General features: G+C 38.6%; 2 protein-coding genes across 2 annotated transcripts; one reads left to right on the top strand and one right to left on the bottom strand.

Moving 5' to 3' along the window:
• The first annotated feature begins 8,061 nt into the window (after window positions 1-8,061).
• On the top strand, window positions 8,062-26,051 carry ZNF215 (zinc finger protein 215). Its single transcript, XM_021685647.1, has 5 exons — window positions 8,062-8,461; window positions 13,033-13,118; window positions 14,686-14,818; window positions 15,135-15,230; window positions 25,111-26,051. The coding sequence occupies exons 1-5, from the start codon at window positions 8,062-8,064 to the stop codon at window positions 26,049-26,051; spliced, it is 1,656 nt and encodes a 551-aa protein (XP_021541322.1).
• Window positions 26,052-37,794: 11,743 nt separating this feature from the next.
• On the bottom strand, window positions 37,795-40,802 carry ZNF214 (zinc finger protein 214). Its single transcript, XM_021685727.1, has 2 exons — window positions 40,676-40,802; window positions 37,795-39,543 (listed from the first exon to the last, which is right to left on the bottom strand). The coding sequence occupies exons 1-2, from the start codon at window positions 40,800-40,802 to the stop codon at window positions 37,859-37,861; spliced, it is 1,812 nt and encodes a 603-aa protein (XP_021541402.1). The 3' UTR covers window positions 37,795-37,858.
• Between the last annotated feature and the right edge of the window lie 22,666 nt (window positions 40,803-63,468).

The following is a 63,468-nucleotide window of genomic DNA, read 5'->3' as shown; positions in this document are numbered from 1 at the left end:
ATTTTTCTTTAATTACAGATGTAAGGCTTTGACATTTCTAACAGTGGAACTTAAGCTGTGCTCTGTCGATTTTGATGTGCAATGTTTTTACTGTTTTGAATTGTATTTTGATGCAAAGTTTAAATTTTAAATTAGCTGAGAATTCTTTTTGTTTGTATTAAATTCTAGGTTTCATTCTGAAAGTGGTCTGTCTCACTGGTAGATACTTTTTAGTTGAGGTTTTTTTGTAACCTAATATGTAGTAGCTTTTGTAAACATTTTTGTAAGTGATTGAATAGAAACTACATTCTACCTGGTTTTATATATCACAGTAAGCACATTTTCATATCTACTATATTATTACTTAATTTTAGTTTACTTTATGTGTTAAGGATTTAGAAAGTTGCGCTAGTCACTCCCATTTCTGGCGTGTCATTGTTGAATTCATCTTTTGTTTTCTGAGGATTTTACAATAAATATATTCCAATTATGTTATTTGTTACATTTAACAAGTCATATTTCATTATAAGTTGTACCTTCAATCATTTAAAGTTTCCTTTTTGTCTACTTTAATGCATTTGTGCTTTTAAATCCTTATATCCCTGCATATTGCTTACACTTGTTTATTATGTTTTTAATCATCCTTTTATTTTCAGCTTTCCAGTTCTTTTGTTTTGGATGTCTTTTGAGTGTTTATATAGTGAAATTTTTTATCCAGTACATTTACTGTTATAGTGGATATCCTTTTTATTATTTCTACCTTTAATTTTTAAAATTTTTGTGCTTCCTTAGCGTTTCATTTTATTTTTAACATTTGCCTTTGAGCTTTTTTTTCTTTCTTTCTCCCTTTATGGTAATTTAAAAAGTATCTGGCATGTAGTTCATTCTTTGGTGGGACTCCATCATGCTTCTGAAGCACTTTGAAACTTTTTTTTCCTTTTTTTTCTTTTTTAATGGACCGTGCTTTCCTTAAGCTTAGAGTGTTGGATCTCAAAATCTTCCTTCAGTTGATCCACTTTGCCCTGTGTCTGGTGGACATATAAGAGGGGCACTAATGAGCATATAAATGGTGCCAATACATCTCTACAAGATGGCGAGTGGAGAGAAACACAGTTTTTAAGGAACTGTAGAAAGGGCCACAACTTATAATGTACTGTGAGGTAACCACAATGGAGGTGGAAGCTTCCTCTGAGTATCAGAAGTTCCAACACAGTGTGGGAGTGAGAATCCAGTAGAATAGAGGACTCGAGTGAAGGATTACATGTGAAACCTCTCTTTCCGTCATCTCCCCAACTTCCCCACCTGTTTCCCTTCCCACCTATATAAAGAAGCAGTTTAGCTAAAGTGCCTTCCTCCCACAAAAAGTTTTTTCCTAAGTAAATTGAATAAACCATCTGAGGAGAACTAAGGCTTTTAATGTGGGTGTTCCTTTCAAAGTAAAACCTTTTCACTCTGTTATGTGGGGAGGGAGGCACAGCCTGACAGCCAGCTCCCCCCACTCACCCTAAATCAGAGCATGCCAATCTGTGTGTCTCACCCATATACACATGACTCTCAGGAGGATCTCTCCCATTCAGAGTAGATGCCCATTAGAAAACCAATCTACTGATATAGCCGAAGTAGAAATTGGTACGGCTCTCTGGAATAGTCACCCTAATACTTGATTCTTAAGTATGAATAGAAAACTAAGGAACACCAGATGTCTAAGAACCAAGATAAACAGAAGCCCTGACCACAGAATAAAAGGGAATTTAAGAAACAGAAAACTCATATTAGAATTGCCAAAGAAATTTGAAGTAATTGCAACAACCAGACAAGCACAATGCAGTGGAAGAAGAACCATCAGTGAACAAGAAAAAGCCCTTAAATTCAAAATATGACTGGTAGAAATTTTTTTTAATGAAATCTACAAGGTCAAGTGACAGAAATCTCCCATAACAAAAAAAAATTTCCAAAAAAATCACCTCTTGGTAGTAAACCTGGGCATAAAAGGGAGGATAGGATAGAAGACTGTTGATTTTCATCATAAAAGTTCTCATGTGCTTTTGATTATTTTTCCTTTTGCCATATGCATGGATCCTTTGATTTGCAAAAAATTTTCCGTAATTTTAATTTGTTTTTCACCATAAGATTTTGTTTTCCCTTACCTCAGCATTTTGGGAGAGACTTTTAGATTTGTCTATCATATCACTGGTTCAATGAAGTGTCCCTTTTGTTCTTTACTCCTAATCAAGATTGTCAGTCTCTTAATCCATTTTGATATTTACCTTAATCTCATCCTGTCTTACTAAATGGCTCCCTAATTCTGTTTCATAAATTTACCACGCATCCTTTTGAATCTGAATACATCAGGCAAGTGTCCTTTAATTTTTTAAATAAAATTTTTATTTTACAACAATTTCAGATTTACAGAAAAATTGAGGCTATAGTACAAAGAGCTCCCATATACCCCATACCCGTTTCCCCTATTAGTAACAAATTAGTATGTTAATTAGATCTATTAATTAGATCCATTAACTGAAGTCCATTCTTTGATCTTATTTCTTTAAATTTTGCCTAATGCCCTTTTTCAGATTCAGCATCCCACCGAGGATGCCACATTACATTTAGTTGTCATATCTCCTTAGCCTCCTCTTGGCTGTGACAGTTTCTGAGACTTGTTTTTAATGACCCTTACAATTTTGAGGAGTACTGGTCAGGTATACTGTAGGAAGCCCATCTATTAGAATTTGTTAGAATTTTCTCATGATTAGACTGGGGTTATGGGTTTGGGGAAGGCAAATCACAGAGATAAAGTGCTGTTTCTACCACATCATCTCAAAGGTACATACTGTCAACATGTCCTGTCATTATTGATGTTAACTTTGATCACGTGACTGAGGTGTATTTTTTTTCAGGTTTCTCCACTATAAATTTATTCTTTTTTTTTTTTTTAAAGATTTTATTTATTTATTTGACAGAGAGAGACACAGCGAGAGCGGGAACACAAGCAGGGGGAGTGGGAGAGGGAGAAGCAGGCCTCCCGCCGAGCAGGGAGCCCGATGCGGGACTCGATCCCAGGACCCCGGGATCATGACCCGAGCCGAAGGCAGTCGCTCAACCAACTGAGCCACCCAGGTGCCCCTATAAATTTATTCTTTTTCCCTCTTCCCATATTTACTCTTTGGAAGGGATTCACTATGTAGAGCCCAAACTCAAGGGATGGAGAGTTATGTTCCACCTCCTGGAGGACTGAGTATCTACACAAATTATTTGGGATTCTTCTGCATGAGAGATTGGTCTAGTCTTCCCCATTTACTTACTGATTGAGTCAGTCATGTATATTAGTATAGTTTATGAGTATTAATTTTATACTTTGGGTTATTTATTGCTCATATTGTTTCAGCTTTGGCCATTGGGAGCTCTTTCACTTGGCTCCTGGGTGCCTTGGACATGCCCCAGTGAATGTGTTTTTGTTTTTGAGCTCTGATCTAGTTTCTAGTACTTCAGGGTGCTCCAAGCTCATCTTGTATATTTCTTTTTTTTTTTTTTTAATTTTATTTATTTGAGAGAGAGAGCACAAGTCGGCTAGAGGGGCAGAGGGAGAGGCAGAGGGAGAAGCAGACTCCGTGCCGAGCAGGGAGCCAGGTGCAGGGCTCTATTCCAGGACCCGGAGATCATGACCTGAGCCGAAGGCAGATGCTTAACTGACTGAGCCACCCAGGCACCCCCATATTGTATATTTCTTGCTCCAGTTCTAGAATAAGTCATTTCTCCATGAAGCCCTGGTTCCTTTATTGAAGAATGGTATTAAAAACTGAGATCTGGGAGACCTTTGACCCCCTTTACCCATTTCTTCCACCTACCACTCTTCTCTGGCAACCACCAATTTGTTCTCTGAGCTTGTATTTTTGTTTGTTTGTTTTTAAGATTACACATATAAGAGAGATCATACAGTATTTTTCTTTCTCTGACTTTATTTCCCTTATCATAATTCCCTCAAAGTACATCCATGTTGTTGCAAATGGTAAGATTTTATTCTTTTTATGGCTGAATAATATTCCTGTGTGTGTATGTAGATAAATTTCTTTATCCATTCATCTGTTGATGGACATTTAGGTTGTTTTCATATCTTGGCTATTGTAAACCAAGTAAAGTGCTGCAATGAACATGAGGGTGCATATATCTTTCCCAGTTAGTGTTTTCAATTTCTTTGGATAAATACCCAGAAGTGGAGTTGCTGGATATAGGGTAGTTCTATTTTAATTTTTTAAGGAACCTCCATACTGTTCCAGAATGGTTGCCCCAATCGACACCGCCGTCAGCAGTGCACAAGGGTTCCCTTTTCTCCACATCCTTAGCAACACTTGTTATGTCTTGTCTTTTTCATAATAATCATTCTCACAGGGCACCTGGGTGGCTCAGTTGTTGGGTATCTGCCTTCGGCTCAGGTCATGGTCCCAGGGTCCTGGGATCGAGCCCCGCATTGGGCTCCCTGCTCAGCAGGAAGCCTGCTTCTCCCTCTCCCACTTGCCCTGCTTGTGTTCCCTCTCTCGCTGTGTCTCTCTCTGTCAAATAAATAAATAAAATCTTTAAAAGAAATAATCATTCTCACAGCTGTGGGTTGATACATCATTGTATTGTTTTGATTTGCATTTGCCTGATGATCAGTGATGTTGAGCATCTTTTTATGTATCTGTTGGCCACCTGTATGTCTTCTTTGGAAAAATGTTCAAATGTCTTCTCTGGAAAAATATTCAAATCTTCTGCCTATTTTTAAATCAGATTGTTTTTTGTTATTAATTTGTATGAGTTCTTTATGTATTTTGGATATTAATCTCTTACCAGATATGATTTGCAAACATATTTGCAAATCAGTCAGTGTGATACACAACATTAAGAAAATGAAAAATAAAATCACATCATTTCAATAGATGCAGAAAAATCATTTGACAGGATTCAACATCCATTTATGATTTAAAAAAAAAAAATCTCTCAACAAAATGTATATTGAGTGTGTATTACCTGTCAAGAAGTGGGTGAGTGTTCTTTTAACCCCTGTAATTCAATCAGATAGGTTACAGTTGAGAAAACTCACGGTTTGGTTAAATAATTTGCTTAAGTTCATACATGTAGTAACTAGTACAGCTGGGATTTAGCCTCATGTCAGTGTGACTCCAAAGTATGTACTCTTAGTCACTATGTATTCTCTATAGCAGGATTTCTTTACTTTGGAATTTCTGACACTTTGGGCTGGACAATTCTCCATTACAGAACACTGTCTTGTGCATTGTAGGATGTTTAGCAGGATCCCTGGGCTTCTCTCACTAGATGCCAGTGAGAGCCCCCAGTTGTGACAGCCAAAACTGTCTCCAGACATTGTCAGATTTCCCCTGGTACGAGATTGCTCCTAACCTCTGGCTTAGAGACGTGTAATAAAATGAACCCTGAAAGTTGAATTGCATCCATACTGGGAGAATTGTCAATTGGGTAGAAAGCTGTTTCCAAACTTCCCTGAATGTAATGACTCTTTTTTTTTTTAATTTTATTTATTTATTTATTCATGAAAATCAGAGAGAGAGAGGCAGAGGCAGAGGGAGAGAAGCAGGCTCCCCGCCTAGCAGGGAGCCTGCTTCTCCCTCTGACCCTCCCCCCTCTCATGTGCTCTCTGTCTCTCTCATTCTCTCTGTCTCAAATAAATAAATAAAAAATCTTAAAAAAAAATAAAATAAAATAAAATTGACATACAATATTAGTTTCAGGTATACAACATTGATTCTGCAGTTCTATACAGTACTCACCATGGTAAGTGTTGTTACCATGTGTCACCATGTTATTATATTACTATCTATATTTCCTATGCTGTACTTTTCATCTCTGTGACTTATTTTGTAACTGAAGTTTGTACTTCTTAATTCCCTTTATTTTTCATATCTCCCCTCCCCCCCCCCCCCCCCCCCCCCCGCCACCTCCACTCTGGCAACCACCAGTTCTCTATATTTAAGAGTCTTTTTGGTTGGTTTGTTTGTTCATTTGTTTTGGCTTTTAGATTCCACGTGTAAGTGAAATCATATGGTACTTATTTTTCTCGTCTTATTTCACTTAGCATAATACCCTCTAGATCCATCCATGTTGTTGCAAATAGCAAGGTCTCATCCTTTTTTATGGCTGTGTAATATTCCATTATATATGTATACTACTTCTTTATCCATTCATCTTTGGTTGCTTTCATATCTTAGCTGTTGTAAATAATTCAATAAACATAGGGGTACATATATCTTTTCAAATTAGCGTCTTCATTTTCTTTGGCTAAATACCCAGTGGTGAAATTACTGGATCATATAGTATATCTATTTTTAATTTTTTGACAAACCTCCATACTGTTTTCCACAGTGGTTGCACCAATTGACCTTCCCACCAACAGTGCACAAGGTTCCCTTTTCTCCACATTCTTACCACTTGTTATTTCTTGTCTTTTTGATATTAGCCATTTTCTGACAGGTGTGAAATGATAGCTCATTGTGGTTTTGATTTGCATTTCCTGATGATTATTGATGTTGAGCATCTTTTCATATACCTGTTGGCCATTTGTATATCTTCTTTGGGAAAATGTCTATTCAGGTCCTCTGCCCATTTTTTAATCGAATTTGTGTGTGTGTGTCAGTGTGTGTATCGAGATGTACAAATTCTTTATATATTTTGAATATCAACCACTTACCAGATATGTCCTTTTCAAATATATTCTCCCATTCAGTAGGTTGCCTTTTTGTTTTGTTGATGGTTTCCTTTACTGTGCAAAAGTTTTTATTTTGATGTAGTCCCAACAGTTTATTTTTGCTTTTGTTTTTCTTGTCTGAGGAGACATACCCATAAATATGTTGCTAAGGTTGATGTCCAAGAGATTACTGCCTGTATTTCTGTTAGGAGTTTGATGGCTTCGGATCTCATATTTAGATTTTTAAATCCATTTTGAGTTTATTTTTGCATATGGTGTAAGAAAGTGGTCCAGTTTCATTCTTTTGCTTATAGCTGTCCAGTTTTCCAGCACCATTTATTGAAAAGACTGTCCTTTCCCCATTGTGTATTCTTGCCTCCCTTGTCATAGATTAATTAACCACATAGGTATGGGTTTTTTCCTGTGCTCTCTACCCGTTGATCTATGTGTCTGTTTTTGTGTCATTGAAATGTACTTTTTGATTTATCCCTGACAATGAAATGACTCATATTATTTTTTAAATAATTGTTTCTTAACTTAATTTCTAGTGGTATTTCCAATTTTACTCATTTTATATAATCTTATTGATATTTTAGTGAGTATTTTTTAGGTATCAATAGTATAAAGCCTTAATAACTTGAATATCCTTCTGAAGATGTGTTTTGCTTAGTTTTAAAGCAAAAATATGTTGGGGCACCTGGGTGGCTCAGTTGGTTAAGTGTCTGCCTTTGGCTCAGGTCATGATTTCAGGGTCCTGGGATCGAGCCCCACGTTGGGCTCCCTGCTCAGCGGGGAGTCTGCTTCTCCCTCTCCCTCTGCCTGCCACTCCCCCTGCTTGTGCTCTCTCTCTTTCTCTCTGTTAAATAACTAAATAAAATTAAAAAAAAAATAAAATAAAGCAAAAATGTGTTGTCACCTGGTACAGGAGAAATGGCAATTAAATTATGAGGTTTGTTTTAAAAGGACTATTTCATTTATCACGTTTTGTGTGATGTCTGTGTTTTCTGTCTTTTTGATGGGTGGTGAAGGGAAAGAGACAGTATATTTTCTTGTTATAAAAAAAGGGAAATAAGAATGGAGGAATAGTCCATAATATTTATCTTATTAGACAATTTTAAGAATATTATTTGTATTATTTTATCTTTTAACACTATGCTAAAACGTGTTCATTAAATATAGGTCATACTGGTGTCTTTTTTTCATTCTCTCAGGTACCTGAGTGTTAGCTTTCTGTCTGAAGCTCCTGGAACTTTTCTCTTATTGAGATAGAACTTGGCTGAAATCACATTGCACATATATTGTACACAAGTGCTTAGCCCAAGCCTGAGAATTACTAGAATCCTCTAGTTAGACAAATTCAAACTACAGTGGGAGTTCTGTCCAGGAAGATGCAGCCTCTGAACAAGTTGATGGCTATCTCAAAACCTCAAAACCTGATTCTACATGAACAAAGTGAGGCCCCGAGAGTAGATGTGTCCTGGCAACAGGAATCCATCCCAGTCATGGAAACCTATGACTCTGAGGCCTCTCGTCAAAGATTCAGAAATTTCCAGTACTTGGCAGTGTCTGGGCCTCATGAAGCCCTGTGCCAACTCTGGGAGCTCTGTCTTCAGTGGCTGAGACCAGAGGTTCATACAAAGCAGCAGATCCTAGAGCTGTTGGTGCTAGAACAATTTCTGACAATTCTCCCTGAAGACATCAGGACTTGGGTGAATTTACAACATCCAAGGAACAGCAAAGAAGTGGTGACCCTCATAAAGGATGTGATTGAAATACTTAAAGATGAAGGTGAGAATGTAGAAAATTGGCAGTAGAATAATAGTTGACCCTTATGTGGAATCTAAAAAAAAAAAAGGGAAAAATGAGCTCATAGATACAGAGAACAGATTGGTCATTGCCAGAGGGGGGGGGGGGGGGGGAGGATGGGCAAAATGGGTGGAGGGTCACAAGGTATAGAAACTTCCAGGTATAAAATAAGTCATGGGGATGTAATGTACAGGGTAGTGACTATAGTTGATAATACTGTATTGCATATTTGAAAGTTGTTAAGACATTAGATCTTAAGAGCTCTCATTACAAGAAAAAACTTTTTGTAAATATATATGGTGACAGATGTTACCTAGACTTATTGTGGCGGTCATTTTGCAATATACATAAATATTGAATCGTTACATTGTACACCTGAAGCTAATACAGTTGACCCTTGAACAACATGGGTTTAAACTGTGTGGGTCCAATTATATATGGGTGTTTTTCAATAAATACAGCACAGTACTGTAAATGTATTTTCTCCTACGATTTTCTTAACACTTTCTTTTCTCTAGCTCACTTTATTGTAAGAATACTGTATGTAATATATATATATATATATAATATGCATTAGACTGCTTATGTTATTGGTATGGCTTCTGGTCAGTGGTAGGCTATTAGTAGTTAAGTTTTGGGGGAGTCTAAAGTTATATGCAGATTTCCAGCTGCTCAGGAGGTTGGTGCCCCTGACCCCTGTTGTTCAAGGGTCAACTGTATGATGTTATATGTTAATTATACCTCAATTAAAAAGAAAAAGAACCCTAAAAAAAGTAATTGACTCTTCCCATACGAAAAGAAATTATCTTGGGGTGCCTGGGTGGCTCATTCGTTAAGTGTCTGCCTTCAGCTGAGGTCGTGATCCCAGGGTCCTGGGATCGAGCCCCACATCGGGCTCCCTGCTCAGCGGGAGGCCTACTTCTCCCTCTCCCGCTCCCCCTGCTTGTGTTCCCTCTCTCGCTATGTCTCTGTCAAATAAATAAAATCTTAAAAAAAAAAAAGAGGGCGCCTGGGTGGCTCAGTCAGTTGAGCGACTGCCTTCGGCTCAGGTCATGATCCCAGGGTCCTGGGATCGAGTCCCACATCGGGCTCCCTGCTCTGCGGGGAGCCTACTTCTCCCTCTCCCACTCCCCCTGCTTGTGTTCCCTCTCTCGCTGTGTCTCTCTCTGTCAAATAAATAAATAAAATCTTTAAAAAAAAATAAAAATAAAAAATAAAAAAAAAAGAAAAGAAAAGAAATTATCTTTTTCTGAAGCTAAGAGGGTGTCAAGGGCCAGAACATGAAGGACTTTACTATTTAAGGAAGCACGGATTTTATTCTATAGGAAATAGAAATAGAGAATGAGATCTCACAGCATGGGTAGGGGAGTAAAATGATTTGATTTGCATTTTAAAATATTTTTGGGGCGCCTGGGTGTCTCGGTCATTAAGCATCTGCCTTCGGCTCAGGTCATGATCCCAGGGTCCTGGGATCAAGCCCCACATTGGGCTCCCTGCTCAGCAGGAAGCCCGCTTCTCCCTCTCCCACTCCCCCTGCTTGTGTTCCTTCTCTCACTGTGTCTCTCTCTGTCAAATAAATAAAATCTTTAAAAAAAAATAAACTAAAATATCATTTTGATATCAATATAGAGTAGTGGTTGGCAAACTATGGCCCAAAGGCCAAATGTTTTTGGAGATAGTGTTTTTGGAACACAGCCATGCCCACTGATTTACATTTAGTCTACAGTTGCTTTCATGCCATGACCAGAGTTGATTAGTTGTAGCAGAGACTGTATTGCCTGCAAAACCCATAATATTTACTATCTGGATCTTCACAGAAAAAGTTTATCAGCATCTTGTTTAAAGGATAGACCTGAGGACTCTGAAAACAGGAAAATCAGTTAAGATAGGTGAGGTGTTAAAGGATGAGGGAGTATTGGGAAAACAGGAGTTTGAACCTAAAGGAATTATGGACCGCATATAAGGTGTGAGTGGGATAAGATTTGATGTAAATGTGCATGTTCTGCCATACATGAATGGGCATAAGTAACGGATTTTATGGGAGGGGATTTATACAGTAATTATGTGGCATGTTGAATTTGAGATCTCTATGGGTTTGGAAAGTTACAGGTATGAACAGAAGTAGGAGAAATATATACCTTAGGGAGCATCAATACTTAAGGGCTATCATAGCTCTAACTACCCATTACAGGAAATACAAAGGATGGAGGAACATGTTAAATTATATCATGGGAATGCCATTAGTAAAATCTAAACTCTGGGAAACTACAAGATAATCCAGTTTCTAAAACAAAATAATTTTATTTTTTTTAAAGATTTTATTTAATTAGAGAGAGCATGCATGCACAAGCAGGGTGAGAGGGAGAGCGAGAATAAGAGAGGGACAGAGAATCTCCAGCAGACTCTGCACTGAGCACGGAGCCCAGCGTGGGCCTCCATCTCATGACCCTGAGGTCACCACTGAGCTGAAATCAAGGGTTGGACATTTAACCTGTTGAGCCACCCAGGCACCGCCCTAAAACAAACTAATTTTAAGGGAGAAGTGGGGATATGGATGAGGGATTTAGAAATTAAACGTAAAAGATGTATAGCCAATCACATGAATGTGTGAACCTTGTAAGTCATGAGGCAGTTGATTGGATATTTGACAAGGAATTGTTGACTGGGGAGAGTGATGATATTGTTGCTGTATTTAGTCCTTATTTGAAAAAGAAATAAAGGATTAAACAGAAGAAGAAAAGCCAGGTAAGCAGGCTAGAAAAGCATAATCTAGGACATCAGAGAACCAAGAAATGTTAGTATCTTGAGCTAAGAAAAGAAATCTTCAAGAAGGGAGTGTTCAGCAATGCTGTGACAAAAAGCTTCTCCTATTAAGATGAATATTGAAAGTAATTTACTGAAATTGTTGATTATGAAGTAATTATTAAGCTTTAGAACAGTTTCAGAGAAGGAGTTGAGGTGGTGCTTATTTGTAGTTAGTTATATTAGTTTTCTATTACTGTCATAACAAATGACCACAAAGTGGCTTAAAACAATGTGAATGTGGAGGGGAGGGGCAGAGGGAGAAGGGGAAGCAGACTACTCACTGAGCAGGGCGCCTGATACGGGACTCTTGTCCCAGGACCCTGAGATCATGACCTGAGCTGAAGGTAGACACTTAATCGACTGAGCCACCCAGGTGCACACAAGGTCCTCTTGATACAGAAAAAGCATTTGACAAAATCCATTGCCCTTTCATGATAAAAGCACTCAATATACTAGGAATAGAGGGAATTTCTTCTACCTGATAAAGGGCATCTATGAAAAACTTACAGGAAGCATCATACTTAATGGTTAAAGACTGAAAGCTTTACCCTTAGGATAAGGAACAAGACAAGGATGCCCACTCTGGCTACGTCTGTTCAACATTATACTGGAGGTACTAGCCAGTGCAACAAACAAGAAAAAGAAATAAAAGGCATCCTAATTGGAAAGGAAGAAGTAAAGTTATCTTTACTGTCATATGATCTGTTCTTATGCAGTTGACCCTTGAACAACATGGGTTTAAAATACATGGGTCACTTTTATGTGAATTTTTTTTTAAGATTTCCTAGCAAAAGCCACAAGGCATTTACTTACAACTGCCCACCCCAGTCTCCACAGGTCCAATGGAAGATGACTAGTTCAGAGTTCGCACCTACTGCCCTTTGAGTACCCCGAGAGGCCTGCAGAGCCCGTCAGCAGCCCTTGGGATCCCTGGGACTGGGTTACCTGTCAATTTTTTTCATTAAAAATAATTTTAAAAAGACAGCCTGTGTTCATGTATTGGATGACTTAATGTTTTTAAGATGATAATACTCTCTAAAGCGCTCTGCAGGTTCAAATGCAATTCATAGCAAAATTCCAGCTACCTTTTTTTGCAGAAATAGACAAGCTGATCCTAAAATGCATATGAAGTTACAAAGGAGTCCAAATAACCAAAACAGCCTTGATGAAGAACAAACTTTAAGGATGCATACTTTCAATTTCAAAACTTACTACAAAGCTACAGACTTTAGGACAGAATTAAAGTTATTTTTTGGAATCTGCTGTAGACACAGATGAAGCCTCAAAATATTATTTTGGCCTTCTTCTCCCTGATCCAATACTATTCAACTTCTGGTAGGATATCAGAATCATTTTTAGAGCTCTTATTTTATTTTTATTTATTTATTTGAGAGAGAGAATGAGAGAGAGCATGAGAAGGGGGAGGGTCAGAGGGAGAAGCAGACTCTCGCCCGAGCAGGGAGCCCAATGTGGGACTCGATCCTGGGACTCCAGGATCATGACCTGAGCCGAAGGCAGTCGCTTAACCAACTGAGCCACCCAGGTGCCCATTTTTAGAGTTTTTAAAAACTTTAACATCTGAGCCCCACCTTTGGAGATTCTGATTGCTGGTAGGGCGTGACATCATTATTTTTCCAAAGCTCTAAAGATGATTCCTATGAATAGCATGTTAAAATGACTACTATAATCATTAAATGTTTCTCCAGAGCAAATCTTGTCTCCCTAATGTTTTCCTTCATCTTCCTCAGAGATACCCTGCAAGGATTGTGTCATCCTCCAGAAGGGGAACATCAAGGAGAAAATGGAAACTGACTCACTAACTAGCAATTCTCAGGTGATTTAGGATTCCTACTCTTCACTGAAATGATCTGCTTTTTCTTTTTCGACTTTTGAACTTTTGCTAAGTATAGGTCCGTCTAAGGACGTAAGACTGTTACTTCTCCCATAGGACATTGGATCTATTTTATTTTAGTTGATGATACACTCTTTGGAAAATACTTAATCTTTGTATCTTTCTGTGCATCTCTTCCCTCAGGGTTGTAGACAGTAATCAAAGCCATAGAAATAGAGCCCACCAGAGAATGTTTAAAATTAAAAGTGAAGGGAGCCAAGGGCAGAATCCTGAGTAACGTCACTGAATAGGCAAGAGCAGAAGAAACCCCAAAGGATACTGAAATGAAAGCATCAAAGTGGTCGAGGAAAACCAAGAAGATACCATGTCACTGAAAGCCAAGGATGAGAGTATTTCAAGGATAAATCCTTTAAAAATTCAGGAAAATTCAGCCTGAATTTACCCATTCCCTTAACCATCACAGAGATACTACCATGCATGGGAATAGAAGCCAGGTTGCAGAGGGTTGAGGGAAAAAGGTGAGGAAGGAGGCAAAACTAACGTAGATGATTTACTCAGAGTCATCCGATGTCTTAGAGTTGTCTGGCTCTGCAGTAGAGGGAGGGGAGAGATGTGTATTTCATTGTGACTGAAGGTGCCCATCACAAGGTTGGGAATGCTAGAGAGGGAAGTGCAACACATGATGGTGTGAAGGTCCTCATAAGAAATACTTATGTCGTGGGCACCTGGGTGGTTCACTCGTTAAGTGGCTGCCTTCGGCTCAGGTCATGATCCCAGAGTCGTGGGATCGAGCCCCGCATCGGGCTCCCTGCTCCGCGGGAAGCCTGCTCTCCCTCTCCCACTCCCCCTGCTTGTGTTCCTGCTCTCACTGGCTCTGTCTCTGTCAAATAAATAAATAAAATCTTAAAAAAAAAAAAACTTATGTCGTGTCTGACCTGCACTGCTGAGGGGAACCGAAAGGAAATCCTCTGTGGAGATGCCAGAAGATGCAGACAGGCCCACAGGCAGACAAGCGCAGGTAGTAATAATTATTACAAAGAAGAGAAAGAAACAACGCAGTAGAGACTGATGAGGGGGTGGCTACTTCGTTTTGGGTAATCAGGAAAGGACTGCCTGACCCGAATGGGAATGAGTTAGCAGGCTGCCTTTCTTAGAGAAAATGCCCTATGTCTCCTGCTAGCTATCTTCATTACAAATTCCCCTCAAATCTATCTGAAACTCTTCCTCTTCTGAACTCCTCTTATGTCAGGTACTTTTACTCTGTAGTAATTTTTTGTTCCACAATTATTCCAACTGTCTTTTTTTTTTTCCCTCAACCAAAATAAAAGTTAATTTACGGTTAGGACTGCATTGATTTTCCTTTGGCAGCCCTCACAGAGTGCCAAATTGATAGGCCTCTAGTATAACTTGATTTTCATCACTTAGAACCCCAAACGTTTGTCAGTTTCTTACATATTCTGACGACCTACCCTATTCTTTCCAGGTTCATTTCTCCTCTAGTAATCTTTTTGGGAGTGACCTTTGATTAAAAAGAAATTTAATGTTTTAGGAACCAATAACATTCAAAGATGTGATTGTGGAATTCAGCGAGGAAGAGTGGGGACAACTGGACCCTGCTGTGAAGACCCTGTACAGGGATGTGATGCTGGAGAACTACAGGAACCTGAATTCATTGCATCAAGGTGGCTTCTGTGTATTTACCTCCTCTGCCTGTCAGTGGTCTCTTCACCTGCTGCTAAAAACTAGAGGACAACTTCAGCGGTTAAGGGCGCTTGGGTTCGGTTTTCCTAACATCCTTTGGGCACGATCGCAGATTTTCCTGCTGTGTATCTGAGTGGAAGTCCTTCTGTTGGAGAGCTAGATGTACGCAGATCTGTGGTGACCGCTGGCCTTATCTTTCAGCAGCTCTTAGAGAACTACGGAGGGATGGAATCTCTTCCCTATAAAAATGGCTGAGATGTCTGTCTGTTGTTGTTTTTTCATTTTCCCCACGAACAGAACATCTACTTTACAAGCCAGTTGAGATCTCCAAGCTGGAGAGTAAGGAAAGAAGATGGACAGTGGAGCAAGAAATCCCAAGCACATCTGTTTTGGGTAAGAACCAGGCAGATATGAGGCAGCCATAAGAAGCTTCTGTTTGTTAAACACACAGTGTACTGTTAACAGCCTTCGAGTAAGAGTCGGGGAGGCGACGACAAAACCACCGAAGCTTTGAAGGAAAAAAGTCACATTGCCTTTTGTTCACAGATTCTTTTTCTTCAGTGGGTAGGCAAAAGAATGTTGCAGGTGAGGAACACAGGCGCTTTTAAAGCTGTGTGGCCCGGAGTCTCCTACCTGCCAGTCTCCTCATCTGTAACATGGAGTTAATAACAGTCATTCACAGATTCTTTTTCTTCAGTGGATAGGCAAAAGAATGTTGCAGGTGATGGGCGCCTGGGTGGCTCAGTCAGTTGGGCGGCTGCCTTCGGCTCAGGTCATGATCCTGGAGTCCCGGGATCGAGTCCCTCATCGGGCTCCTTGCTCGGCAGGGAGTCTGCTTCTCCCTCTGACCCTCTCCCCTCTCATGCTGTTTCTCACTCTCTGTCTCTCTCAAATAAATAAATAAAATCTTTAAAAAAAAAAAAAGAATGTTGCAGGTGAGGAACACAGACGCTTTTAAAGCTGTGTGGCCCAGAGCAGCCTACCTGCCAGTCTCCTGATCTGTAACATGGAGTTAATAACAGTACTTACCTCCACGTTCCTGTGAGGCTTAAGTGAGTCATATGGGGAGCACCCTTAGAACAGTGCCTGGCATGTGGTTAGTGCTACATAAACAAACATTAGCCAACCCAGCATGAAATCATATTCTTTCTTTTAAAGAAAACTTCATACAGAGTGACTTTAGTAATCTTCCATTTTTCCATTTTTCTTTCGTTTACTATAGAACTTCTTGTGCCCTAACTTTCTATCTTCATGTAATCTCTTTATTCTTATTAACATTTTGTTTGTGGGAGATGATCAATTATTGTGTGCTTAATGTAAATTTTAGTACATATAGAAATGTATGAAGAGGAATAGAGCTCACCCAATTACCTCACTCCCCAGAGCTATGCAGTATTAACATTTTGATTTATTTTCTTAGACTTTTTTTCTTTGTGATGATGTGTCTCTGTGGCTTGTGAAGATTTGTTTTTTTCCAAAATTGGGATCATCAGGGATATGTCACTTTATATTCTGCTCTTCTCACCTAATATGATACCATAGGCAATTACCTGTGTCACTAAATAGTGTGTGAAAATGTGGTTTCTAATTCACATGTAACATTCCATCATATACATGTATCATAATACGTTTAACCATTCCTCCTCAGCTGTTGGACATTCAGGTTGTTGCCAAGTTTTCAGGCATATCTACGTAAGATATACCTTGTTAGAAGAGAAACTTGTTCATCAAAGGGCATGAGTATATTTAACAGTCTTGTTACATTGTGCTATATTGTCTACAGAAAGGTTATACCCATCCATACTGTCACTAATAACGTATTATCTATTTATTATTATCAGTCTAGCACCCTATTGTTTACCTGAAATCTTTATTGGTTTGATAGGCAAATTATTCAATTTCTTCCTTTCTAAGGTAAATTCCCCCACCCCCACTCTTTTCCTTTGGACCCCATTTCTCCCTGCCTTCTTTCACTTACATTTTTACCATTTTTGCCTCATCTTCCCGTTGGTTTTTCAACATTTTCAGGTCATTACTGATGTAAAAAATTTTTCTCTCAACATATTACTCTCTTTCTCACCTATTTATAGCCAGTCTTCTCAAAATATTTTATACTTTTCTCATTTCCTCACCTTCTATTCCTTACCCCATTCCAGTTTAGTTCTTATGCCAGATCTCCTCTGAAACAGTCCTTACTAAGGTTGTAGAAGACTTTCTTGTAGCTAAGTCCGGTGGATATGTTTTCGTTCCTTGTCTTACATTACCTGCTCCTCACTCTTAAAACACTCGTAGGTTCTTATAGCGCATCCTATTTTCCTCCTCTTTCTGGCCTTTCTCTCTCAGTCTGGTGGAGACTTCTCTTTCTCTAGCTCTAATTTCAGAGTTTCTTGACACGTCTCATTTTGTCTTCTTTTCTTACTCTCTTTTCTTCTCTAGGTTATCACATCCACAACTGCAGCTTCACTTACCACACACGTGTAGGTGACTTACAAATTTGTGTCCCCAGCCCAGACTTCTTCTCCGAATTGAAAAATTTATAGGCACGTGACATTTCTCTTGGATGTCTTAAAGGTGACTCCAGCTCTTTAAAACCAAAGTCATAACTTTTTCCTTTCCTGTCTTCCTCCATTGTTCCCTGAGTGAATGGCACTGCTATCCATCCAGTTACACAAGTATAGTGTATTATCCTTGACACGACTTCTCCTGCACCTAAGACTTGGTTTTATCTTTCTAAATATCCCTTGAATGTCTCCACTTCTTTCTATCTGTAGTGCCACTACCCTAGTCCATGTTCCATCACCGTTTCTCATCTCAACTATCCCTGCAGTCTCTTAATTCATCGTACTGAAAGATCTTGCCATGCCTCTTTGCTCTTTTCCCCAACTCCAGTGTTTGAGCCACATTGCAATCAAAAAGATCAAATTCTGTCACGTACTTGCTTAAATCACTATGCTGACTGCAGTTTTGCTTGCTTCAGAACACACTAGTCCCTACCTATTTCTCCAACCTCGTCTCACACTGCATCCTCCACTCACTCTTTGCACCCAAACCACACCACTCTGCTTCCCATCAGCATCAAATATGTGTTAGTGTTGGAGGACTGCAGAGAAAAGAGTTCCACAAGACACACATTCCAGATGTCCCTTGAGTGGGGCTTGCCCTCCATCTCAGGGCCTCTGTACATGTGGTTTCCTTACATAAAATGCTCGTTCTTCTATTCTTTGCCTAGTTGATTCCTCATCTTCCTTCTGATCTCAAAGAGTTTCACATTTCCTCAGGGAAGTCTGTCTTGATTCGTTTTTTTCTGTTATATACTCCCATACGATCATAATCTTGTCTTTTTAGCATTTATCACAATTATATTTTGCTTGTATCTGTATAAGTCTTTGTCTTCCACATTAGGCTTTATGTTCCTTGAGGGTAGGGACCGTGTCTCTTTTTGCCCTACCTTTGTATCTCAAGCTTTTGCACATTTACAGGAACCAAAGGAAAAAACTGGATAGATAAATATTGGATTATGAGAAAGGTAAAAATTATCTTACTTGCTTTGGTCATTTGTGATTCAGTAAATGGTTTTATGTCCTTTATTAAGATTTTAGAGGTTTTTAAGTAAGATCTCATGGAAATTCCCACTATTGATCAATTACAGCAAATGAAATATCGCTGAAGTTTTTTTAATTATTTTGTTTATGGTGCCTGCCATACATATTTTTAAAGATTTTTTTTTTATTTATTTATTTGACAGAGAGAGACACAGCGAGAGAGGGAACACAAGCGGGGGAGCGGGAGAGGGAGAAGCAGGCTCCCCGCAGAGCAGGGAGCCCGATGCGGGACTCGATCCCAGGACCCTGGGATCATGACCTGAGCCGAAGGCAGTCGCTCAACCGACTGAGCCACCCAGGCGCCCCTGCCATACATATTTTTAAATTTATGTTATCACGTCTCTTCTCCCCAGTGCTTTATATCTGTTAGTTCTAGGCATAAGAATTTTTCCATACCCAAAGTAGAAATATATTTCCTGATTTTTTTTTTTTAAGATTTTATTTATTTATTTGACAGAGAGAGACACAGCGAGAGAGAGAACACAAGCAGGGGGAGTGGGAGAGGGGAGAAGCAGGCTTCCCGCCGAGCAGGGAGCCCGATGCGGGGCTCGATCCCAGGACCCTGGGATCATGACCTGAGCCGAAGGCAGACGCTTAACCATTGAGCCACCCAGACGCCCCATATTTCCTGATTTTATTCTGATTTCATTTATTTCCTCATTTAAGTAATACTTCAATCAATCTGGAATTTACCTCGGTAAATGTAGCTTATTTACCAAAACAGTTAATAGACTACAGTGGATTAAAGGTGGCTACAGAATCTTTGTCACTCTCTCCATCAAGATGTAGCCTTTGTACACCTGAAGCTAACGTAACACTGTGTATCAACTATACTTCCGTTAGAAAAAAAAAAAGAGGCAGACTTTGTTTGCCCGTCCTTTGAATCTCAGTGGGCACTAGACTGTTCGATCAAGAAATGGAGCAGAGGTGACACTGCCGGTTCCAGGTGTAGCCTGTAATAGGACCTGGAGCTGCCACTTCTTTCTCTTGGAGGTTAGCAGCCACTACTTCAACTAGCTTGACATTGCTGTTTGTGAGAAGCCCAGCGTAGCCACATGGAATATACATACTTACACATATGCTCTTTAAAGGCTCATCAGATGATCAGAGGCACATCTAGATTTAAGTGCTAATGACCCAAGTTTATTATAAACAGTTTAAGGTAAATTTGGATAGAGAATATAAAACCAAATTCTGGACAGCTTAATTAACTAGTCAAAACCTATGAAAAAAGAATCCTGTGGATTTTAATCTGTAAACACAGATAAGCCATTGGAATGGTTTGAGAAGTTGGGGGAAACTCATATAGGCCAAGGAAAGGCAGAGATGGTTTGGCATGGCTGGTCTCCAGGGGACTTGTGAGCAGACACCCAGGATTGGGATGATAGGCTAAGGTTTAAAGTGTTCATTTTTGTTTCAGTTTAGAGACAGGAACAAAGTCTTGTAGGTAAAGCATAGTTTCTGAGTTTGGGATTAATAGGAATAAGACATTGACTCAAAATCTGTTTAGCGCAGAAGGCGAACAAATCATGGGTGTAAAGATAAACAGTGGTGTTTCCACTAAAATCAATAGATAAGACTGTTCCTATAATTATTTAATGTTGACCTGAAAGACATCACTAATAAATGAAAAAAAATGAGAAAGTTAATTAGTAGAAGAGAGGAAAAGCTATTATTTGTAAACGGTAACTTTCTACTTAGAAAATCCAAAAAAAACTCATTGTCAAAACTATTATATCTGTTAAGAGTTTTGTAAGGTGGCCAGATATAAAATAAAAATATTGGTAGCTTTCCTATATGTTAGAACTAAGTGATTTGAAAATAACAAAATACATGAAAGTGACTTTAAAAATAGGAGTAAAGAAGTTATATGAAAAATGAGTCCTAGAAATATGAGAACATCAGAGATTTGCTTAGAGAAATACATTTAGGAATTTTGCCACTCAGTAAATACTTCTGGAACAACTTCTGTTTCAGTGACCTATTGTTTCTAACAAATTGCCCCAAAACTTAGTGACTTGAAACAACAATCATTTTATTAACTCACAATTTTGTGAGTTGACTTAGGAGTTCTCAGGATCCATATGATGTTGACTGAGGATACAGTGTTCTGCTGGGATGGAATGGTCAAGATGGCTCATCACATGGCTGGAAGTTGATGCTGGCTGTCACTGGGAACTTTGGCCCTGTGGACCAGAGCACCTTCATGTGGGCTCTTCTTTTTTTTTTAAATTTATTTATTTGACAGAGAGAGACACAGCAAGAGAGGGAACACAAGCAGAGGGAGTGGGAGAGGGAGAAGCAGGCTCCCCACGGAGCAGGGAGCCCAATGCAGGGCTCGATCCCGGGACTCCGGGATCATGACCTGAGCCGAAGGCAGACGCGTAACGACTGAGCCGCCCAGGTGCCCCCATGTGGCCTCTTCTTGAGGCATGGACTTCTCATAGCATGCCAGCCAGGTTCTGGGAATATGCTGAGAGGAATTCAACATTTTCAGTCTCCTAAAGGCCAGGCCCAGAAGTGGCATGGTATCACTTCTACCATATTCTGTTGGCTAAGCAGTCACAGAAGTAGCCCATTTGCAAGAGGAAGAAAAACCCCACTTCTCTATGGGAGGGTGCCAAAGAATGTACATCTATCTCTTTTTATTACTCAAGTATAATTAATATATGGTATTATGTTAGTTTCAGCTGTACAATATAATGATTGAACAATTCTGTACATTATGCCATGCTCATCATAAGTGTCCTCTTAATCCTCTTCTGTTCTCACCTATTCCCCCACTCACCTTCCCTCTGGCAAACACCAGTTTGTCCGTTATATTTAAGATTCTTCTTCTTCGTATACACACACACACCCCCCTATGTATATCATATCTTCTTTATCCATTTCTCTATGAATGGACATTTTGGTTGCTTCTGTATTATAAATAATTCTGCAGTAAACATAAGGTTGCATATATCTTTTTGAATTAGTGTTTTCATTTTCTTTGGCTAAAACCCACTAGTGGAATTACTAGATCATACAGAATTTCTATTTTTAATTTTTTGAGGAACCTCCATACTGTTTTCTACAGTGCTATACCAGTGTGCATTCCCACCAACAGTGCAAGAGGGTTCCTTTTTCTCCACATCTTTGCCAACACTCTTATTTTTTGTGTTTCTGATTTTAGCCATTCTGACCAGTGTGAGATGATATCTCATTGTGGTTTTGATTTACATTTCTCTGATGATGAGTGATGTTGAACATTGTTTCATGTGTCTGTTGGCCATCTAATGTCTATTTTGAAAAAATGTCTTTTCAGGTCCTCTGCACATTTTTTAAATTGGATTGTTGTTTTTTTCGTGTTGAGTTTTAGAAGTTCTTTATATATTTTGGATTCTAACCCTTTATTGTATATATCATTTGCAAATATCTTCTCCCATTCAGTAGGTTGTTTTTATTTTGTTGATAGTTTCCTTAACTGTGCAAAACATTTTTACTTTGGTGTAGTCTCAGTAGTTTACTTTTGCTTTTGTTTTCCTTGCCAAAGGAGACATATCTAGAAAAATATTGCTATGGCCAATGTCAGAGAAATTACTGCCTATGTTTTCTGTTAGGAATTTTATGGTTTCAGGTCTCACATTTAGGTCTTTAATCCATTTTGAGTTTATTTTTGTATATAGTGTAAGAAAAGGGTCCAGTGTCATTCTTTTGCATGTAGCTGTCTAGTTTTCCCAACACCATTTGTTGAAGAGACTTTTTCCCATTGTATATTCTTGCCTCCTTTGTCATAGATTGATTGATCATAAAGCTGTGGGTTTATTTCTGGCTCTCTGTTTTGTTCCATTGATCTGTGTGTCTGTTTTTTGTTTTTTGTTTTTTTTTATGCCAGTACCATTCTGTTTTGATTACTACAGCTTTGCATAGTATGTCTTGATACCTCCAATTTTGTTCTTCTTTTTCAAGATTGGGTTTGGCTATTCAAGGTCTTTCTTGGTTCCATACAAATTTTAGGATTCTTTGTTCTAGTTCTTTGAAAAGTACTGTTGGTATTTTGATAGGGATTGCATTAAATATGTAAATTGCTTTGAGTAGTATGGAAATTTTAACAATACTGGTTCTCCCAATCCATGAGTGTGGAATATCTTTCCATTTCTTAGTGTCATCTTCAATTTCTTTCATCAGCATTTTATAGTTTTCAGAGTACAGGTCTATGACTCTGGGCTAAATTTATTCCTATGTTTTTTATATTTTTTTCTATTTTTGATTTAAATTCAACTTAACATATACTATATAATTTGTTCCAGAAGTAGAATTTAGTGATTCATCGGTTTCATACAACACCCGGTGCTCATTACTTCAGGTGCCCTCCTTAATGCCCATCACCCAGTTACCCCATCCCTCCACCCACCTCCCCTACATATTTTATTCTTTTTGGTGCAATTGTAAATGGGACTGTTAGCTTCCTCCCTCCTCTCCCCTTCCCTCCCCTCCTCTCCCATTGGGATTGTTTTCTTAATTTCTCTTTGTGCTACTTCATTTTAAAGTATAGAAATGCAACAGATTTCTGTATATTTTGTATCCTGCAACTATACTAAATTAATTTATCAGTTCTGGTAGTTTTTTGGTGGAGTCTTTAGGATTTTTTTTATATAGTATCATGTCATCTGTAAATAGTGAGAGTTTTACTTCTTATTTACCAATATGAATGCCTCTTACTTCTTTTTCTTGTCTGATTGCTGTTGCTAGAACTTCCAGTACTATGTTGAATGACAGTGGTGAGAGTGGACATCCTTGTCTTGTTCCTGATCTTAGAGGAAGAGCTCTGTTTTTCCCCCTTTGAGTACAATGTTAGCTGTGGGGTTTTTTAATGAATGTGTGGCCATTTTGATCTGTCCTCTGGCCACAAATTATTTTTTTAATTTTCCCCCCTTGTTAAATACACTTACTGTCTCCTAAGAGACCTCGTCTCATTATGGCATCAGGCTTGAAGTCCAGGATCTTACCATCTAAATTAAATTAGGTCTAGGTTTGAAGAGGTTTCTCTCTCACTGAAGACCTATGAATTAAATTACAGGTTATCTGCCCACACACCCAGTATACACTGGTGAGGCAGAAACGGGGAAACTACAGTCAGTACTCTCATTATATTCCTACACTCTGCTCTAGGAGATTGTTTTAATAGTCTAGTTTCCAGTGTGAGTATTATACAGACAGATAATTTCTGCTAGAAATTAGACTAAATCAGGCTGAATTAATAGGTATTTGACAAAGTTGGATGCATCAGTGGGGCTGCTTTGAGGCAAAAGTCATTTCATAAAACAATAGTACCTCAGGGCAGATTAGATACAAGGGATAAAGAGCAATGTTTATTCAAGATCTCTTTGTGGACTCTAGTGTAAATATTAGAAGAACAATGACTCACTGAACAACTGAGGACATTGAGGGAAGTTCTTTCAACATGAAAGATGAAATTCTCAGTCTCATTTGTTCAGTTGGAAGAGAGTAGTAGGATAGCCAAGTGGCATTGTCTTGGAGACAGGTAAAAAAAAAAAAATGTGAGGGCATCTGGGTGGCTCAGTTGGTTGAGTGACTGCCTTCAGCTCAGGTCATGATCCTGGAGTCCCGGGATCGAGTCCCGCATTGGGCTCCCTGCTCAGTGGGGAGTCTGCTTCTCCCTCTGACCCTCCCCCCTCTCATGCTCTCTGTATCTCATTCTCTCTCTCAAATAAACAAATAAAATCTTAAAAAAAAAATATGTGAGATACAAAGCTGAAGATGTGTTTTGGCTTCCAATAAAGTGTAGAAGTAAAGCATTAGATAAAGCTGAAGTTATGTGCGGAAGGGTAATGGGAGTCAGTGAAATTTAGTTATTAAGAAATTGCTAGAATATATAGTATATTGGACGTATTTATACAGAAACTAAGTGAGAAAGGAATCTTGAGAAGGAAAGTAAGACATTAAATGAAACAAACTGAAGACGGGTGAAAACAAGAGAACTGAATCTTACCTGGGACAGGTAAAATTTTGAGTTCTAGGAAATACACAGAAAAATAACGTAGCACCATTTGAATCAGGAGTGATTTTGAGCCCAGGAAGAGGGGTGGTTTCTCTGCTACTTCTGATTATAGTTTTTTTTTTCTGCCTTTGTTAAATATGGGGAATAATTGCAGCTTGTATGGAAAATAGAAGCACTGATTGCCAGTTTGTTGTAGCTGGTTAAGATGTGCCTGTAAATGTAGACATGTTTTTAAAGATATGATTAAATTGCTATTTTAGAAGGGTGTATTTATTATTGATGAACAGCGTAGGTTAAAAGAGACAAAGACAAGATGCTAGAGAAAGGAAGGTTAGGTATAACCCACACAGACTAGTTACAAACCAGTAATAATTTGAACTATGATATGCCACCCTATCCCAGTTCATATGCTGGATATTTTCCTAAGCCCTATGTATTCTCTCTAATATTCCTGAATAGCTCTCATATTTTATGATCTCCTAACCTCCCTTTTAATACTTTTATCCCTTTTATTTCTTCTATAATTCTCATTTTTCTAATCTCACCTCACATTTCCATTCTGTATTTAAGGCCTATAAAATATGCATATTCCCTTATGTGGTTTAGCATCCCTTTCCTAATTAAACAATTTCCCTTTTTCTAGTTCATGGAATTTTTTATTTCTTTTTAGACAGAGAGGTAATTTCAGAAAACCAAGATTCAGTTCCAAAGCAGAGAATTTCTGGAAAAGAATCATCTCCTGGAGTGATTATGACAAGACTGACCAAAAGCGGATCCCCTTCTTTAGATGCTTGGATGAGCAATGACTGGTTAAATAGGAACCAGGAACACTGGGACATAAATTTGCCAGAAGAAGCTTTTGTTCATAAGACAGTCTACACTGAAGTGGGAAACTTTGAAGGTAGTGAGAATAAGAAAAGTTTAGATGTTAAGTCAGTTAATTCAACTTTGGGCATACAACAAGGAATTCCTATGAGAAAAGGGTCCTCAAAATGTGGTAAGTTTAAAACTAACTTCAAATTTAATTTAGACTCTGGTAAGCAATATTCAGAATATAATGAATGTGGGAATGCCTTGAGCCTGAGTATAGATATTCAACACCCAGAAAGTCATACCTTAGTGAATTCCTATGAATGCTATCAATGTGGGAGAGCCTTCAGTCGGAGTTCATCCCTCATTAGACATCAGATCATTCACACAGGAGAGAAACCTTATAAATGTAGTGAATGTGGGAGATTCTTCAACAGACGTACAAACCTTACTAAGCATCAAAAAATTCATACTGAAGCAAAGGTCTGTGAAGGCAATAAATGTAGAAAAGGTTTTAGTGAGACTGAAGACAGTAATAAAAATTCAAGACTTCATTCTGGAGATAATCCCTACGAATGTGTTAATTGTGGAAAATCCTTCAGCCGAAGCTCTTCCCTTATTCGACATCAAATGATTCATACAGGAGAGAAACCATTCAAATGTAAGGAATGTGAGAAAACTTTCAACAGGAGTTCAAACCTTAAAAAACACCAAAAACTTCATACTCAGGAGAAGTCCTGTAAAAGGAAGAAACCTATGATTAACGACATCAATGAATTTATACTAGAGGGAATCCTGTGAATAGAGTAAATGCAAGAAAACATTGGTCAGGGATTCTTCTTTAATTGATATGACAGAATTAATATTGGAGAGAAATCTGTTATTGGGTAGGAATATGCTCCCAAATGAAGCCACAAAGGTTTGGAGTTAAATGTATCACCATACAAGTCTTTGCCTATCATTATTCTGATATCCATTGCCATCACCATTCCTAGTTCATAAATGGGACCTATGGCATCCTTATATTCACATGATTTATTGAAGTAGATATTAAGGAGGAGTCAGGCAATACCCTTGCCATTGATATTTAATAAAACTCAAACTTTCAGTCCTTATAAGAAGGTCATGAGAAACCAGGAGCTCACAAGAATATAGGAATACTTCTAAGGACTAAACTTTCTGAATTAATGGCAGAGACCATAGGAATGGCAAATTACTCCATGATAATATCCTTGGCCGTCCTGGTGCTGAGTGGGGACTAGAATTGGAGGAGGGTTATCAATTGCAGTGGGAAGTGGATTCTATATATAGTCGTCAAATCTGCGTTTTTAAAAGTACTCTTTGGGATCTAGGCCCGAAGGACATCCATAGTCTTGGGTCTATCATTTATTCTAAGCATTAAGAGGTCAATAAAGTGTCTTAAAACTCTGTGCACTAGTTTCCTCTTTCTTCTATGTTATTTCTGTAAGTTACCTTTGAGATCCTGAGCCAAGAAATTTATCTTTAATCTGCCCCAAAATATTCATATTGGAGAGATTCCCAATGAATGAGAATGGTGGCTTTTGGTTAAAACTCGTATCTTACTCAAAAACAGAAAAGGTAGGGCGCCTGGGTGGCTCAGTTGGTTAAGCGACTGCCTTCGGCTCAGGTCATGATCCTGGAGTCCCGGGATCGAGTCCCGCATCGGGCTCCCTGCTCGGCAGGGAGTCTGCTTCTCCCTCTGACCCTCCTCCCTCTCATGCTCTCTGTCTCTCATTCTCTCTGTCTCAAATAAATAAATAAAATCTTTAAAAAAAAAAAAATACTGGAGTGTGAACACTTATGATTAGTTAATGTGCAAAGTTATTCTATGTTCATTTGTTCTATGGTTTCAGGTCTTTAATCCATTTTTTATTTAATTTTTGTGTATGGTATAAGAGTGGTCCATTTTCATCCTTTTTTGCATGTGACTGTCCAGTTTTCCCAACACTGTTTATTGAAGAGACTATCCTTTCCCCATTGTATATTCTTGGCTCCTTTGTAACAAATTAATTGACCACATATATATGAGGGCTTATTTCTGGGCACTCTGTTCTCTTCCATTGATCTATGTGTCTGTGTTTATGCCCGTACCATACGGTTTTGGTTACTATAGCTTTGTAATATAGTTTGAAGTCAGGAAGTGTGATACCTCCAGCTTTGTTCTTCTTTCTCAAGATTGCTTTGACTGTTCGGGTCTTTTGTGGTTCCATACACATTTTAGGATTTTTTTTTTTTTTTCTGTGAAAAATGCCATTGGGGTTTTGATAGGGGTTGCATTGAATCTGTAGATTCTTTGGGTAATGTGGACATTTTAACAGTATTCTTCTAAGCCATGAGCATGGAAGATCTTCCTTATTTGTGCCTTCTTGTTAAATTCATCCATAGGTATTTTATTCTTTTTATGCAGTTACAACTGCATACCTATGGATAAATTTAACCAAGGAGATGAAAGATCTGTACATTGAAAACTATCAGACATTGATGAAAGAAACTGAAGAAGGCACAAATGGGAAGATCTTTGCCATTCAGCCTCAGTGCAGGGAATGGCCCAGTGTCTAATCTCAAAAACCTGCCCCCTCTTTCTGTGCCCATACGCCATATCCCATGAATTACTAAGGCATTCTGCTAGTTGTTATCTATTATATTTATTAATTTTCATTGTTCTAGAAGTTTAGCTGGGCACATAGCCACCCAACTTTAAATTTCTGTTAGTAAGTCCTGGTTGATGGGATGTGAACAGAAGTGATGTATGTCACTTCCAGGTCTTGCCCTTCAAGCAGCTAGGCATCATTCTATTCTCCTGACACCTTTCCCTCTCCCTGCTGGCTGGAGAACCGTGAAAACTGTAGTAACTGCAGTGGACTACAAGTGGGAGCCAGTATGGACCACCCATCTACCTCCAGATGGTTAGAGAGAAATAAACTTCAGTCATGTAGAAGCTCCTGGTTTTGTTTTCTTTTGTACCACAGGTTGCCCTATATCCTTAGTTAATATGCTCACCAAATCTTTAGACTCTTCCTTGTATCTCTCTGCATATGTCCCTACTGGTACTATATTTATATTCTGGTTACTATCCTCTCTCTCTCATTACTTCAGCTAGTGTCTCTGCCTTGAAATTCTGTGAAATGCAGGCAGAGGATCTTTTTGAAATACAAATTTTGATTATTGCACACAAATGCGTAAACCTTTCAAATACTCCCTGCGAACTTTTAGGTGAAATCTAAACTCTGAAACGACTTACCTTGTCTTTCATATTCTAATGTTCTCTTGCACCGCACCCTTTGTACTCCATGTGTCAGCCATGCAGCAGCTTCCAGCTTCCCATCCACCGCATGTGCTTAGCTCTAGGGTTTTCCATATATTTCCTATTCATGGAGACCTCCTCTTCATCTAGCTAATTTTCACTCCTTCAAGTTTAACTAAAGAGATTTCTTTCTCTAGAAAGCCACCTCTGACAACCAAAGACAGAAAATCTATGTACTAAATTCCACATACTTATACGTTTACAGCACTTACAGGAATTCTATTACAATTATTTATTGGACTGTATCCCCTAACTACTTAGTATGACTTGGGGGGACAATTAGTCTGTAAGAAGTAGCATACTGGCTGGCAACAAATAGTATTGAATGTGAGTAGGAAATAGACCTGACCACTTATTTTTTACATCTCAGTGTAAAACGATGTAACCAAAGACATCTTTTTTAAAGATACTATTTACTTTAAGAGTGCGTGAGCAGGGTGAGGCACAGAGGCAGAGGGAGAGAGAGAATCCCAAGCTGATTGCACGCACAGCATGGAAACCTGAGGGACTTATCTCAGGACCCTGAGATCATGACCTGAGCCAAAATCAAGAATCTCATGCTTAACCAACTGAGCCACCCAGGTGCCCCTCTCCAAAGACATTTTTAAATGAATACTAATGATCCCACCACTATAACATCAGTACTTTTTTCAAATTTGTGTATTTTTTTTTTTAAGATTTTATTTGAGAGAGAGCACAGGAGAGGGGGTAGGGTCAGAGGGAGAAGCAGACTCCCCGCTGAGCAGGGAGCCCGATGTGGGACTCTATCCTGGGACTCCAGGATTATGACCTGAGCCGAAGGCCGTCCCTTAACCAACACAGGTACCAACAAATTTGTGTATTTCTTTGAATAAAAAAATACTTTGTTGTTCACACTGAATTAGGATTGAATTATGATTAGTGGCCCTGACTGGGCTCTATTTGCTATCATCTTCATAGATGTGAGCTTTGAATTTAGTAATTCACCAATACCAGTTCTGCTTTATCAATCTTCTCCAAGTACTCCTTGATACCCAAGTTGTTTATTCTTGCCCCCATTACTTCATTTTGATGTTGTAATGGCTGAAATAGGCTATTAAACAAGATCCACAGTTGTCATAGACATTAACTATGTACCAGTCTAGCAAGTGAGGAAAATCGTTTTAGTTACAGAATTTTCCTTTACGTCTTCATTGCGGCAAAATGGTAACATCTCAGTGGGTTTGACTTCTGAATGGAAATGTGTAAGAGGGGGAGGGGCCGGAGAAGAGTGTAAGGACAGTCCCTTTTGCAGTCTTATGAGATCACTTCTCTAGGAGAGACACTATAAAGTGATCTGAACTCCCACATCCTTAAGGAATTAGATGGATTCCAAACTCCTCCCGTCATTTCCAGAATAAAATCCGCCTGGCTCAGCCCCTAGTGGTTTGAGCTCACTGTAGGCAGTCCCAAAAGCTGCAAGAAGTTCCGGTAAGTGCGGCTACAATTCGTAGCTTCACCCTATCAACAAAAACAAGAAATCAAGCCTAAACCTCTGCTTGCCCTAGAAGCGCCTCTAGTGTGAGAGGGCAGGGCAGGCTGGAAGGTTCGAACGGTCAGCCTACCACAGCAATAGTACTCAACTTCATCCCTAAGGGACTCTCAAGCCAAGGTAGCCTTAAGGTTTTTATCCCGGCCGGAAGGCACCGCCCCCGCGGGGTCTGGGCGGGACAGGAAAACCGGAAGTGGAACGTCGCGGAGCCTGCGTGGTGGTTTGCGGCTGCGTCCGTCCTCCTGCGCAAGCGCGATGGGGTTCAGCTGGCTGGGTCGTTTTACCACCCCTATCTTCGTGTCTACTCTGCGGTCCTGGAATTGACAAGGTTTCCCAGGAAAACCGGGTAACCGTTCTGACTTTTGGGCTTCTCTTCTCTTGCACTTGTTATTGGAAGTGTACCGAGACCTCTAGTCCCCAGCCATAAAAGCCGTTGCCATATGGTGTCTGAAGACTTAATGGTTTCCGGCCGGCTGGGCCTCTCCACTTGGTGTGTTCGGGCTAATCGCGAACCTTTTTGAGCCACGATTTTTCTTGACTATAGCGTGCGCTTACTAGGACCTTCCTTGAAGTGACTGTGAAATTAAAATGGCATTAAACTGTTAAGATTTCGCAGAGTGTGCTGTGAAAATTCATATTTTATGTGGTATGCACTATTTTAGAGTTCATTAGGGGACTTTAAGACTCTTGTTAATTGAACCTCTATAATTTACAGCTAAGAGTACTTAAACTCAGAGAAGTCAAATGATTGTCCCAATACCATGCCATCGATAAAAGTCAGACCCTAGGTTAAACTTAGTCCTTCAGATCTTTAAGCCACAGTGCTTTTCACTGTTCACCAGGAACTTTTTCAAAAAAAATGTTAAAGTTAGAATTCATTTGACAATTAACGGTAATGTTTAGTGAAAGACACCTGTACAAATGACTCACAGCGGTCCGTATTACAAGTTCTAGAACCTGCGAAGATGAACAAAAACACGCTAGTGTTACTTTACCTTTTGGAGTGGATCGCATAAGCCTAATACAATACTCAATAGGTATTAAGATCTAATTAATTTGGTAGGCATTTCTGGCAGATTTGCCTGACTCTTGATAGTTGGCCTGATGACAGTCTGCATTACTCCTAGTTCACACTGACCCAATGATTAATTTGACATTAGGTGGAAATATACCTTCTTTTCATAGTAACTGATGTGAGCTCAGGCAGCCTAGCTCTTAACCATCAGGCTATACTTATTCCTAAGACTACATATTTTGCTCAGTCTGCTTGAAATACCCAACTGCCTTCCCCCCAGGTTATTTCAATTTATTCAGACTAAGATTGGAATCACACCCTAACTCCTACCCAAGGTTGGGCTGGACTAGTCCTATGGCACAATTTGAACTTCATATTATCCATATAAAAAAAACCCTACATCTGTAGGAGTAGCTCAAACTCCAAAATGAAATCATTAATCTAGACAGAATAATTTCACTCTTCCTAAAACCCTCTTTGCTTAACTACAAGTTTTTACAAGCAGTTCCTCCTGTCTGTAAACTATTTTGGTCTTCTTTTTACAGATTAAAATGCTATCCAAAGCCCAATTTTAGAACTACCTTCTGTTATATTCATCATACTCAAAATCTATCCCAAATTTGATTATTTCTCTCACCTCCCCAGTTAATACTAGGTTAACACCTTATCTCTTGTAGGCCTTACTGCAATACCTCCTAAGTGGAATCCTTGCTTTGCCTCTAGCCCCTACCTTTGGTCAATTCTTCACAGCCTTCAGAGTGACCCTGTTAAAATTTAAAGTTAAATCATGTCCCTCTCTTCAGTGGCTTTTCAGGCTATCTTTAACCTTATTTTTTAAATTTAAGTTCAGTTAATTAACATAGTGTATTATTAGGTTCAGAGGTATAGTTCACTTAACCTCATTTTTAGTATGTTTTCCAAATTTACGCTGGTGAGCACACAAGGGAAAAATAAAACGAACAATTAAAAAAGGAAACTATCTCCTACTGTCAAAACTCAATGACACCACCTAGTGGTGTACTAAATGGTCTTGTGGCCTCCATTCTTGCTCATTCTCTTCCCCTCAACTCTACAACATACCCAATCTCCACACTGTTGTTAAAGTCATCTTTCCAAAACGATAGTATCGCACCCTCCTTTAAGATTCTTTAATATTTCTTCATGACTAACAGAAATTTTTTAACTTGACGCAGGAAGTCCTTCATGGTCGGGCCATCCTCTAACCTCTCCTTCCAATTTCACACTTCTGCGCCATCAGTGTCAGGCTACTTGTAGCTGGTCGTCTACATCATTTATTTTCATGATTTCATTTCTTTGCACAAATTACACTTCTGTGACCTATATTTCAATCCAATAATTGAATGTAGAAAATTATAAAAGTTGACAAAAATAATTGGAAACTTCATACACGGTGACATGGCAGTTAAATTCATGATATAAAAATGAAAAGTCTGAATCCCTGATAATATAGAGAGAATTAAGCATTATGGTACAGTAACACAATGGAATATCATGTAACCATTAGCATTTTAAATAAGTTGTATGTAAAAATGTGATTTTATTTTTGAAAATAAAACACCAATAAAAATATGAAAAATACAGGAAAGTATGAAGAACATAAATATAGCCACAATCCATCCTATCAAATAGATCCACTAATAACATTTTTTTTGTGTGTATATATATATGCATATATATATAATCTCCAACTTTCCCCCGTGGGAATAACTATATAAATATATATATATTATAAATAGAATCTTACCCATATACAGTTCTATATCTTGTTTTCAATAGACACCATAAGTATATTATTACAATATTCTTGGAAAATATAAGTTTGAATGACTGCAGAACATCACACATATAGGACCTTTCCCCTTGGGGGGGGGGGGGGGAGTGCAGCATAAAAATACTGCAATAAATATCTTGAACATTTATTTATCTTTGTGTGTTCTAATGTAGTTCAGAAGGCTTAAACCTGCCACTTTCTGGGGAAATCTCTTGGAACATGAGCCCTCAAGGGCCATGTTATATGCCTAATTATCCCATCCCTGGGCATGTCTGAAGGGACCAGAGTGAACATCTGATACAAAGCTAGCCAATCCAAAGGCTTCCCAGTAGCCTGTGGTTTAGCCTGGCCTCAAAGGCTTGTGTAGAGGTAGTAATGAAAATTGAGCCAATCATCTTCCCCCACTCAGAAATGTGAATAGAGACCCAGAAGGAAGTTACAAATCAGCGGTAGGCAATAGAATTTAAAAACATATATTCATGGATGTGGTGGCAATTCTAGACTTGCAGAGTAAGTAAACAGGAGGTCAATATGTAGAGAGGAGAGGCTACTGAAAGAGAAACAAGTTTTTGAGAGAGTGGCTTTGTCTAATGGCTTTCTAGAGCAAGTTCCCATATGAAAGCTTCTGTCCTTGGATTTTTTCTGGGAGATTTTAAAACATGAATGTTATATAGCTCTATTTTTGAATTAGATAACTTAAGTGGGTCTTTGTTCTTTGGAAATAGAATCGCTCTAATAATGTGTAAGCTATTTCCAAAAAATATATGCCTAGACATGAAATCACTGTCGGAAAGAATATCAACAATTTTAAGGCTTATGATTAGCCAAATAGCTTTCCAGAGTCTATCAATAATATACTTATTGTAAGTAGTGTATAAGTATCGATCACTCTGTACTCTCACTGAAAATAGCTATTATAATTAATAGAAGTGGTATTTTATTGCTTTAATCTGGTGATGTCCTTTACCAATTTTTAGTAGATGTCCATCTTCCTTATTAATTTATAAAAGTTCTTAACTGTCATAATCATGACATATTTTCCCTATTGTCGGATTTCCATGTTTTTCACCTACAGTTTAGAAAATTTTATGTGGCCAAATTCTTAGGTTTTTTTTCTGAGTTCTTCCTTTTTATCTAATTCTCAAAAAATGCATATGTGTATGTGTGTTTTCAACCATACAAAAACCCACTTCGGTGAATTTTAAATATTTATGTTAAAGCAGCACAACCCTCTTTAGAAAGAAATCTTATGCTAATCTTGAATATGAATCAGATAAAAATGGGGTTAAATTTGTAGTTCATTTCTGACACACCAGCCTTCATGAAACCACATGGAGATTCATGGAAGTCTGCCTGAAAACCTGTACTTTAAATAGATATTAGAACAATATATATACGATGTATGTCATGAAAGCCCAATTTTGTTTTTCACCAGAGTTGTCATTTTCTTAGCACCATTTACTGAATAATCCTTTTCCTATTCATAGATCTTTTTAATATGTAAAGTATATATGCATATATACTAAATATGTTATTACAGGGATGCCTGGGTGGCTCAGTCGGTTAAGCGTCTGCCTTCAGCTCAGGTCATGATCCCAGGGTCCTGGGATCAAGTCCTGCATCGGGCTCCCTGCTCCACGGGGAGCCTGCTTCTCCCTCTGCCTCTGTCTCTCTCTCTTTCTCTGTCTCTCATGAATAAATAAATAAAACCTTAAAAAAAAAATAAAAAAAATAAATATGTTATTACATATGTTATCCATATGCTGGTCTGTTTCTAAGTGATTTACTGACTGAGCATTTTGAACACTTTTTTCAAATGTACAAGTTCTCCATTAATTTCAGTATATCATTTACTTTTTATTTTAGGGCAATCTCATTGATCTTATAAATTATCTTTGCTCTTCTCCAATGTCTGTTTTTCTTAAAAGATTTTAGATTTTTTTTTAATTTCAAATCTCATTGGCGTTTTGATGAAATTTGAAATCTATAGATTAACTTAGGAACATTTCCTCTAAAAAAAATTATAAGACTTCTCTATGCAAGTCCTCTTTTATTTTCCTCAGTTTTTCATTATTTTCATCTCTATTTTTACTTGTTCTTTTTTAGAAAAGAAATTTAAGTGTTATTGTAAACCATACTTTTTTCTACCCATTATATTTTCTGATTATGGCAAGAATTTAGGAAACTACTGGTTTTTGTGGGTAAACCTTTAGTTCATTTTTATTAACTTTTAAAAACATATTGTAGGCACTCCCTTATGTTTGTATAATAAACCTTCACCTATTTTTTTGCCTATTCTTTTATATCAATAAAATTAATCAGTAAATTAATATTGAGCAATTGATCAATTAATAAGTTACTGATTAATACCATTTTGCTTTAATTTTTTTGTCTTTTGCTAATAGGGACTGAATAGTCTTTGTTTTTATTTTCTCCTGTTTTGAAAGGCATATGTGCTTTAGTTCTATTAGTTTCCAATTTCTAACTTTGTAAAAAAAAAAATATATTTTTTATACCTTTATTTCTTCAATTGTTAAAGAAGATGTAGAGTCCCTATTTAGGATCAGAAATGTAGCACATTTTCCTTCGCTGTTCTTATCCCCATAGGGTTGCCGGATTTCCAAATAAAAACACAGGATGCCTAATTAAATTTGAATTTCATATAAGCAAATAATTTCTTAGTGTAAGTCCCATTCAATATTTGGGATATACTTATACTAAAAAATTATTCATTGTAGATCTGAAATTTAAACCCATGTATTTTGTCTGACAGTCATAGTCTCCCTCTCAGGCATTTATATATAATCTGCTTTTATACTCAGCATTTGTATATTAAATATTTTTTTTGTACAGCTATTTAAAATTTTGGACATTTTGTAAACAAATTAACAGTTATTGTTTAACTGATGTTAGTGCTCATTACCAGTTTTAGGCCATAATTTCCACATTCTTGAGCTCTCTTCAAGAAAGGAACATGTTAAAAAAAAAAAAGGAACATGTGATGAGCACTAGGTGTTATATGCAACCAATGAATCACTGAACACTACATCAAAAACTAGTGATGTACTATATGGTGGCTAACTGAACATAAAAAAAATGGAACATGTATGATGTTTCCTGTTTTCTTATCTGTTACCTGCGCAGTTTAGACAATGACAATTTAGTTGATTTAAAAAAAATACCATAGGTGCAATGGGATTTTAATCTCACAACTCTGAAGGTGTCATTCCACCGTCTTTTGACATTTACTTTTGAAGTTCTTTATCCATTCTCTTATCACTGGCTTTGTAGATAACCAGAATTTTTCTTTCTGCATGCTTTCAATTGTTCTTTTCCCTAAGCTGTTTCTAAGCATGGTTTTTATATTGGTTTTGCCTAAAATCTAGTGAGCATATATACGTTTAGTTCAGGTAAAATGTCTTAATTTCTTTGATCATTGATTCTATTCCACATTCTTTTATCTTCCTTAGAAACACCTTTAATTCCTACATTGGATCTCCATTCTTTGCACTTCCTATCTGTATTTTCATTGTTTCCATCTCATTATCCTTTTTGTATACATTGAAGATCAAGTTTATTCATTACAGTATTTGATATTCTGCTTCTGTTGCCTTTCACTTTGATCCATTTTAAATTTCCCTGTAGTCCTTTTTCACTATTTTTATTTTAGAGGCTCTTCTCTACTTAAGGATTTCTGCTTTAGTTTCACTGATTTCAGGTTTTCTGTCATGCTACTCAAGCCACCAGTTTTTTGAAAATTTCTTCAGGAGACTGAAATAACTAATTTTCAGGGCTTTTGGGTTTTAATTCTTCATGGTGGTGGTCTTTCTTTGGTACTGCAATTCCCTGTTATTTCCCTGAACAAGTCCACTTAATTTAGTTTCTCTTGGGCAGTGATGTCTAAACATATTTATATTATCAATAGTTAGGACTTGTGTATTCCTGCTGACTCTACTCCATTTTACAATGGCCAAATTCTCTCTTCTTCCATAATTAGGTTATTCAGTTTTGCACATAGATCTGAGTTTAGTTCTATTTCTCTATTACCTCTCTGTTCTGAGAATAAATCAGTCTACTGCTTAAATCTCCAATTCTGAACAGATGGAATATCTTCAGTTTCCTGAAGATCCACTTCTGTTAGCTTTTGCTGACATCTTTCACACCCTATTTAGAGACATTAAATACTGGACTTCTTGTTATGTGGTGTCTGAAGCTATGAATCAATGTGGAATCCTGGGGAGGGGGTTGTGAGAGTGCACCTCAAAGTGTGAGAGTGGTAACCTCAAAGTGCAGCACCCCTGCAAAAGATGGTTCCTTGGTTCCTGACTTTTCTGGTTGACAGAGGTAACATCCCTGAGACATCCTATCTCAGATAAAGGGTCATGCAGTGCTTTCCTATCTTATGTCATAAGCAATCGAATTGTCCTTCCCTATAGTTGATTCTTCCACATTTGAGCAATAGATTATCTACCAGTTTGAGTTTCAAGTTTTGTGTTTTTCCTGTGGCTTCCTAGGGACTTTACAGAGGAGTCAGAGTGCTATTTCATAGCTAGCTAGCCAATTTCCATTTAAAACAAAATGTTAAGTAAATGTTTTGAAGTCAGTGAAAATACAGAGTTATTCAACTCAGTAAGATTATACAGTAAGATTTCATACACATGAAAATGCACAAAAAAAGGCTAGAATAAAACAGGATCAAGAGTTTTCTCCTTGAATCTTTCAGATATTTTATAATGGATATGTATGATATAATAGAAAAAGTAAATACACTTTCATTTTAAATATATAGGCATCCTCCTAAGGATTTCTTCTTGAAGCAAATGATTCTTAGTGGGGGTTGAGGGAAACTATAAATGTTGCTTGGGATTATTTGGGTAATTTATAGAATTTTCTTCCCAGCAGTATTTATTGGGCTTAATGTTAAGCTTTAATTAAAGCTGTTACCTAAATGTAATTATAAGGTTTCTCATGTGTGATCATTGTGAAGATGTGAACTCTGATCAAATCCCTTATAATACTCATGGCACTTATCAGGTTTCTCTCCTGTGTGGACTCTTTGATGAATTCGAAGAGCTGAGCTATGACTGAAACCCTTGCCACACTTCATGCATTGGTAAGGCTTCTCTCCTGTGTGGACTCTCTGATGAATGTGAAGATTAGAGCTGTGACTAAATCCCTTTCCACAATCATCACATTTATAGGGTTTCTCTCCTGTGTGGACTCTCTGATGAATGAGAAGATGTGAACGCTGACTGAATCCCTTACCACACTGTTCACATTTATAGGGTTTTTCTCCAGTATGTACTCTTTGATGAGTATGAAGCTTCGAACTCTTGCTGAAGCCCTTCCCACATTCATGACAAGTATAGGGTTTCTCCCCAGTATGGACCCTCTGATGAATACGAAGATCAGAGCTGTGACTAAAGTCCTTCCCACAGTCGTCACATTTATAAGGCTTCTCTCCTGTATGTACTCTTTGATGAATTTGGAGATTTGAGCGCTGGGTAAAGCCCTTCCCACAGTCATCACATTTATAGGACTTCTCTCCCGTGTGGACTAACTGATGAATTCGAAGATTTGAGCTCTGACTGAAGCCCTTGCCACACTCATCACACTTATATGGTTTCTCTCCTGTGTGGACTCTCTGATGAACATGAAGTACTGAACTCCGACTAAAACTCTTACCACACTGATCGCACTTAAAAGGCTTCTCTCCTATGTGAAGTCTCTGGTGAATGTGAAGTAATGAATTTCTACTGAGGTCCTTATTACATTCAAATTTATAGAGTTTCTCTTCTGTATGCACTCTTTGATGATTGTGAAGACTACAGAGCTGACTGAAGCTCTTACCACACACGTGGCATATATAAGAAACCTCCCCTGTGCAGACTCTCTGATGAAAGTGAACACCTAAGCTTTGACTGAAGTTACCATCAACTTCATCACATCCATACAGCTTCTTACCTATGTGAATTCTTGTATGTCTGTATAGGTCTGATCTCTGAGAGAAGCATGCTGTGCTAATAGAGCATTGATAGAACTTTTCTCCACGTTGGTTTCTCTTGTGGAGAACACACTGTGAGTTCCAATAATAAATTTCTTTACATTTATTACATCCACAGTATTCCTCTTCCATAGAGTTTTTCATTAGGTCATGTTGACATAGCTCCCCAGTGTACTCCGGAAGGGCTTCTACTGTTGGGACGTAAGAATGTTGAACTATAAGCTTCTGTTCTTTTTCCACAGAGAGATTTTTCCTAGATATGCCAAGATGGCATCTGCTTCCTTGAAAACCATGTGAATCATTCACATTGATTTCTCTAGCATAGTCTCGAGGGGTATGTTTTGTTTCGAAGGACTGCCAAGGTATAAACTTTGTATATTTTAAGTTCCTGGGACTTTTACCTTCAAAAGTCATTTCATAGTTCCCATACCCTGGTACTTGGGTGGAGAGTATTAACCATTCTGGATGGTGGGAAAGATCTTGTTGCTTTAGGTCTCTGGAATCTATTCCTTGGACAGTTTCCACATAGTTTCTATTCTCATATATCTGAGCGCTGGCATTCTTCCAGGCTTGCCAGCAGGGAAGATTTTCATGTTCTAAATATCTGAATCTTTCTTCTTGGAGTTTGTAGCTCTCTTTCCAGTTTCCTGGAATAAGAAGAATAAGCAGATAATCCATTGGTGAGATAAAGGTGGTTTTAAAAAATTTCCAAGTATTTCAAGTATCGACTTCCAGAATTATAGGAATATATGTGTGGGTGGGAGTGGGAAAGGATTATGACTTAGGCTGCTCCATATCTGGTCTGAAATTCATGTGTTTGTTCATTCATACATGTATTCATTCATTCATTCACTTATTCAGTTATTCCATAGATATATCTTGAGCATCTACTACTTACCAAGTACTGTTAGAAATAAACAAGTAAGGCTGAATGCTTCATGGAAATCATCTTAAAAACTGAGATTTAATTAGGTTACTCTAGTTGGGGCATTATTATAAGAAATAAAATATTGTTTCTATTTTTCTGTTCTAGCAGAGTGTGATAGATTGTGTGAAAAAATGGCTGCATGAACTCTGTACCTTTGGGTGTTCCCCTTCCATGCTGACTTTAGCTTGGCTAACAGTTTGCTTTGTTTAATGGGACAGTAGCAAAAGTGATACGAGCAGAGACTTGAAAGAGCTTGCATACTGAGGCTTACCCTCTCTCTCACTAGTTATGAAAATCCTGTGACCACCACCATGTAAACAAGCCTGAGCTAGCCTGCTTGAAGAGGGACATATGGTCAACACATTCCCATTATCCCCACTGATATCAACCGCCAGACATGTAAGTCAGACTGTCCAGTCTCGTCTTAGACCATTGAGCCCCAGTCAGATCACTCTATGACAGAAGATCCATCTAACCAATTAGAATCATGAAAAATAATGTTTAAGTCACTAAGTTTGCGGTAGTTTGTTATATAGCAAAAGCTAACTTGTATAAATAGTATGAAGAGAGAACAAATTTAGGACCACACAAAATTGATTACGTGTGGAGATCTGTATTTTAAGTGTAATCCAGAAAATAAATAAGAATAAAAATCACAAATACCTATTAATTACATAGCCTAGGTGTCTTGGGAGAGGTCTTGCTCTATCTTGTCATCTGATTTATGACCCATTTCTGAGGGTCGTATTTCTTCTATCTCAATACAATAGCTAGATAAAGAACCAAAATACTCAACAAAACTGGTCCCAGAAGAAACTAATTCTATTATCTAAGAGCTGGGATAACTTTACCTACTGACATGACATTTGTGTAGTTCTCCCACATGACCTCTCTGTAGAGCTTCTTTTGAGAAGAATCTAGGAATTTCCACTCCTCCCAAGTAAAAATAACAGTCACATCTTCAAATGTTACTGCCATCTGGTCAAAGATCAGGTTTTCCAGGAAGAAGAGATCTGAGGGAGAAGATGGACAAAGAAACAGCCATTCAGCAGGTAACATAAGTGACAAATGAAATAAAAAAAGGAAGAACTTCAATAATGAAGAAAAACAAGAAAGGTTAAGAGTAGACATAATCACAGGGATGGCTAAATAATGTATCCAGTCACTGAAGCCCATCACAGTCATCAAAAACATTTATATAGCATCTGTCTGCTAACCACTGGGCTAAGGACTTCACATATATTTCAAGTAGTCCTCACAGCCACCCTCTCTTGTAGATACTATTATTATCCCAATTTTAAAAATTAGTAAGTAATGGCTGAAAAAGATTAAGTCAATTGATCCCCCAACCCTTTTTATTCTGGAAATGTTCATCGTCCTGCTCCAATCTGGGCTAGCTATTCTTTAGTGCTCCATTTTCAAGATCATATACTTCTTCCCCTTTTGTGATTTACTCCATTAATTGGGAGGTATACACCCAAATGAGTCCAGTCAAGCTTATAGATGTTAATTCCATGGCCACTGAAAAAAAGCAAAGGTGAGAAACAGGCAAGGTTTTCTTCAGGACACACATTTGGTTTAAAGGAGAATCTCCAAGCATGGTTACACTGTATGCTTGAAGTCCTTATCATCACTCACAAGTGGCTGGGTATCAAATTCTAGAGTGAAAAGAATTTTTCTCAGAATTGCTTCACTGTTCATATGCCTTCACTGTTGTTTCTAAGACCTTTTTTTTTTTTTTTTTTTTTAAACTCTAATTCCTTTGCAAGCAACTTTTTCTTCGCTCTCTGGAAATATCTTAGGACCCTCTTTTGACTGGCCCTCAGCCTCCAGTGGTGTGGATGCATCCTCAGCTTCCCTGAAGTTCACAGGGCTTATCAAATCCTTCTTGTGCTTATTCCCCTGTGGAGCATTCCAGGATGTAATGTTTTTAGCCCTTTGCGGCTCTTACCACTGTTTCTCCTGTTGCTTTCCAAGTTTTGGGTTTGTTTTTTGTTTTACTTATTTATTTATTTGTTGAGAGAATGAGTGTACATGCGGGGGTTGGTGGGGTTGCAGAGGAAGGAGAGAAAATCCCAAGTGGACTCTGGGCTGAGTGTGGAGCCTGAGGTAAGGCTCGATCCCAACACCCCGAGATCACGACCTAAGCTGAAATCAAGAGCCAGATGCCCAACTGACTGAGGCACCCAGGTAACCCTTCCAAGTTTTTGTAGAAATTCCTCATTTGCTGATGGCTCTTTACTTCATCATTGCAGGTTCATACAGTTTTTAGTTTCTTATTATCATGAAGTTTTAGAAAGAAGAGATAAATATATGTATTCAAACTGCCTAAAAATACTTTTAGTGAAGAGAACAGCTCATAAATTGGTTATGTGACAAATTTTTTAATTTCTTTGATGACATTCTCAATTCTAAAGTTCAATTAAAAATGTTTAGTAAATACTATGAATAAAGGAAAAAGATACTTTTCATGGAGGAAAACTAGAATATCATGACTATCAAATCACTATAATCATAGCAGTTAAATATTATCAAGAAGTTATGTGAAAAGGGCTGTTATCTCATCATCACAACAATCCTAAAAGGTAGAATTATCAACACTAAAGGAATAAGGAAACCAACATTTAACAAGATTAAGTAACTTGTACAAGGTCATGCAGTAACAAAATAGTGGCACACCTACTAAGTCAAAGTCAGAGGAGTCAAAAACAACTTGGTAAAGGGTTATAAATAATTTCCATGTACGTCCTTATTGTGTTAACAAAAGGACAATGGGAAGATGTACTGATATTCAAGGATTCAAAATACACCACCCAGGTACTGCTTTCCAAATAAACTACATGAAAATCCATGCCTAAACAATGAAGTACTAACCACAAATAAGAACTCAAGAATGAGAAAATTCAGTGCTACTTTTAAATGTTTATAAAATAAATGTTAAAAACTTAAAATGTATGTCTTTTAACACATACAAATGAAAATATAAATAAAATAAGAAAAGAAAAATGGGATGCTTAGAAGCCCAGACTGCAGGACTAAAAACTGGAGTCAGAACAGAAATGAACTCACTGGTTCCTTATTTTGTAAGATGTACAGAAAAATAAAACTCAGCCTGTTATTGGCTTTGTTATTTTTTATTTAAGAATTTCTTTAAAATATTATACCAGAGGGACACCTGGGTGGCATAGTCAGTTAAGAGGCCAACTCTTGATTTCAGCTCAGGTCATGACCCCTGGGTCCTAGGATCGAGCCCCACCTCAGGCTACACGCTCAGCGGGGAGTCTGCTTGAGGATTCTCTCTCTCTCTCTCTCCCTCTACCCCTCCCCTTGCTCATGCATTCTCTCTAAAATAAATAAATAAATCTTAAAAATATATACTAGAGATTTGGTCTAGTTGCTCTTACTGAAAATAAATTCATAAAATTTTTAAATAATTCTGAAGTAATATAAGTAAAAACTGAAAGCCTACCCTCCACAAATAACTTGGAGACATTGGAAAGTTTCACTAGAGCTTAGTGAAGGATAGTTTTTACTGGGTCCTTTCTGACTTTTTTTCAGGCATACCCACAAACATACATACCCCACTGACATTTTTTTCTTAACAAAGACATCATAACTCTGGTTTGCATTTTTCACATAATATATAATGTACAACTTCACATTTCAGTACATACAGGTCTATCTTATTTATGGTGGTTTTAAAATATGTCCACAAATTATTTGATTCCCTTCCCTTCAAGAGGTGTAGCCAGTTCCCCACCTTTGATCGTGGGCTAGACTGAAGGACTCACTTCTGATGAATATTATATAAAAAACAGAAGGGGAAGAAGTAATGGTGTGCAGCTTTCAAGACTAGTTCTTAAAGGTACTGCAGCTTCCTCTCTGCCCTTTTTCTTAGCTCACTCACTCTTGGAGAAGCTGCCTTCCATGTGGGGAGAACACTTAGGAGTCCTGTGAAGAGGCCATGTGGCAAGGAACTGAGGCCTTCTGTCCTCAGTGAGAAATAAGGCATCCTGCCAACAGCCACATGAGTGAAAACCATCTTAGCAGAGGATCCTCTGGCCCTAGTGAAGCTTTCCAATGTCTGCAGTCCTGCTGACAGCTTGACTGCAGCCTCATGGGAGACGCTGAGCCAGAACCACACAGCTATGCTGCTCCCAGCTTCCTGATCTTTAGAAATTGAGTGACATAATAAATGTGTGTTATTTTAAACTGCTAAGTGTAATTTACTATGCAATAAATACTATTGTTCTAGCAAACATTCTATTAGCGGTTAATTACTATTACAATCAAATTGTTTTAGAAAATAGAAAGTGAAAATTGCTAGCTCATTATGTGGCTAGTGTAATCTTGACTCCAAGACCAGATAAAGACAATACAAAAAAGTTAGATTAGAATCCCATTTGTAAATTTTATAAATCTATAAAAATCCTAAATATTAGCTAATTGAATTCAGAAATATATTAAAAATATGCATCATGATCAAGCATGGTTTATTATAGGAAGGAAGGACAGTTCATATGAGAAAATCTATCAACATAATTTACTATATTAATAGACTACAGAAGAAAACCATAATTAACTGATGAAGAGACATCATGTGATAAAGTTTATAATGTTCAACACCTTTATATGGTCTTTAAAAACTTTTAGCAAAGTAGGAATTAAAAACCCTCTCAGTTGGTAAAGGTTACATATTAGGAACCTATATCACACATTAAGCTGAATGGACAAACTTTGTATGTGTTTCTTTTATTATGGTAAACAAGGTAAGAGTGACTACCATCACCATTGCTTTCAACATAGTACCAAAGATCTGACAAATACTGTAAGAAAATGAAACAACAGGCATAAAGATTAGAAGTAAAAACAAAAAATGTAACTATTTGCATATATTATGGCAGTCCACCTAGAAAAACCAAGAGTACACAGATAAACCATAAACTAATCAGAGCTCAGCAAAATTACCAGATACAATAAAGCATAACTGTATCAGCAATCAATTGCTAGAAAATAGAGGACACCATTCACAAAAAGCAAAACAAAAAAACAAAAAACCCCCACTAAACCAAGAATATAAAGAACTCTTTGAAGGTAACATTTAAATTAGAATAAGCAGGAAGAAGACGACCTAAATAAAAGGAGAAGCATACTTCCATGTTCTTGGATGGGTTGAATTAAATTCAATACACCCCCAAATTCCAACTGGATTTTTTTGAGGTACGCAATATACTTTTCCCCCTAAAATTTACAGGGAAAGAAAAAAAGGGTATAGTATAGACACTTAAGTAAACCAAGCAGGAAGACTTGCCCTACCAAATAGTGACATACTGCCAAACTACAACAGTAAAATCAGAACTGACAAATAGACCAGTAGAACAGCATGGAAGATTCAGACTGTGCTTGTTTATATATGACACATTAATAATAAAGATGGCATTAAAAATAAAAGGAAAGAATGGATTGTTTACTACATGGTGTTGTGAAAACTGAGTAACTATGAGAAAAATAAAAGTGGATTCCAACTTAGTATCATATACAATGTGGACACTAGATGGATTAAACACTTAAAGTGGGGGGCGCCTGGGTGGCTCAGTTGGTTAAGCGACTGCCTTCGGCTCAGGTCATGATCCTGGAGTCCTGGGATCGAGTCCCGCATCGGGCTCCCTGCTCAGCAGGGAGTCTGCTTCTCCCTCTCCCGCTCCCCCCTCTTGTGCTCTTTCTCTCTCTCACTCTCTCTCTCAAATAAATAAATAAAATCTTTAAAAAAAAAAGAAAAAAAAAAACACTTAAAGTGGGGGGCATCTGGGTGGCTGCCTTCGGCTCAGGTCATGATCCCAGGGTCCTCGGATCGAGCCCCATGTCGGGCTCCTTGCTCAGTGGGGAGCCCACTTCTCCCTCTCCCTCTGCTGCTTCCCCTGCTTGTGCTCCTGTCTCCCAAATAAATTTTTTTTTTTAAAGGGAAAGCTATAGAGTAAGCAAAAGAAAATGGTGGAGTTGAAAAACATTTACCATTCTGAAATGAATCCAAGAGCCAGTTCTTTGGAAGAAAAATATCAATAAAATAGATAAATTACCAGCTAGCTAACCAAAGGGGGAAAAAGGAGTGAGCATAAATAGAAAAAAAGTTAGAATTGACATTGGGGAAATGGCGACAGATAAAAATTTAACTGAATGTTAGATGGGCACTTTCCACAGCTCTTTAAAAATAAATCTTAATAGGACATATATTTTTTCCTAGAAAACCATTCAATATGTCATAAAGAGAAAATACCTGAACAGGTCAGTTTTATGAAAGAAATTGCTCAAGTTATCTAAGAACTATGACCTTCAAAAATAACCAACCCAAAAGTTTTCTTACATAAATTCTTTCAAATTTTCAAGGAACAAATTTGGAGTTATTAAATTGTTCCAAACATATAGAAAAACTAGCAAAAATTTTAAAACATTCAGGAAAACACTGAGATAATAAAAGTCAGAAAACTATAGATCTATACTGTATTATTAATGTATATTGATATAAACTTCAAGAATAAATAAAGGAAAACAGAAGGCCAATAAAATCCAGCAACACCTATTATTTATAACATACTGCTACAGAACTAATTACTCCAAAATGTGGTGGCTTCACACAACAATAATTATTATCTTTCATAATTTCTCTGGGTCAGAAATTCAAGAATGGCCTGGCTGGGCAGTTCTAGCTCAGATCCCTCATGAGATTGTTGAGTAGTGGCTTGACTGGGCTGGAGGATTCACTTCCAGAGTGGCTCACACACATGGCTGGCAGGCTGGTTGTGACTGCTGATGGAAGGTCTGTTTCTTTGCACTTGGTTATGTGGCCTGGGCTACCTCTCAACATGGAGGCAAGCAAAAGCTGCATCCTTTCTATGGCTTAGCTCTCAAAGTCACATAGCATCACTTCCACTATACTCTACTGGTTGAGGTGATCACAAGCCCCAGCCAGATTTGAGAAGCAGGGACACAGATCCTACTTTTTGGTGGGAAGAGTAAGTCACATTGTAAAACAAGTATGAAGAGTCAGATATGTTATAGGTGTGGCCACCTTTGGAAAATGCAAATGCAATCTGCTATAATACCAAAGCACATTGTAGCATGATGGAGTGGTAGTTTATTCCAAAAGGTAAAGAAAGGTCCAAATGAAAAAATCTATTAACTCTAACTGTCATAATAATGTCAAATAAGAAAAGTCATGTATTTTAATCAGTGCCAAAAAGATACTTCTTAAAATGCAACATGGGTCCTTCATTTAAAACTACAAACAAAGCAAGTTAGCAAAACAAAAATGAAGACATGCAAATATATCTCATATCCAAAAGTAAAACATTAAAAGCATTCCCATTAAGACTGGAAACTCAACCTTTAAAGATACTGCAAATTCATTATTTTTAAACCACTAATGAAAGCACTTGACAATACAAGCAGACAATTATAAAGGATATGGTTGTACATAGGAAATCCAAGAAAATCAACTGAAAATCATTAGTAATTATAAGGAAAGTCAATGTCCCAGAAATTTTAATACTAGGTTTGTACCCTAGAGAAACTTACACATACATACCAGAAGATATGTACAACATTTTCAGTATAACTGCTGTAATAGCAAAAAACTAGAAGCACTACAAAAGGCCCAACAACAGTAGGATGGATAAATAAGTTGTCATTCTGTGAAACAGTACACAGCAGTGAAAAAAGCTATAGCTACATAAATCAACATGGACGCACTGTAAAAATTAACATTATACTAAAGAAACCAATCACAGAAGAAGATATACAGTGATTCCATTTACGGAACAATAAACACAACATTTAAGATAGCAGTTGCCTCTTTAGGAAAAGGAGAGAATGAAATTGTGGGGTCACTAGGGGGGCTTTTAAAAATATTGATAGTGGGCGCCTGGGTGGCTCAGTTGGTTAAGCAACTGCCTTCAGCTCAGGTCATGATCCTGGAGTCCCTGGATCGAGTCCCGCATCAGGCTCCCTGCTCGGCAGGGAGCCTGCTTCTGCCTCTGACCCTCCCCGCTCTCATGTGCTCTCTCTCTCATTCTCTCTGTCTCAAATTAAAAAAAAAAAAAAGTAAAAATATTGATAGTCTAGGCTATTGATAGTCTATATGTCTATATAAAACATAATATTTTAGTATATTCTTTTGCATGCATGTAATGCATCACAATACAAGTTCAAATTAGTTAACCATGTAAAATACAATTATATAATTTAGAAAGTTCAGACATATAATCATTAAAAGGTATTTTAACCAACTGAGCCACCCAGGCACGCCTTTTAAAAGATGTTTTTAAAATGACATTTATGGGGTTGCCTGGGTGGCTCAGTCAGAGTTAAACGGCTTCCTTCGGCTCAGGTCATGATCTCAGGATCCTGGGATAGAGCCCTGCATCAGGATCCCTGCTCAGCAGTGAGTCTGCTTTTCCCTCTGCCCCCACCCATTGCTCGCTCGCTCTCTCAAATAAATAAAAATAAATAAATTTTTTAAAATGACATTTACAGTAGCAATTAAAAAATATAAATCCCAGGGTGCCTGGGTGGCTCAGATAGTTGAGCGTCTGCCTTCAGCTTAGGTCATGATCTCTAGGTCCTGGGATGGAGCCCAGGACTATGTTGGGCTCCCAGCTCAGCGGGGACACTGTTTTCTCCCTCTCCCTCTGCCTCTCCCCCTCCTTGTACTCTCTCTGTCTGTCTCTCTCTCAAATAAATATATATAAAAATTCCTACAAGCTTAACAAAAATACTTAGAACCTAGATAAATGTAGCTTTTGAATTTAGAAAACACTCTTCAATCTTAGGTAGGAGAAATAAACATAATTTTGTTATCACTAAACTTATCTACATTTTCAATGATACAATAGGTTTGGGGGAGGGTCTGAGAAACTGATTTTCAAGTACTTTTGTGAGGAAAAGGAAAAGTGTTAAAAAGAAATAATGAGAGGAGACTAACCCGATGGTATATTAAAACTCTGTAACTCTTAATTATAACACCATGAGGTTGACACAGGAATAGAGAAGATCAATAGAAAAGAATAGAAATCTGGAAATGGACCTAAATATAGCAGTAAATTCTAAACATGGTAAAGGTAATATCAAATTTGTGTGGATAAGATGGCTTAATAATTAATGATGCTGGATCATCTGACTAGCCTTTGGCCAAAAAAAAAAAAAAAAAAAGGCTAGATTCCCTGCCTCAATTCTTCTTAGTGACTAGAGTTGTATCAGAAATGCATTATATTTTAAACAATAGCTAACATAATAGTAACCATTGTTTGTGATTCTGTTTGTCAGGCACTGTGCTGGTTTTTACATGTTTACATCTTAACCCTAGTAAGTTCTATTTCCCCACTTGAGAGTTGAGAAACTGGTTAAGTAATGCAATCTATTTCACATAACTCAGAAGTGGTAGAGGCATGAAACAATCTTAGATAATGGGTCCAGAGCCTGTATTTTGACCAATAAGCAATACTAAAAAAACATACTGAAAAGTTAATATATTCAATATCTAAAACTTATTATAAGAAACTTTTACTTCTTTTCTAAAATGAGCCATCTTCCTTTTCTTCCTTTTCTTTATCCCTAAATGTGGAAAAAGAAAGGCTAAATTCCTCTGCATTGCCCATAAGCATACTACATATAAAGGAACAAAATTAAATACACTTGGATAGCAGTATAAGAACTGAGAGATGGGTCCATGAAACAGGACAACCCCTAAAGTGGTCTGTGTGTACATTTGTATATGTGTATGTGTATGTAAAAAATTTAGTAATTTGGCATATAAAAAGGTAGCACCACAATCAATGGAAAAAGTAAATGTTACCGGAAAAAAATAACTAAGTGGAAGGAAAAATGTTTAAGTTCTGTCATTTCTCACACCAAAATAAATACCTGATAGGTTTCAGAGTTAAACTTTTAAAATACCTGAATCTATAAAAAACAGTTGAGAAAAACAAAAGTAATTATGTATTATATTTGGGGGTGAAGAAGAGCTCTCAAAGCATAATACTACATAAATAAAAAGAAATAAGATTTCACTTTATACAAATGTGAAACTCCTATAAACAATGAAGTCCTTAAAAGCAAAAGGCAAACAACTGGAGAAATAGAGCCTTTAACAAATGGTTTATATCTTTTACATACAAAGAATATCTTTTATCAAATACAAACAAAAAATTTAGTAGGAAAAAAAGTAATGCATGTCAAGAGGCATACATTACTTATGTCAAAGAAGGAATGCAAATGACCAGTAAATGTATGCAAAAAATGGTCAACCTTACTAAAGATTAAAGGGATGCAATTCAAGGCAAAATCTTAAAACTCAAAGCTGGTAAAGGTTCAGAAAGATAATATCTTTCCTCAAATGGTTATAAAAGTTAATTCATGTAGTATTTCTAAAAAAAGTTTTTCAAAAGTCTAAAACATGTTTATATTCCTTTACTCTGTTATCCTATTTCTCAGAGCATATCTTGAGGTTATAAAGAGATACACTAAATAAATTATGTATAAGAATATTTAATAGAAAAATTTTATGACAGCAAAATATTGAGAATTACTTAAGTTTTTCCCAAAAAAAAAGATTTAAATAAAGTACATATGGCTAGAAGGGAACATATATACCTAGAATAAAGCCCATATATCTGGAATGGAATGATACATACTTGGAATGGAATATTATATAGTCATTAAAACTCAGGCTACCAAAAGATATTTGGAAAAAATGTTAATTATATTTATATATAATATATATTTAACAATGAAAAAATTATACATATAACAGCTATCCATACATCCAACAAATATTCAATGAGGGCTTACTACATGCTAGGCATAGTTCTATGTACTGGAAATGTTCTCTGCCCTCATGGAACATATTTATCGTGTTCAAATTTTTTTATATATACTAATCTCTCTACATACATGTATGTTAGATTACCTATGTGTCTATAGTTGTGTGTATGTGTACATATATGTATATATACATATTAGTGTCTGTACAGATTGAGTATGTATGTATGTATATCAAATATTAGATAACAGACTATAAGTAAATAGATCCAAATGTCAGTAATGGCTGCCTCTGTTGAAGTGCAGAGGACTGAGTGGTGCACAATAATAAGTAACCAATTATATGAATAGCCTTCCACAATGTGGCCTCACCTCATATATGCATACTTAAACACTCTCCAGTTACTAGCTCAGTTTTCTTATTTTCCCCTCAATTTCTGCCTGAGACTAAATGATCACCTTCCTGTCTAGAATAATATCTTCCTGTTCATGATGATTTTTCAAACCTGAGCTTCTATTTCTGTCTTTTAAGTGCCACTCATTCTGACACTGTTTAATGTATGATAACTTGAGACATTATCATTAACCTCATATGGCTTATCTCCCCAATGTTAAGAAAAGACATTCTTATATATTTCCTTATCTCAGAGCATCAAGAACATTATACAACAGACCTGGATGATGGCTGAATAAATGAGTAAATGTTGGAAAGAGACACTGGATGGGAGGCAGGGAAATGTTACATAGGAGGCTTGGAAGCTTCTCAGTCAAGTGAGGAACATTTTCTATTCTATCTGGTCCATCCATCCCCATTGCCGCTTCCTCTTACTCCCACCACCTGTGGAGAATTCAGGGGCATTTTATAAATGAGAAAAGACAATCCTACTCACCTGGGATCAGTCTTGAGGAAAATAGTGAACATTCCTTCCTTGTTTATGCTCCTCTTTTGGGGAAGGGTGGAGTTTTGAGGAGTCTGAGCTGAGGGAGAAGAAAGGAGGAATGAAAGATTGGGCATGCTTTGCAATTCCCAAACTCACTACAATCCCCATATACTAACTGGGTGTGACCCCCCCCCAAACCTCTTAGAAAGAGGCCAGAAAGAACCCAAGAACACTTCTGTTCCGTTTCAAGGGCCAGATAAGAGAGTTGTGAGAATTGGCACCCAAGACTTTATTTCTGAACCTTTAAAAACTTCAAAGGTACAATTCTAGTTTGGGCATGAAAACAGAATTCGATCTCACAGTCCCTCCAGGGATGCAGATGCTCTCTATGTAATTTAACCTGAGTCTCAAAGCTTTCGTAGTTAATTATTAACAAGAATAATAAAATAGAAATGCGACACTTAGTTTCTTTCTAAAAGTATTTTTCTTGTTCAATCAATAAAGTAGAAAGATAATTCCATTGCTCTCCTGTACTTATTACAACAGAAATACTGGATTTACTATCAGAGTACCTAAAATCTTAAAGGATCCCAGATCTAGCGTTCGCAGGACCTGATCAGTCTCAGGTCTATTACTAACCACTTGTAGAACTTTGAAAATGACCAAACTTCTAGACCTCCTAGGGCCTCACTTTCCTCACCTGTAAAATGGGGACATGAGCCTTTGCTATCCCGGTCCTGCCTTGGTGATCACAGGTCCCTGGGGAAAATGATAAACCGTTAAGAGCCCTCTTTCTCTAGCACGGGGTGGGGACGATTCATGGACGTTTCAAGAGCAGCACACGTTTGGACTCCCCCAATGCGCCACGGGCTGCCCGAGTGTTTTTGGATTCAGACACCCAAACGGTTCTCAAGGAGTGGGATCTGCCGGTCAAGGCCACGGATCTGCGCGGCCTCCACTCCCGCAGCGAAGACGCGCGCGGCCTCCGTTCCACGTCCAGACCCCCGACCCGAGCTCCACCCCAACACTTTCCAACCCCGAGCACCCCGGCTCCAGGGTCCAAGCTGCCTCTGTCCTCCTCTCCCCTTCCCCATATTCGGTTTTAACTTGGGGAGGGCGGCTGTGAAGGACCCACCTACACCGGTGTCTTCGAGATTTCTAAGCCGGAGCCGCTTCTCGGCCCCTCACCCTCCCTTTTCTGCCACTCTTTCTTCAGCCACAGCTCTCCCCGCCCTTGTCCGCTTCTGGCTCGGTGCTCCCGAGAGTCCGCGTCACTTATGGAGCCTCTGAGGGGGACGGGACCGGCCAAAATAGTTCGTCTACACAAACAATAGCCGCAGCCCCGCTGGACCGAAATGGAAGCCCCAGGCCTCGGAGTAGACACTCGGAGCGTTTCCATGGAGACGGGAGGGGCGGGGCGGGAAAGGAGAGCGCTTGAGAACGTGGCTCCTGATTGGCCAGAAGGGGTGCACAGTCCGGCTCTCAGGCACCCGCGTTCGTGGGCAGAAGACCTGTGCTCTTTGTGCTCTGGACAGAGGCTGGGGTTCAGTCACCCCCAATGCTAAAGAAATAGGAGTGTTCTAGGAGCTTTTAGGGCCCCTGAGAAGGGGGCGGGCCTGGGGATTCTGGGCCATGAGCGGCTGACCTCGAAGAATTCTGGGACTCTCAGAACCCGCAAGTGGGGAACCCCCAATAGGAATCTGGGGAAACCAACTGCTGTCACTTCGCCTTTGGGGGCGAGGGAGGGTTGCACCTGCTGTCCCGCGCCCTCGGCGGAATAGACACCCCACTAGCTCTGGCCCTAGCATTGTCCCTAAACTCGAGGTTGGAATCGCGCAGCCGCGAAGAGGACCTTTCAAATTCCAGGTTGCTGTTGCCCGGGACCCGCTTGGCTCCTGCTGACACGGTGGCGGGTCGCGCTTTCCTCCTTCCTCTTTTCTTGCCAAGTCCTGGACTTTTCTGGAGACTCCAGGCAGAGAGGAGAAAGACAAGGTGGGACCGAGGCGGAGCCATGGGAAAGAGCCCCAGAAAGAGATCTGACCACTTGCTCTTCTATTATCTTGTTCAATGTTCCCTTAGGAAAATGTTTTCATCTCCTTAAAGCACTTCTCCTCAAACTTAGGCTGGATCAGTAGTATTCAACTATTAGGTAAGGAACGCTTTCTAGGGTAGTCTTTAAAAGCAAGGGACTCCTTGGATTCTATTCTGACAATACCACCCACTCATGATGTGATCTTGGCTGAATGACAATCTCTTTGTGTCATCTTTAAAATAGGCACAATAGGGGCGCCTGGTGGCTCAGTCGTTAAGCGTCTGCCTTTGGTCATGATCCTGGGGTCCTGGGATCGAGCCCCACATTGGGCTCCCTTTTCATCAGGAAGCCTGCTTCTCCCTCTCCCACTCCCCCTGCTTGTGTTCCCTCTCTCGCTGTGTCTCTCTCTGTCAAATAAATAAAATAAAAAAACTTTTAAAAAAATAGGCACAATAATGGTAACTATTTTACAGACTTGTTAGAATTAACTGAGTTAATGTCCTCAAAATGCTTAAACCGGTCCCTGGCACATAGGAAGTTATATATGTTAACTATGTTTGCAGTTTAGCAGAAGTAGGTGGTCCAGGGCGTACCCCTCTGGCCTCCACCAGGATATGAACACCTGAATTTCTAGGACTGCCAAGATCACATTTTGAAAATCATTGTGTGGACCCTTCCCTGGCTTACACATTCAGAGTCTATATGGCACACTGTTTAAAGGCTGGGGTTTTGCTGTCTAATAGAACTGACTTTAAAACCCCTTGTGTTACCCATTAAGTGATTTTGGGCAAGTTATTTAATCTTCTGCTCCCAGTTTTCTCATCTGTAAGATGAAGATTTTAATATGGTTAAATAGTTCTAGTTAAGATCCTGAATGCACACATTTTACAGAGAGGGCATGAGCAGGAGGGGCAAAGGGAGAGAGAATCTCAAGCAGACTCTGCACTGAGCGCAGAGCCTGATGTGGGGCTTGAGGTGGGACTCTATATGGGGCTTGATCTCACAACCCTGAGATCACAACCCTGAGATCATGACCTGAGCCAAGGCAAGAGTCAGACACTTAACCCACTGTACCACCCAGATGCCCCTATAGTCTCATTTTTAAAATGTGCTTTGAGACTAAACTTGCATATCAGAGGATCTCAGAGGTGTGACTGGGTCTCCTGGATTTTGAGCTTTTTTGAACTTATTTTGAGAGGGAAGTGAAACCAGAGTTTTGTTTCAAACAACTGGAATCCTTAAGACCTTTCATTCCAGATACATGTCTTCTCCATTGGGCTTTTTCATATAAAAGAAAGTGAATGGGTCTCCCATTTCATAAGGTCATTCACAGAAAAGAGCAAGCTCTCTACTAAAGTTAGATGTGGATCATGAAGGAGACTTGTAATGAGCTCTTCTATTCCCTATTCTGATGCCTGCTTCTCCTAAACCAGAGAACTGGGACTTATGGAGAGAAACCGTGAGTTCAGAGCACTGGTTTAGAAACCTGATGTTGGATCTCTCTCTGTCCCCTTCTTTATGGGCTAGATAAGAATGTGGAGAACAACATCAGAGCCTAGGTGTGTGGACTTGAAAGTGGGGTTTCTTGAAAAGAGCCTAGACCTTAGGTCTGTGGACCCCTTAGGAGATCTGTATAAATTTACTGGGGTTCTTTGAAGAAGGCCAAGAAGAAGCTGAAGCTGACTGTCTCCTGTGCTGAGTCTGAGAGATTATAAGTAGACTAGAAAGCAAGAGGGTTTGGGGGCGCCTGAGTGGCTCAGTTGGTTAAGCAACTGCCTTCGGCTCAGGTCATGATCCTGGAGCCCTGGGATCAAGTCCTGCATCTGTCTCCCTGCTCAGCGGGGAGTCTGCTTCTCCCTCTGACCCAACCCCATCTCATGCACTCATTCTCTCTCAAATAAATAAATAAAATCTTAAAAAAAAAAAAAAGCAAGAGGGTTTTATCCAGGTGCCTCAGTAGGAAAATTGCAGGATTCATGCTTCTTACTCAACAGCTAGCTGCAGTAAAGGCTTCCTTGCCTCTTTGTCTTCCCCTATCTATGGGACTATTACCACTTAAAATAATCCATTAACCAGACTTGAACCTCAATGAAATGACAAAACAAAACAAATATGCAATACACATATATGTATGTGTGTATATATGTATATACTTTTAAAAATAGAAATTTAAATTTAGAAATATGTAAACCTGTATCTACCTATATCTTCCTAATTCATCAATTTAGCAAGTGAATTGACATGGTCACTTTTGAGACCCAAGAAGTAGCCTAGATAACTTAAAGAAATATCCCAAAGCATAGAGGAAAAGAAAGAGATAGGAATCATAAAGAAAAAAAAAAAGATAATAGGTTTAAAGGATAGATCTCTGAGACCTAATATGCAGACACAGAAGTTCCAGAAGGAAAAAAGGAGTGGATAGAAGTGAAAAAATAAATAACAAAATAATGGAAAAATTTTCTGGGCTGAAAAAAATTTTAAAGGCTTGAGTCTGTAGATCTAAAGAACTCACTACATTCCAGTCTGGATTAATTAGTAAAGATTTACACTAGGCATATACAGATGTCATTCCTACATGCTAAGAAAAAAAAAACTCATAAGCTTTCAGGCAAAAAGGGCAAGTTATCTAAAAAGAAAAATAACATTAGACTTCTCACTTGTAATGTCGGAAACTAGAAAACAGAGGCTATTGACTAGTAAAATAAAGGGGCTGCAATCCATCAGCCAAACTATACTCACCTGTCTTCATGAAATAAATATGTCAGGATTTGCAAGAATTCAGAGTCTGTATCATCCAGGTCTCTTCCATCTGAAGAAACAGTTCAAGAAAGGACTCTAAACAAATAACAAATAAACTAAAGATGGAGATAAGTCAGAAAAATTATGGGAAAGGAAACAGAGAAATCCATGATGTAAAATAATGAACCCAAAGTAACATAAAGAATGCAATAAATTTTCAGTCCACGTGCTAAAGGTGAATGGACTGAATTTTCTTATATAAAGGCAGAGACAGACTGGGTCAAGCAAACAAAATCCAGACATATGCTGTTCACAAGAAACACCTGTGAGGTTGGTCGATAAGCTGCCAAGCAAACAAAAAACAGAAATTGCAGAAAACTAATTGAAAGTTCAGAATCAGAGATGGATTTTATACATTGAAAAAAGGCACAATTTATGAGGAAGTATAATAGTATCCAGCCTGCTAAATACATAGGGCAAAAACTTATAAATCTGAGAACTTGTTAAATACAGTTCTGTGGGAAAATTCAATACATTTGTGTCAAGGTTACATCTAGGGGACAAAATATAAAGTCCTACAGAAATTGAATAGTATAAAAATCTTGATTTGAGTTATATAGAAACTTATATCCCTAGAAGAGAGAACATATTTTTGTGTCCATAGGAAATTAACAAAAATGAATTATGAGCTTTGCCATCCTCATCCACATATGATGAATGTGCTCTTAATTGCCTTTATTATTTTCTCATCTTAGTTTAGTTTTATGAAGAATACTGTCTCTCTTTCCAGCTGCAAGGGCATGAAGAGACATCTTAAAATTTTTTTCTAAGATGCCTTCTTGCTAGTACTTGTTAAATAAGTAGACTTGCATCTTCCATTTTATTACTGAGAGTTTTAAGACAAAGAAGGCCTGAAAAATTAAATTTTAACAAAATAGGGCAACAACAAAACCGAATTTTCTTTAACGATAATGCAATAAAGGGCAAGTGATGCTCTTCCTCACAAAGGTTGCTCTCTATGGTAGGGCAAAAAAGATGGCACTAAGATGTATAATACTTAAGCGTTTTTGTAAAATTAAATATGCCAGGTATATGTAAATTAAATGAAAAGGGGGGGAGTCTAATTCACTTTATTAAGGCACAGTTTGGGACCCTCAGCTTCTAAAACTGTTACTCTGTCTCCTCAATTTATTTTTCATGGAATGAATATGTTCTATTTCATGGTTTTATAAGCATACTAGAAACGGCTTTGGAACCCAAACCTATAACACTCATACTTTCTCTTAAGATGTATGTACTTGTGAACTTCGGATGTTTTATTCCCAGCTAGAAAGGGCCTAGAAGACTGCCAGGCCCGAAGTAGGTGCTCAGTAATTATATGGTTTACTGGATGGATGAGTAAAGGGATGCAGCTTATTGGGAGTCAGCCTGTCTGGGAAAGGTCCGCCGCCGCCACAGTCCAGCTCCGAGACCCCCACTTTCGCGCGTGTTCTCGGTTATCGGGAAAGCAAGAAGGCTGTGCGCCCACAGGTGTGCTGAGCGCAGAGCGCTGAGTGCAGGGCGAGCCTGAGGACCCGACGCCCCCGACCCCCCAGCCAATAGGAAGAGCGGCTCCCGGGCCGGCCCGGAGGGTCCCTGGGCGCACGCTTCTGCCGCTGCTCTCTGCGCATTCTCGGCGCGCAGTCGAGAGAGCTTGGGAAAGGCCGAAGACTGAGCTCCCGTTTCGCATCAAGCAGCAGGTACTTGTTGAGGCGTTTCTTTCACCTTTTCCCTTCCTTTTTTGGCTCGTGGATTTCAGCGCTGGGATTTAACTTTCGCCCCCGACGCCCTCTGTGACCCGCGGTATGGAATGATCCTCCTCTTCTCTGGGGGTGTTTTGCTCGCTCTAAAATAGGTTAGGTCCGGTGAAGGTCTTCCCAGCGCCCACAGTCTTCTGGAAGGCAAGGAACGGAACGGAGACCCCGACCAGAGGTCCAAGAGGAGAAGCTGTCAGGCGTCTGGGTGGAGAACGCTGCGGGCATGCTGGGGCTGGCGGTCACGTGCGCACGTGGGTAAAGAGACCACTTCGGGTGGGGACCTAGTGTGGCCTTTAACCCCCGTGCAGTACCTGCTTCTTAACTGTCCTGAGGGCAGGTGGTATGATTATCCTCACTTTCGCCAAACCTTCTCAATCACCTCCCTACCCGGGAAACGGGTGTGTAGCCTTCAATCTGAGAATATTCCCTCCACCTGGGCTCCGCCGTTGTTCCTCCACGGTGTGCCTTCTCTCAGCCCCTCTTCCTACCGAAGACGAAACAAACAACCAAAAACTTTATAGACCCTGTGCTCCACGCTACCAGTTTCTCTCTTCCCAACGAGCAAAGTTCGAGAAAGAATAGCGCATGCTTGCTTCCTTCACTTCTACCTATAGTAGTGGGGCTTTAAATAACTCCCACCCCTGTCCCTCAGCAGTGACCTAAAAGTGCCCCCTTTAAAGTGGTTGCCAGTGAGCTCCCACCCGCCAAATTCAGGTACAGTCAACAGGCTTTCCAAGACAGCAGCTATTAACATTTATGCTAACAATATCTGCTCCATTCCATTCTCGTCACCATATTGTATTGTTTTTTACAGCTGAATATTTTTGCAATTGTGAAGTGATATCATCTGGTTTGTATTAGTTTTGATCTCTCCTTCAGCTTGAACATTTTCTGAAATACTTGTTAGCCATTTATCTCTTTCCCCCCTGTATGAATATAGGCTATTAGCAATAGTCTGCTTTTAGTGCTTCTCTAATCTATTTGTATTATGTCTTTCTGGTAATGGGATCCTTTTTAAAACTATATTTTAGTGTGAACTGTAATTCATATAGAAGACAACATTAAACATAAATGTGCGGCTTAGTGAGGGATTACCAAGTGATCATTCACGTAAACCAATAAAAGTCAAGTAAAAGAATATTGCCAGTGCCCACGCACCCCAGGGGCATTTCCCTGATCATGAACACCTCCCTCCCTGAAGAGGTGGTGTTAAATCAACTTGTGTACGTAGTTACCTCCTTACCCCCTAGCCCATTTAAAAAGTATGGCTTTATCACCTATACATGCATCCATGAACAGTATAATTTAGCTTTCTTTTTTTCAGTTTTGATTTCTTTATAAAGTTTATTAAGTAATCTCTACACCCAACGTGGGGCTCAAACTCATGAGATCAGGAGTTGCATGCTCTTCCAACTGAGCCAGCCAGGTGCCTCTAATTTTGATCTTTTTATAAATGGAATTATATGGTACATAATCTTTTTGGGTTTGGCTTCTTTCACTGGTTATATTTGTGAGATTCATCCTAGCAGGTAGCTACATATCCTATATTTTCATTGCTGTATAGGATTATATTGTATGAATTTACCACAATTTACTTACTGGTTCTACTATAGGTGGGCTCTTGGGTCTTTTCTAGTACTTGGGAATTACAAATAATGCTGCTGTGGCTATTCTTATATGTCTCTTAGTATTTGTGCACATACATTTCTGTTGGGTGTATTCTGAGGGCTGTAATTGTTAGGCTGTAAGGGATGTGTAACTCCAATTTAAAAATACTATTTTAGGGGTGCCTGGGTGGCTCAGTCGTTAAGCGTCTGCCTTCGGCTCAGGTCATGATCCCAGGGTCCTGGGATAGAGCCCCGCATCGGGCTCCCTACTCGGCAAAAAGCCTGCTTCTCCCTCTCCCACTCCTCAAGCTTGTGTTCCCTCTCTCGCTATGTCTCTCTCTGTCAAATAAATAAATAAATAATCTTTAAAAAATAAAAATATTTTATTTTAAAATAGTTTTAGATTTGCAGAAAGTTTTTATATACTCCTTACCCAATTTCTATTTTAACATCTTGTGTTACTATGGTAGATTTGAAACCACTAAGGCAATTAAGACTATCAACTAAGTCACGCTTATTTCACATTACATTAGTGTTTCCTAGTTCTTTTTCTTTTTCTGTTCTTGGATCTTTTCCAGCATACTTATTACATTTGGTCATCTTGTCTCCTCTGGTCTGTGACAGTTTCTCAGTCCTCCCACCCCCTCCTGCCTTTTTTTTTTTTAAAGATTTTATTTAAATTCAAGTTAACATATAGTTTTGTTTTTATTTAGTAGTAGTAGTTTCAGGGGGAGAATTTAGTGATTCATCAGTTGCATATAACACCCAGTGCTCATTACATCACTGCCCTCCTTAATGTCCATCACCAAGTTACCCCATCCCCCACCCACTTCCCCCTCCAGCAACCCTCAGTTTGTTCTCTATAGTTAAGTTTGCCTCCGTCTCTGTATTTCTTATTTTATTTTTCTTTCCCTCCCTATGTTCATCTGTTTTGTTTCTTAAGTTCCACATGAGTGAAATCATATGGTATTTGTCTTTCTCCAACTAACTGACTTCACTTAGCACGATACCCTCTTCCTCTAGTTCCATCCACATCCTTGCAAATGGCAAGATTTCATTGTTTTTGATGGCTGAATAATATTCTATTGTATATATGCACCACATCTTCTTTATCCCTTCATCCATCAATGGACATCTGAGCTCTTTGCATATTTTGGCTGTTGTGAACATTGCTTTTATAAACATTGGGGGGTCATGTACCCCTTTGAATCACTATTTTTGTGTCCTTTGGATAAATACCTAGTAGTGCAATTGCTGGGTCATAGGGTAGTTCTATTTTTAATTTTTTATTTATTTATATTTATTTTTTTTAAAGATTTTGTTTATTTATTTGACAGAGAGAGAGTGAGAGAGGGAACACAAGCAGGGGGAGGGGAGAGGGAGAAGCAGGCTTCCCGCTGAGCAGGGAGCCCGACGTGGGGCTCGATCCCAGGACCCCGGGATCATGACCTGAGCCGAGGGCAGACGCTTAACGACTGAGCCACCCAGGCGCCCCTATTTTTAATTTTTTAAATAACCTTCATACTATTTTCCAGAGGGGCTGCACCAGTTTGCATTCCCACCAACAGTGTAGGAGGGTTCCCCTTTCTCTGCATCTTCACCAACATCTGTTGTTTCCTGAGTTGTTAATTTTAACCATCCTGACAGGTGTGTCATTGTATCTCATTGTGGTTTTGATTTGTATTTCCCTGATGATGAGTGATGTTGAGCATTTTTTTGTGTGTTGGACATTTTTTAAAAATATTTATTTTTAGAGGGCGTGCACACATGTGAGTGAGCAGGGGGAGGGGCAGAGGGAGAGGGAAAGGATGAGAGAATCTGACAGGCTCTCTGCTGAGGGTGGAGCCCAACGGGGTGCTCAATCTCAGGACCCTGAGATTATGACCTGAGCCAAAATTGAGAGTCTGACGCTTAACTGATGGAGCCACCCAGCCACCCCTCTGTTAGCCTTTTGTATGTCTTATTTGGAGAAATGTGTGTTCGTGTCTTCTGCCCATTTCTTTTTTTTTTTTTAAGATTTTATTTATTTATTTTGACAGAGAGAGAGGGAACACAAGCAGGGGGGAATGGAGGAGGGAGAAGCAGGCTTCCTGCCGAGCAGGGAGCCCGATGTGGGACTTGATCCCAGTACCCTGGGATCATGACCTGAGCCGAAGGCAGACACTTAACCAGCTGAGCCACCCAGGCGCCCCTCTGCCCATTTCTTGACTGGATTCTTCTGTTTTTTCTGGGTGTTGAGTTTGATAAATTCTTTTTTTAAATTTTTTTTAGATTTTATTTTGAGAGAGAGAATGAGAGAGAAAGAGTACATGAGAGGGGGGAGGGTCAGAGGAACCTGATGCGGGACTCGATCCTGGAACTCCAGGATCATGACCTGAGCCGAAGGCAGTCGCTTAACCAACTGAGCCACCCAGGCGCCCGAGTTTGATAAATTCTTTATAGATTTTGGATACTAGCCCTTTATCTGATATGTCATTTGCAAATATCTTCTCCCATTCTGTCAGTTGTCTTTTAGTTTTGTTATTTCCTTTGCTGTGCAGAAGCTTTTTATCTTGATGAAGTCCCGGTAGTTCATTTTTGCCTTTGGAAACATGTCTAGCCAGAAGTTGCCATGGCTAAGGTCATAGAGGTTGCTTCCTGTGTTCTCTTCCAGGATTTTGATCGATTCTTGTCTCACATTTAGGTCTTTCATCCATTTTGAGTTTATTTTTGTGTGTGGTGTAAGTGGTCTAATTTCATTCTTCTGCATGTGACTGTCCAATTTTCCCGACACCGTTTGTTGAAGAGACTGTCTTTTCTCCATTGGATATTCTTTCCTGCTTTGTCGAAGATTAGTTGACCATAGAGTTGAGGGTCCATTTCTGGGTTCTCTATTCTGTTCCATTGATCTATGTGTTTTTGTGCCAGTACCATACTGTCTTGATGATGACAGCTTTGTAATATAGCTGGAAGTCCGGAATTGTGATGCCACCAGCTTTGGGTTTTTTTTTCAACATTACTTTGGCGATTCGGGGTCCTTTCTGATTCCATACAAATTTTAGGGTTGTTTGTTCCAGCTCTGTGAAAAATGCTGGTGATATTTTGATAGGGATTGCATTGAATATGTATATTGCTTTGGATAGTATAGATATTTTAACAATATTTGTTCTTCCAATCCATGAGCATGGAATGCTTTTGCATTTCTTTGTGTCTTCCTCAATTTCTTCCATAAGTGTTATATAGTTTTCAGAGTACAGATCCTTTACCTCCTTGGTTAGGTTGATTCCTAGGTATCTTATGGTTTTTGGTGCAAATGTAAATGGGATTGATTCCTCGATTTCTCTTTCTGCTGCCTCTTGCCTTTTTTTTTTTTTAGATGACCCTGACGGTCTGGCCAACAAGGTTAGTAGTAGCAAGGTTGAGAAACTGCTATAGGAGATTCCATCAGAGCAACCAAGAAAGAAAATCAGGCAAGAGTGTATGAAAAGGGTGAGAATATCCTGTTTTCTAGATAAAATGTCATTTCCCCCAAACTTTCTCATCTCTACCCTTTCTAGAAAAGAATCCCTCCTTCGTGTTCTAGAGTACTACTAGAGCTCAGAAAAAATGCCATTACATATTTAGAGGTCCTCCTCTTCCCAAAGCCCGGTGTTCAGCGCAGGGTCCATTATCACAGAACATGGTCACCCAGATTGCATTTAACCCCGAATTCCCTGTGCCTAGAAAAATAAAGTGAAATTAAAAGGCAGTGTTACCTGGTAGAAAGAGAATGAGCTTCGTAGTTTGATTGGCTACTTG

This window comes from Neomonachus schauinslandi, chromosome 11, assembly GCF_002201575.2.
Source record: "Neomonachus schauinslandi chromosome 11, ASM220157v2, whole genome shotgun sequence".
Classification (NCBI taxonomy): Eukaryota; Metazoa; Chordata; class Mammalia; order Carnivora; family Phocidae; genus Neomonachus; species Neomonachus schauinslandi.
Note: the sequence above shows the minus strand (reverse complement) of the source record. Positions and strands in the feature narration are given on the sequence as shown.

Bases quoted from the DNA above. Each gene is read 5' to 3' on its own strand.
- ZNF215 (XM_021685647.1), top strand. From the start codon at position 8,062: ATGCAGCCTCTGAACAAGTTGATGGCTATCTCAAAACCTCAAAACCTG. The intron at 13,119-14,685 runs GTGATTTAGGAT...TTAATGTTTTAG, and splicing joins CACTAACTAGCAATTCTCAG to GAACCAATAACATTCAAAGA. The intron at 15,231-25,110 runs GTAAGAACCAGG...ATTTCTTTTTAG, and splicing joins CCCAAGCACATCTGTTTTGG to ACAGAGAGGTAATTTCAGAA.
- ZNF214 (XM_021685727.1), bottom strand. From the start codon at position 40,802: ATGGCAGTAACATTTGAAGATGTGACTGTTATTTTTACTTGGGAGGAG. The intron at 39,544-40,675 runs GTAAAGTTATCC...TTCTTATTCCAG, and splicing joins CACAAATGTCATGTCAGTAG to GAAACTGGAAAGAGAGCTAC.